The 72,089-nt window shown below is 38.0% G+C and overlaps 1 protein-coding gene, 1 long non-coding RNA gene and 1 pseudogene across 4 annotated transcripts; all 3 read left to right on the top strand.

Moving 5' to 3' along the window:
- The first annotated feature begins 17,969 nt into the window (after positions 1–17,969).
- LOC114273642 (uncharacterized) lies at positions 17,970–19,667 on the top strand (annotated as a pseudogene).
- Positions 19,668–19,823: 156 nt separating this feature from the next.
- LOC114264382 (vesicle-associated membrane protein 721) lies at positions 19,824–20,757 on the top strand. The gene has a single exon (XM_028204977.2). It carries the CDS (start codon positions 20,121–20,123, stop codon positions 20,751–20,753), a length of 633 nt encoding a protein of 210 aa, XP_028060778.2. The 5' UTR covers positions 19,824–20,120; the 3' UTR covers positions 20,754–20,757.
- A 5,756-nt stretch (positions 20,758–26,513) lies between these two features.
- Positions 26,514–33,575, top strand: LOC145796995 (uncharacterized). 3 transcript variants are annotated; one of them, XR_014337869.1, is made up of 3 exons: positions 26,514–26,845; positions 33,011–33,035; positions 33,143–33,575. It is a non-coding gene; the product is annotated as an uncharacterized LOC145796995 (long non-coding RNA). The 3 variants fall into 3 exon arrangements; XR_014337871.1 differs by lacking the exon at positions 33,011–33,035 and having other exon boundaries at positions 33,086–33,575; XR_014337870.1 differs by lacking the exon at positions 33,011–33,035 and having other exon boundaries at positions 33,074–33,575.
- The last annotated feature ends 38,514 nt before the right edge of the window (positions 33,576–72,089 follow it).

The raw sequence follows: 72,089 nt of genomic DNA, 5'->3' as shown, positions 1-72,089 counted from the left end.
ACTTCTAAAATATTTGTTTATTTGGACACATTAGATTGGATTTATTCAAGATTATAAGTAAAGATTAATAAAATCTATCAATTTTATAATTCAACCTTTTCTCTTTTTTTTTAGATGGGATTCCGAACCGTTTCCTAATGTGGCATTTTGTATCTCTACTCCATTTTTAAAATTCAATAATATCCTATATCATCAATGGCATATCACAATAAATTATTAACCTAGAATTTATTTTTTTGAACTAAACATAAACTTATATATTTTATATCACATTGTATAGGCAATGATTTTATCATGTGGACACATTCCTTCCCACTTAACTAGCGGTATCTCATGCGATGCATGGAAAAATAGACTATATACATTTTGTGTGATAAATAAATCATCTTAATCTTGAATTATGTATTAATAGTGGCAAGCCATGATGTTAGGCCATCTGGGTGGACATTAACAATAATTAACCTATAAAATTTCACAATAAAATTTGATATGCATAATAAAAAATTGTTAATTATAAAGATTGTTGGGAATAATAGTATCACGATCACTTGATAATATAAATAACTTATATCAAACTATAGTGTCATGCAGAAAAAAAAAAAGAAAAAGAAAAAAAAAGGAAAACATTAAAAGAGAGAAATTCTATAAACTCAAAAAAAGTTATTATAAATTTACTTAGACTTTTAAATTAGTGGTGTATATTACTATTGTGGGACCAAATTATGAGTAAATCTCAACTTTCAATTATAATTTATAAGTAATTTTTAAAATTTTTTAATCTAAGTTTGTTACCTTACTCATAAAAAGAACTTTTCAAATAAATCATTAATTAATTCTATTAGTAACTCTCTATCTTTGATCTCCTCTATCAATGATACATGCATATCTTATCAAAGTATAAATCCTTCTTCATAGTTTGAATAATACTTGCATAGTTCCTACAACATTTAAAAAAAAATTAATCAAGATAAGAACTTCGTAGGATTATAAAAATTATATAAGAAAATAGTTTTAATCCATTTTATTTACAAAAAAAAAAAAATGATGAAAAATTAGTTGAATTGTATTTGAAGAAATATAACAAATGATAGCTTTAATAATTATATACCAACACAAAAAATTAGGATAAATTACACTAACACCCATTGAGGTTTTTGTTTAATATAGGTTTTTGTTTAATATAGATCTCCTTCACATTTAAAAATTACACTTACCCCCATATCAGATTATAATGACATATTTGCCCCTTAGCTTTTATACATATAAAATAATAAAATAATACAGATATTTTGTTCATATTATTTCAAGGGAAATAACAATCATCTTTTTTTGTTTAACTCACACAAAAAATTAGATTTTTTTTTTCTTGTTTTTTTTTATTGAAATTTTTAAATATTTTAAGCAATTTTTTATTTTATTTTTTAGACACGCCTAATCTAGATATACTTAAAAAATATAATATTTTGTGACTTTTTTTTTTTAAAATTGACCAAATATAAAACTACAAAATTTGAATACATAATCTTATTTTGTTGTATTTAATGGATTTTTTAATGATGAAAAGTTGTAGAATGTAATCATGATGATAGGAAGAAGCACTACAAAAAATATTGCTTTTTGTGACGGCAAAACGCCGTCGCAAATACCCCAAACGCCGTCTCAAAAGGCTTTTGCGACGGTAAAATATTTTTTTGCGACGGCAAGTGGGGGTCGCAACAAAGGGGGTTGCAAAAGGCCTTTAGCGACGGCAAGTGCCGTTGCCTTTGTTTTTGCGACGGGAATTTTTTTTTTTTGCGACGGCAAATTTGTGTCGCCAATAATGGATGAAATTCTGGTTTTTTTTGTGACGGCACAGTATTGCCGTCGCTAAAATAGTTTTTTGAGACGGCAAAAATCCCGTCGCTAAAAGTGTCGTCGCTACTGACTATTGTCGACGGCAACCTGAGCCATCGCTAATGACTATTGTTGACGGCAATTTTACCGTCGCTAAAGGTTATTTTTCAATTGAATTCCCTCCCTTTTGCGACAGTATATGTGCTGTCGCAAAAAGCCTGGTACAATTTTTCTTTTGCGACGGGGTGTTCTGCCGTCTTAAAAAAAAATTTAAAAAAAAACCCTGTATTGAAATTATTAAAAATATAAAAAATAACATGTATTAAATGAAAAAAAACTAAAAAAAAAATCCAAAAATTACATAATAATAAAGATACATACATAAACAAAAGTTGGCACGTGATTAAAATTCATAATGTTGCTTCATTCATAACAATACGTAAATAAAAATCCATAACAATAAAAATTATGCCACTATATAATGTCGCATAATATATACATAATGTTGTTCACAAATTTAAATAACATAAATCAAAATTAAAACCAAAAGTTTTTGTCTTGATTCTTTCGTGGGTTACAAAAACTTATAATCTTCACACGCCCGCATTCCACAAGAAGCAAACTGCTACTCAGGAAATATCTGAAAAAAACAAAATAAAAATAATTAATAACAATATAATGGTGTTAATATTTTAATTACAGAAAAATATAAAAAAATTAAATGCTATATAATTAGAAAAATAGTTTAGTAAATAATTTTGACTAGACCGAAATCCGACTCTAACTCTCAAACCGGGAACCCGATTCGAGCCCCGTCTTCTCCCACAAGTCTATCGTGCCTAGACAGTCGTGTGTGCCAAGTTTCGCGCTAAACCGACGCCGTTTGGTGATTTTGGGGCGTTAACACCTCGAATTCAAGTTTCTCAAGGAACTAGTTTGCCTAAAGTGAAATCCGGCTCTAACTCCCAAATCGGGAACCCGATTCGAGCCTCGTCTTCTCCTACAAGTCTCTCGTGCCTAGGCGGTCGTGTGTGCCAAGTTTTGTGTTAAACCGACGCCGTTTGGTGAGTTTGGGGCGTTAACACCTCGAATTCAAGTTTTCTTAAGGAACTAGTTTGCCTAAAGTGAAATCCGGCTCTAACTCCTAAACCGAAAACCCGATTTGAGCCCCGTCTTCTCCCACAAGTCTCTCGTACCTAGGCGGTCGTGTGTGCCAAGTTTCGTGCTAAACCAACGCCGTTTGGTGATTTTGGGGCGTTAACACCTCGAATTCAAGTTTCTTAAGGAACTAGTTTGCCTAAAGTGAAATTCGGCTCTAACTCCCAAACCGGGAACCCGATTCGAGCCTCGTCTTCTCCCACAAGTCTCTCGTGCCTAGGCGGTCGTGTGTGCCATGTTTTGTGCTAAAACGATGCCGTTTGGTGATTTTGGGGTGTTAATACCTCGAATTTAAGTTTATTAAGGAACTAGTTTGCCTAAACTGAAATTCGGCTCTAACTCCCAAACCGGGAACCCGATTCGAGCCCCGTCTTCTCCCACAAGTCTCTCGTGCCTAGGCAGTCGTGTTGCCAAGTTTTGAGCTAAACCGACGCCGTTTGGTGATTTTGGGGCGTTAACACCTCGAATTCAAGTTTCTTAAGGAACTAGTTTCTCTAAAGTGAAATCCGGCTCTAACTCCCTAACCGGGAACCCGATTTGAGCCCCGTCTTCTCCCACAAGTCTCTCGTGCCTAGGCGGTAGTGTGTGCCATGTTTCGTGCTAAACCAACGTCGTTTGGTGATTTTAGGGCGTTAACACCTCGAATTTAAGTTTCTTAAGGAACTAGTTTGCCTAAAGTGAAATCCGGCTCTAACTCCCAAACCGGGAACCCGATTCGAGCCCCATCTTCTCCCACAAGTCTCTCCTGCCTAGGCGGTCGTGTGTGCCAAGTTTCATGCTAAACCGACGTCGTTTGGTGATTTTGGGGCGTTAACACCTCGAATTCAAGTTTCTTAAGGAATTAGTTTGACTAGACCGAAATCTGACTCTAACTCCCAAACCGGGAACCCAATTCGAGCCCCGTCTTCTCCCACAAGTCTCTCGTGCCTAGGAGGTCGTGTGTGCCAAGTTTTGTGCTAAACCGACGCCGTTTGGTGATTTTGGGGTGTTAACACCTCGAATTTAAGTTTCTTAAGGAACTAGTTTGCCTAAAGTGAAATCCAGCTCTAACTCCCAAACCAGGAACCCGATTCGAGCCCCGTCTTCTCCTTCAAGTCTCTCGTGCCTAGGCGATCGTGTGTGTCAAGTTTCGTGCTAAATCCGGGTCTAACTCCCAATCCGGAAACCCGATTTGAGTCCCGTCTTCTCCCACAAGTCTCTTAACTTAGAATGTAAAAAATGCAAAGATACATTTTAGCTTAGAATGCAAAGATACATTTTATACCTGATCTTCTAGTGGTGGTGTATATGGATTCTCGTCTTCTGCAGATTCCCTAAATGCCCGGTGGCCACTCGATGCATCAGGAACCTATGATAGTCAATGCATAATATGTTAATCATATTCGAATTTTATACATAATCTTGTGTGAAAATTGAACTATCAAACAATTTAATTTATATCGAACCTGTCTGTTAGGATCCACACTCGCCCCCTGTGACACCAAGGCCATCATCTCAGCTCTCATCTATTGTAAATGTGTAGAGAACTCTACTCGCAGCTCCTCCCTCAACTCATCCCTTAGCTCTGTACGAACCTGCTGCGTGATCTGATCAATAGTCGATGGCTGGGGTGTTGACTGTGATGGCCCAGCACCATCTCTATACACCGCTCTCCGAGGCACAATTCTCCCGTATGTGCGACAATATCCATGTCCGTCATGACCTATTAACTCATGGAAAATGGCATTCCTAGCCTCCAAAGTCCGACAATCCTCAGGTAGCATGGAGAGTTGACGATTAAACTCATCCTGTATTGAATAAGACATACAAGTATATGCCAAATTAAGATGGTTGACACACAAAAAATAAACTTTAAATACAATCAAAGGTGTTTGGAAACTACCAAGGTCTGGATAACCTCTGGGTCATCTGCTCTACGTGTCACAAGCCAAACATTCATCTTATCAGTAGACTCCCCCTTACTGGTCATCTACATTTTTTTAGAAATATGAAATTTAGAATCCAAATAATTTGCAAATATACAATGTTTATTTATATACAAAAACAAAACAATAAAATGTAAACCTCATGCCGTATCTTAGAGAAAGTAGTACGCCCTGTGGTATGAGCTATGCCGTGAGCTCGCCGATTTTTAGTGTTCCTACTTGCAATTTTCTATAACAGGTTCAACAAATGTAAGTATGTAAATATGATTTGTATGTTTACATATCATAAATATAACTTATTTGTATACCTCAGCATCGGAAGTACGCCAATACTCTACAAGTTCTTCCCACTGGCTTGGCACAATGTGCAAAGGAACATCATTCTTCAGATTAGGATCAGAACTTCTAGGCTTGAAATACTTAGCCTTAATCTTGTTCTTGTGATCCTTTCATATGATGTTGTAATTTTTCATGCAGATTGGCTTGTACTCCTCTGGACATATATTCAAATTGTCCTATAAAACACAATTTCAAATTTTAAATAATAATAACACAATTTCGGAATTCGAATTTGTGGACAAAAATATACTTTTACCTTCACATCTTTCCAGATAGCATCAACAATATCATCAGGCACATTGTTCCAGTCAAGAAAAGTAAGAGGAACAATGTTACCATTCCGCACAATAATGCCAAGTTGAGTAGTTAACTTAGCCACGTTATTCTCTATTGGACAGTAATTTTCATCAAATTGTATGTTCAGCTTTTTACCAGTACCCCACTCTTTAATGCCCTTGGCACATCCTCTACCACGCCTAGTTGAGGTTGATGAAGAACTAACATGACTTGCGAGATACAATAACAATAAACAATATGCAATGGTAATAAACAAATGCAAATTTAAATAATGTGAATACAAATCGAATTCTTATACCTGAGGTGGGCTGTGAAGAAGTCGAAGGGTCTGCAAAATACAATGAGAATAAACAAGTTATATATAATGAGCATAAATAAATGTATGTTTAAATAATTTTCATACAAATCAAAGCAAATTTATATACCTGCGGATGGCTCATAAGCTGATGACTCTAGTCAGGATGATAGCTGCTGTGATGCCACTGATGGTGGACGCACCGATGGTAGGCGTGAAGGCTGAGTACATGGCAGCTGCTGTGGTGCCACTGATGGTGGTCGATGCGGTGGTACTAATGGCCCCTCAGATGGTGGTGGCACTAATGGCCCCTCCGATGGTGGCCGATGTGATATATCCTTTGATGGTGGTGCTACTGATGTCCTGTTGTGTAGCACATCAGACATCATGCGTCGGGGATGATCAGGCTTCATCTTCCTTCCCATAATAATTTGCAAGCAATATAACATTAATTGACATTAGAAACATAGACAATGGTTTGTCATCAACTATAATATGACATTAATTGAACTAATACAATTACAAAGACAAAGTAAATTAAGAAATTGATGATTAACTACAACCTTGGCCTTAATTGATGTACTAATATTGATTAAATATCAGCCTATTTGAACATCAACTGTTTCCCCTTCTGCGGCTTCCCTCACCCAACCAACTTCTTCATCATGAAGCATTATATTTTCTTCTAATTGTTGGCTCATGTATGGCTCGATTTGTGGATCAGTCGAACTCATATCAAATAAACCTCTTTGAGACATCTTCACCACAACTTGCCAATCTAGTTGTAACAGGTCTGCAACATACCAAACTTGCTCTGCTTGGGACGCCAAGATGAAAGGTTCATTGGTAATTTGATCATCTTGGTACAACAAATGATTGAAGTTCACCAACGTGAAATTGAAGACATCTTCTTTCTTTCCGTGAATGTTGTCAATCCAATCACACTTAAACAACACATATTTCTTCTCATTGGAATATCGAATTTCAACAATATCTGTCAATTGTCCATAATAGTACACAGACCCCACACGGATCTTTTCGACTAGCATAACTTATGGTATCTGCCTTCAAAGCTACACCACAATTTTGTGTGGCTCGACGATCATCCATGGCCTTTACTCGATACCGAAACCCTTTCAGTATATACCCGTTAGACCTCCTTGCCAGGTTATGAGGACCATTTGCCAATAGAATAATCTCTTCAGAAAATATGACATCAGTAGTCCTTCGCAACGTTTGGACCTATTTAACACGAAAATGTAAAATTTAAATTGTAGTTCGACTTAAGTAACTAGAATCTATAGAGTTAAATACATACATGTTCCTTGAACCAAATGTGAAAAGTTTCAAAATGTTCACGCCGAAGCTGATGATCGTCGACACGAGGCATTTTGAGCTTAAGTACTTCAAGGTGTTTGCTGTGTAGATTGAAATTTTAGTAATACAAAAAATTTTGTTGACAATTCAATAAAACATAATAAAATATTGAGTGAGTGACTTAACCTACTTTATGAATGGTTGAACCGCGCTTGTATTGAATAAGATGTACCGATGAGCTTGTACCCAAGAAGTATTATCAAGATAAAAGCTTGTGTTTTCACCAATAGCATGACCCAAATTATCAGCACCACTATAGTTCCTCACGAGTCGACTAGATTTGGTTTCCACATCATTGAGATATTGTGCACAAAAATTCATCCATTCTTCCATAAGATATCCTTTAGCAATTGATCCTTCAGGATGAGCTCTATTACGCACGTATTGCTTCAAAGTAAGAAGATACCTCTCAATTGGATACATCTATCGAAACTGAATCGCTCCACCCAATAAGGCTTCATCAGCTAGATGTATAGGCAAGTGCTCCATTATATCAAAAAAACTCAGAGGAAATATTTTCTCTAGATGACAAAGTGTTACAGCGATACGATCTTGAATATATTGCAAATCCGTCGCACTATTCACTTTCGAACACAATTGTCTAAAGAAATTGCTCAATTCAATCAAGGGTTCAATTACATTCTTCGATAACGATCTTCGAATAACCAATGAAATAAGTTGTTGCATCAAAATATGACTATCGTGGCTCTTAAGACCCCCAATACTTTTATCATGTGAGCGCACACGACGTGATATATTGGATGAATACCGGTCGGGAACTCTTACTTCCTTCAACACTTTCAAGAACAAATCTTTTTCATCCTTGGTCATCGTGAATTGTGCTGGGGGTAAATAGGCTTTATTCGACCCTCTTAATTGCAAATGTAGGGGTTTTCTAATATTCATATCTTATAAATCACGCCGAGCATTAACACCATCCTTCAATTTTCCTGCAACCCCTAATATTGTCCATAACACATTGTCACAAACATTCTTCTCTATATGCATCACATCGAGGTTGTGTCTTATTAGATTGTGCTCCCAATATGGCAATTCATAAAAGATACTCTTTTTCTTTCAGCTATGGGTGCGATGCCCAGCTTTCTCCTTCTCTACCTGTCTCCTATGCCTCTCCTTAAGGTCATCCCTCTTGTATTGGGTTAAAATACCCTCAGATTCTAATTGTAGCAACATCTCAGTTCCAGACAACAATTTTGGTTTGAGTCTGACTTCCCGACTACCATCAAATGATACTTTATCCTTTCGGAATTTATGGCCAGTAGTTAAAAATCTGCGATGATCCAAGTATGATTGTTTCCTACTATGCTTCAACCAACACGATGTAGTTTTCTTATTACAACAAGGACATGCATATTCGCCTTTAGTGCTCCATCCTGACAAGTTTGCGTATGCAGGAAAATCACTAATTGTCCACAGTAAAGCTGCATGCATTTGAAACATTTGATTTGTTGACGCATCAAATGTTGACACACCCTCATTCCATAGTTCTTTCAACTCCTCAATCAACGGTTGCATATACACATCAATCTTGTCACCAGGTCCTTTCGGGCCGTCAATAAGCACGGATAAAATTAGAAATGGTTGTTTCGTGCACATCCATGGCGGCAAGTTGTATGGAATGAGCACAACAGGCCAAGTGCTATGAACTATGTTCATCGTCCTGAATGGGTTAAAACCATCAGATGCTATGCCAAGCCTTACACTTCGGCAATCATTACTAAATTCAATATTCTGACGATCAAAATCTTTCCATGCAAGGGAGTCAGCAGGATGCCTGAAGACACCATCATCAGTTCGTTCCTCTACATGTTATCTCATGAACTTGGCCATCTTGGATGACATAAACAACCTCTGCAACCTTGGCTTTAAAGGAAAATACCTCATCTATTTTGCAGCTATTTGTTTGCTACCTTTGTTAGGACCATTTGAACCACCATCACCATTTGATTTCCATCTAGAATTGTTGCATATGACATATTTATCAAGATTGGCGTCCTTATTTCGAAACAACATGCAACTGTTGGGACATGCATCCCACGTCTCATACGTGAAGCCCAAATCTGTTGTGACCTTTTGAGCTTTATAATATGAGTCTGTGAGTTTCACACCCAACGGGAACGCCTCATTCAATAACTCAAGCAACATGTCAACAGACTTGTCTGTCCACTGATTAAGCACCTTCAAATGTAGAAGTCGAACAATGAATGACAAAGATGTGAACTTCTGACAACCCGGATACAATTCACTTTGTGCATCTTGAAGAAGTTTGAAATACTTTGCAGTCTCTGCATTTGGACCGAGCTGGGGTTCAGATGCATGGGGATCAGGCCCCTGTGGTTCATCACCCTTGACACTTGTACCGGCGTGTGGATTTCCCATAGCCCCTTGTATCATTCCAATCATATCATCCCCAATGTCTAAATTAGCTAATGTTTCATTCTCTTGATTACCATGCAGAGATACATAAGATACCCCATGATTAATCCAATGTTTGTATTTTTTTAAAAAACCATTCAAAATCAGATGCTCCCGTACACCCTCTCGTACAAAATAGTATCGATTCTCACACTTCCTACACGGACAACTGATCATCGAACCTTTAACCTTATTGGTGTAGGCAAACACAAGGAATTCATCAATCCCATTAATGTATTCGCTCGACATCCTATTTGGCAAATCGATCCAACTCTTATCCATCATCTGTACACATCCACAAAAATATCTCATCAAAGTAACTCTAAATAGATTACCTACGTATTCATGTACCATGATACCTATCCGTCCAATTTCTCTCAAATAGGTAGGTGGTCTTATCCTAGTTAGTTATTTACCGATTTGATAGGAGAACATAAAAAATGAAATATTTATACAACAACACGTGAGATCAATTAATTGAAGAAAAAAATGATATAATTTCATACTTTTTGAGTCATAACTAAAAAAATAAATAAATCATAACCAAACACCACATGAGGCACAACCAAAGATCTTATAAGTCTTAACTAAAATAATATCATAATTAACAAAGATAATTCATCATAACTAAAGAAAAAAAAATGACATGACTAATGATGCATATGATAAATGGATGTGTATGGTAGAATTCTCCAAATTATTAGTATTCCATAATACTATGCGGCATTATTTATAAACTTGATAGATGAGTTATACAAAAACACACTAATCAAGTATATTGTCTCAAAAATTATTTAATAAAGATGGATCATTATTCTGTATATTATAATTTTGAACATCACATACATAATCTTATGTAATATTTTGAAATTATTAAATGATCACATTTTTGTCTCAATAAACTATTAGTAATTATTATATCTGAAAATTTGTTTAAAGTTTTTGAATGATTACCTCAAGAAAAGAAACATGATCATTTTTCAACCTATGATACAAATAACAAATATTCAAAATTTCTAAAATTATATCATATCATCTATTAATATATTAATTAATATACCAATTAGTTAATATAGCATTGTTCTTTTTTAACATAGCAATTAGTATTTTAAAATTATGATCTCATTGATTATACAAATAACAAATATTCAAAATTTATAAAATTATATCATATCATCTATTAATATATTAATTAATATACCAATTAGTTAATCTAGCATTGTTTTTTTTTAACATATCAATTAGCAATTAGTTAGCATTATTAATTAATATACCAATTAGTTAAATTATATCATAGACCCCTTGATTTAAGCCAAATTTGAAAGACAGTATTAGTAAGAGTGGCCACACCGGTTGAAGTTTCATGGAAGTATAAGGAAATAGTTTGTTGGTGGTTGGAGCCTCTGTAATGGCGATGTGTTCATAATTCATATGGGCAGCAGAATTGGAGATGATAAAGCATCCGGCAACAGTAAGGTAGTATTGGTATCAATGTAGGCAGTTGTAGTAATCGTCTGTTGCCGACATTGGTGATGCTATTGATTCTCTGAAGGCCACCTAGTAGAGATTTTAAAGCAATTTGATAATTCCTACTCATTGAAAAATACAAAAACACCTTTCCATAAGGCTCCAAGGACAGGTTCCCCTTCATTTCCACAAATTAAGTTGTCATTCATCAAAATAAAAATTCATCAAAGTAGAATAAGAAAGCCCAGTCCAAGTTTCTTTTCTATCTATATATATGGAGGCCCAATTACCTTCCATACTACAAATTACTTCCACAAACACATCAGCAAAGATCAACCAGGTAAGGTAAATACTTAAATGCCTCGTACGCTAGATGTTGGGAACATTGTAAGCTATGCTCTCCTTGAAAGAAAATGCAAAAACTACATATAATGAAATGATAGCAGAACTGCATTAGCTATGGTTATGAAGTTCACAGACTAGATAGATGTACAGTACAACCAAATTAAGCACAGAACCATTACCTGTCGATAGAGTGGTGACTGGAACTTAAAATCCACCAAAAAATAAAGGCTGCAAGTTCTTGGATCAGGTCCCTGACTAAATTCCCAAAAGTTTATCAAATGATCAAAAAGACTACTTTCCGATACAATTGTCTGGAAGAAAAATAGAACAGATGATAGGTACATCAGTAACAGTATCAGCAAAACCATTCACAGAACTAGATTTCAATATTAAAAAAAGAAAAAAGTAAAGAAACTCACTATAAATCAATGCCAATAATGAAAAGGCACACTTTAGACTACACATAGATTAAAGCAAGCCTATAGGAACAACACCAAGAATTAATAAATGTCTGGTGAAGGTGCAGAGTGTACACACTTTTCAACAATAATTGTAGTTGAAGGTCGCGTCCCACATTCTCAGCCTTTGCCTAGAATATCAGCTTAATGAGTTCATCACCAAAAATTAATATTTCTTCCAGAAACTTAAAACATCTTATCAGATCTTGGATTTTTTGTTATGTCTAATTGCATCAAGATGACATTATAATTAAACATATCAGCAGTTACATTTTAGAATAAGGAAACTCGGTCAATGTTAGATTCGAACCTAGACCTCCCCAGATTAGAAGGCTTAGAACATTCCCAATAAGTTCTCTAATATATTTTTTTTAAGGAATCAATTTAAAAACGCAGTCGTCAAAAAGAAAAGTCTACGAAATCAGAAAAAATAAAAATAAGAAATCAGAAATTGACCCATAATTTCAAATTAATGGTGTAGATGATTGTTCATTCTAATTATAATCAATTTGTTTTCTCATAAATGCTAAAGAATATCTTAGTGCATTGTTTGGTATTGACGTTAAATGAAAAATGTTTTTAAAAGTAACTCAAAAACTTAAGAAAAGTTCTGAAATCAGAAATGTACAATTTTTCTACAGATTTATATATTGAAGATGGGAAAAAAAAAGAAAAAAAAAAACATGTGTTACTTTATATATATATAGATGATCTACAGATTTATCACTATACATTCATCTATATATATATATACATAGAGAGAGAGAGAGAGAGAGAGAGAGCAAACGTAGAGAGAGAGAGAGACTTGTCGCCGGACCACCGCTACCTGTCATCGTCACCGCTACACCACCGCACCACCGTTCGCCGTTCGTAGGGATTTGGATGAAATGATCAATACAGTCGTTCACCTTTGTAGGGATTTGGGGGAAAAAAATTTGTTTCAAACATTTAGGGATTTGGATGAAATGATCGAGCGGCAAGATGATAGGGAAGAGCGGGGGCCAAATTTTTTTTTCTTTTTGCGACGGTAGGTTTTACACTGTCGCAAATGGAAACTATTTTGTTCATAAAACGACGCCGTTTTAATTAGACTTTTTGCGACGGACATTTGCCGTCGCAATTTGTAAACTATTTGCGACAGCAAACGTATGCCGTCTCAAAACAATTTTTTTTGGCGACGATGAAAAACGCCGTCGCTAGTGCTTCTGCATTTACTACCCCATCCGCGTAGTTTTATTACCGACGGGACAATGCCGTCACTAAAGCCTTCATTTGCGACGGTTTAAGCTGCCGTCGCTAATTCTTCTGTGTTTTTTACCCCTTTTTCTTGTAGTGAAGAAATGGTAGGAAAAATGGCAAAATGGTCATTTAGAAAATTTTAGGGCATGACATCAACAATCCAAGGACAATTTGTAATGAGATTACAAACCTCAGGGATAGGAATGTAATTTTTCAAATGTGAGGGAGAGATCTGTATTAAACAAAAATTTGAGGGGGTGTTAGTGTAATTTATCCAAAAAATTATATAGGTTATTCAATGAAAAAATGGTTAAATGCAACTAAAGTCATGGACATTGAACTAAATCATATAGGCTCTAAATTGATAATATAATCTAGCAAATCAACTAATAATAACAGAGAGATATCGAAAAATGTATAGTATTTTCCTACCATCTTTGTATTATATTTATTAATTTCATATATCATATGAAAGTTTTACTTGTCTTGATCTTTTAATAAAATATGCACCAAGAAAACAAATTTGATAAGAAATTGGTTCTAAACTTTACTATTGAAAAAACAAAAATTTTAAAGAGAGAATTTAGAGATGGGATTGAAGAAATGTTATAACAAATGACAACCTTATAAAAAAAGAAAAAGAAAAAACACATAGCAATGATCTAATGCAAACTATTTTTAACAACTAAAAGAAAGAATATCAAATTATTACCTTGGATAAATATAATGACGAAAATTAATTTTGTAAGATTTTCATGTTGCCTCCTCCCATGTAGCCTTCATTATTTCATTATTAATGCACTTCTCATTCAGAGCCAACCAAATTTATTTATTTATTTTTATCCTTATCACTTAGTAGATAATAACGAATAATAAAAATTATTAAGAGAGTGTTAAGAATTTAAGAAGAGATAAGAAGTTATAGATAAAGATATTTCATAAGATAAAAAATTCAAAATAAAAAAGGATAATATGTGATAGAAGAAAAAAAAAAAGAGTAAATCAAAATAAAAATTTAGATATATATATGTTTTGATAGATATATAGATTAACAAATCATATTTTTATCTATATTTTATTATTTTAATTTTTTATAAATCAATTATTTAATCTTAATCTTTATCTTTATCTATAAGTTATGAAATTAACTTTTTAAAATTAATTATTTAATTTTTATCTTTATCTGTAGAATATAAAATTAATTTTCATAAATTATTTATCAATTTCTATATGTTTATCTATATAGATGAATTTTGAAATTCAAATCTTTATTCATAAGCAATGAAAGTAATTTTCATTTTAATTAATCAAACAAATAGAAAATGGAGGAAAATAGAAAACATGAAAGACAATCAAAGAGTGTTGCCACGTAGGAAAGAGAGAGTTTTAAAATTATGAGAATTTAGAAATAAATATTTAGAGACTTTTGATAAAACAACTACATTTGGAAAGTTATAGATAAGGACATTTCATAAGATAAAAAATTCAAAATAAAAAAGGCTAATATGTGATAGAAGGAAAAAAAAATGAGTAAATTAAAATAAAGATTTAGATGTATATGTTTTTTTATAGATATATATATTAACAAATTATATTTTTATCTAAATTTTATTATTTTAATTTTTTATAAATCGATTATTTAATCTTTATCTTTATCTTTATCTATAAGTTATGAAATTAACTTTTTAAATTAATTATTTAATTTTTATCTTTATCTGTAGAATACAAAATTAATTTTCATAAATTATTTATCAATTTTTATATGTTTATCTATATAGATGAATTTTGAAATTCAAATCTTTATCCATAAATAATGAAATTAAATTTCATTTTAGTTAATCAAACAAATAGAAAATGGAGAAAAATAGAAAACATGAAAGACAATCAAAGAGGGTTGTCACGTAAGAAAGAGAGTTTTAAAATTATGAGAATTTAGAAATATATATTTAGAGACTTTTGATAAAACAACTATATTTGATTATGGGAAGTGATTGAGACCCCCTCCAATCACTACCCTCACCACCCCCACCACCCCCCACACACACGTGGCGGGTGGTGATTAGAGGAGAAGGAAAAAAAGAAAAAAAAAAAAGAAAAACTGACCAATTAAAGAGAGAGGGGGTCAAAGGGGGTGCTTCCTTGAGGGGGTCCAACTCATTTTCCTTTGATTATATATATAGATATAGATATAGATATAGATATAGATAGATATGGCGGACTAGGCTTGGTGAATTAGGTTATATGTGACAAAGAAACCAAAATGCTTTTGGCTCTTACAAACCTCTTTAATGGTGAAGAACTTCCGTAGTTCCCCATTATTCTCTCTTTCTCTATATATATAGGTAATTTTCTAATCTCAAGTAATCTTTATTTTTGACAAAATTATCAATTAGTGTTATCCAATAAGTCCTGAATGAGACTTTTATGAATATATTAATTTTCAAAATCGTACTTTTTATTATTGAGAATTGTTGAAAAAATAGTTGATTTATTGTGAGAATGTATATGAGTTGAGAATTGTAAGTCAAATGGGTTACATTGTGAAGATAAAACTAAAAACATGAGATTATCAATTTGGACCAGGACCAGAAAAGTATTAAATCCAGTCCGTATGTAAGTCCCATAATTTTTGACCAAATTCCGGCCAGTGCTAAATTTTGGGCTAAAATTTTATATATGGTTCGGTGAGCCTTTTTGTTGGCTGCTTTTGGGCCTCCAATGCTAATATGTCAAGCAGAGCAGGCCAAATGCTTGGGCTTTATCTGAAATAAGAGTCCATATATTTTTGACATTAAAAACAATCCAAAAAAAAAAAATATTTGGGACTCTCTTTGGGAGATGACCCCTACACCCCAAAGTGATCTTGGCATTTCATATATGTGTAAGACCCATTCATATATGTATGAGATCTACATTATGAGTGGTCCGGATTTGTGGAGGTCTTGTGAGAATGAGAATGTCAATCATTGCTCTAAAATAATTTTTTTAATATTTATTTTTATTAAACTAATTTATAGCCAGTAATGCTGGGCAGAGGACGAAATATAAAATCAAATTATTCCATGAGTAATGCTACGTATCATAAAAATAATTATGAAAGATTATTCACTGTTAAATTACAGATACAAGAGAAACACCACACACTAATCAAAGAATAAAAAATGGGAAAATGACCCACAAGTCCTATTTGAAATATGTGTACACTATTTAATCTAACAACTTTTTGAGTAGACCCAAAAGTCCTACTTTTTTTTCTCTCTCTCTCTTTCTCTGCTTTTTGCTTCACTCTTTACGTTTTCCTCTCTCTCTCTTTTTTTCTGCATTTTTCTCTAATCTTCTTTGTCATGGGACGACGACCGGTGACTGACGACCACCATTGATCGGGGTTCAACCGTAACCACCAACCATCGAAATCAATTTGTAACTTCACCCTCACCGACGGTAAAGAAGATATATTTCCGACGAAGAAGATGAGTAGATCTACTTAGATCTGATGTAGATATATACCAGATCGGAGTAGATCTATATTAGATTTGGCTAGATCTAAACAAAAAATAGTTGCCGGAGTACAATCCTCTCTCTATATCCGCCTTTCTGCTTCGATCTCTTATTTTTTTCTACATTTTCTCTACTATACACTTCTTTTTTTCTGTTCTAATGGAGAAAATTTTCAAGATCTGAACAAGTAGTTTTCAAGTTTTAGTTACAGGCGGTGAAAACTATAAAATTTTGCAGTTTCAAATTTTTTTTGGTGCTGGAATGAATCATGGTTTAAAACTGTAAAATTTTACATTTTCAAATTTTTTTGGTACTGAAATGAATCATGGTTTAAAACTATAAAATTTTACAATTTCATAACATTCTTTAGAACTGTAAAATTTTACAGTTTCATAACATGTTTTTCAATTTGATTAATAAGGATAAATGCTTAATAGATTTTTGCTTTGAAATTGTAACATTTTACAGTTTCAAAACTTACTTTTCAGTTTGATCAATATTGGAGATTATTTACTTAAAGCTTACAAAAATTGAAAAATAGCATATGTTTTTCCCATTGTTGCTGTTTTTTGTCGTTTCATTTTTTTTTCTTTTAGTTTATCAATATTTAGCACATTTTGCTATGTTTTTTTTGCTCTAATTTCTTCATTTATTCTCTTTTTTTTTCCCGGCAATATTCTAGACATTCCGGTGAGTCTCTAGTGATGTTCTTAACGTTCAGTGAACCTTCTGAACATTTCGGCGACTTCCATTAATGTTCTTAACACTCCAGTGAACTTCCGGCGATACTTCGGCGACTTTCCGGCGATGTTGAACATTTCAACGAGCTTCCGGTAATCGTTTGACGGAAATCCGACGGTAGTAAGATATAACAGTGTCTGTAAATTAAAAAAAAAAAGATTTTTTGATAACAATTAAAAATGTATAAGACTAATTAGTGCAAGTGTTTTGTTTAAAAATTAGATAGGTCTTAAACTTTGTATATAAGACTTTATTGATAAGTTCCCTATAAAAAATCTTCATAGAACATTTCATGATATTTTTTTATCATTTTTAATATTATTCTTATTCCACGGAACGATGGAAAAACACCAAATCATAGTCAGTAATGCTGGACAATTTGTGTATTCAAATATGAGCCCTGCTGGAGACCCCCAGCAGGGAATGACCCCCAGCACCCCCACCTCCACGTGGGGGGCTGGCAATGGCCAAAAATTTTTAAAAAAAAAAAAAAAAATTTATTTTTTTTGGACCAATCAGTGAGGAACCCCAGTACCCCCACTGGGGGTCTCAAGCTTTATTGATTCAAATATACATGCGTTCCGTCGTCCGTCGGTCTTCATAATTTACATTTCACTGTGCATCTGAAACACCAAAAAAACACATGGCAACTCTCTTCCGATCCCATCACCACCACCACCACCACCACCACCACATCAAAACCATCTCCACCGCCGCTCGATCTCTCTCCTCCGCGGCCACCCCCCCTTCCGCCGCCGACCCCTTCTGCGCCCACCCATCCCACTACCACCTCTCCGCTGTGAAATCCAAAACCCACCTCCTCAAATCATACACAGTCACACCCCCAATCAAACCCTGACCCAAACACCTCTCCCCCAAACGCCTCATCGCCATCATCTCCCGCCAACAAAACCTCGATCTCTCCCTCCAAATCTTCCGCCACGCCTCCAACTACCACCCCAACTTCCACCACACCTACGACACCTTCCACTCCATTGTCCTCAAGCTCGCCCGAGCTCGTGCTTTCTTTCCCATGGAAACCCTTCTCGATCAACTTCACAAATCCCAAATCAAATGCGGCGAAAACCTCTTCATCACCGTCATTCGAAACTACGGCATCGCTAGCCGACCCAAACAAGCCCTTTTCACCTTCTTGCGAATCAAAGATTTCGGCGTCCAACCCTTCGTAAGATTGCTCAATACCCTCTTGAATGCTTTGATTCAGAATCACCAGTACCATTTGGTTCATGCTTTATTTAAGAATTGTCGTAAAAAGTTTGGTATTATACCCAATGTGTTTACTTGTAACATTCTGATAAAGGGTTTGTGTAAAACAATGAGGTTGAGAGTGCGATTAGGGTTTTGGATGAGATGCCCAGCATGGGAATGGTACCGAATGTTGTGACTTACACGACTGTTTTGGGTGGGTATGTGTCGAGGGTCGATATGGTTAGTGCCAAGAAGGTGTTCGATGAAATTCTTGACAGAGGTTGGGTTCCTGATGCCATGACGTATACGATTTTGATGGACGGGTTTTGTAAGCAAGGACGGTTGATTGATGCGGTGAAGGTTATGGATGATATGGTGGAGAATGGTGTTGAACCTAATGACGTGACTTATGGAATCATGATCGAAGCTTATTGTAAAGAAAAGAAACCCGTGGAAGCGCTCAATTTGCTCGATGATATGCTAAAGAAGAAATATGTACCAAGCTTAGCACTTTGTTGTAGGGTGATCGATGCTCTGTGCGAAGAAGGGAAGGTTGAAAATGCATGTGATTTGTGGAACAATCTCTTGAAGAATAATTGCACTCCTGATAATGCCATATTGAGCACTCTTATACATTGGCTTTGTAAGGAGGGGAAAATTTGGGAAGCGAGGAAGTTATTTAGTGAGTTTGAGAGGGGTTCAATTCCTAGTGTATTGACTTACAACACGCTTATTGCGGGAATGTGTGTGAGAGGAGAGTTGCACGAGGCAGGGAGGTTGTGGGATGACATGGTGGAGAAGGGATGTGCGCCCAATGCTTTTATGTATAACATGTTGATTAAGGGATTTTGTAAAGTTGGTAATCCGAGGGAAGGAATTAGAGTTTTAGAGGAGATGTTGGAAAAAGGGTGTTTGCCAAACAAGTCGACTTACTCTATTTTGATTGAAGGCCTCTGTGACTTGGGTATGGAAGCAGATGTTACCAAGGTGCTTTCTGTTAAAATCCACCTACTCTCTACCTACTTCACCCACTTAAACCTACTCCACTAAACCTAACCCACTACACCACTACCACCTCACCTACTCCACTAAACCTAACCCACTACACCACTACCACCTCCACTTCACCTACTCCTTACCTACTACACACTCACCCTCTTCTATATATAGGAATCATGAATCATTGTAATATACAACATTAATCAATCAATAATACAATCAATTTATTCTCTCTCTTTTCCTATACATTAATTCTAATATTTGTTTCTCTCTCTCTTTTCCTATACATTAATTCTAACATGGTATCAGAGCAAGGTTAAAGATCTTGGTGTTCTTCGCCTTCCGGCGGGCGGCAACCTTGCCTTGACCGCCCGCCGGAGCTCAACCAATTCAAACCTCCCTCTCCCTCACGGCACATCACTTTCTCTCTCTACAAATTTCCCCGTCCGTTTATCTCTCTACCCCTTTGTCTCTCTAAGTTTTAGGGTTTTGAGTGTGAGAGAGATGGGGCAACAGTCTTTGATCTACAGCTTCGTGGCTAGAGGAACAGTGGTTCTCGCCGAATTCACCGAATTCACTGGAAATTTCACGAGCATCGCTTCTCAGTGCCTCCAGAAACTCCCTTCCTCCAACAACAAGTTCACCTACAACTGCGATGGCCACACCTTCAACTATCTCGTCGAAGACGGCTTCACTTATTGTGTCGTCGCTGTGGAATCTGCTGGCAGACAGATTCCAATGGCATTTCTTGAACGAGTTAAGGAGGATTTCACCAAGAGATATGGTGGTGGAAAAGCTGCAACTGCTGCTGCTAATAGCCTGAATAGGGAGTTTGGACCCAAACTTAAGGAGCAGATGCAGTACTGTGTGGATCATCCAGAGGAGATCAGCAAGCTTTCCAAAGTAAAGGCTCAGGTTTCAGAAGTCAAAGGAGTGATGATGGAAAATATTGAGAAGGTTTTGGATCGTGGAGAGAAGATTGAGCTTCTAGTGGATAAAACAGAGAACCTTCGCTCTCAGGCACAAGACTTCAGGACCCAGGGTACCCAAATGAGGAGGAAAATGTGGTTACAGAATATGAAGATAAAGCTTATAGTTCTTGGTATCCTCATTGCCTTAATTTTGATCATAGTTTAATTGTGCATGGGCCAACCTTCTCCACTCATTTATTTTATTATTATTTTTTACAAATCCATACCCACTCTAATTCATACTTCCTCACTTTTTAAAACGCATGCTGATTCACGCTACCCCTACTTTACCCCACTTTACCTTTATTTATTTTATTCTCAAAAAAAAAAATAAAAATAAAAATAAAAATACCAAACCCATTGCAGGTTTTCACCAAAACCGTGGGCCAAGAAACTCACGTGAACCTTTTTTCCTCACTCTCTTGTTTTGATTTCACATATCTTCTTATTATTTCTTTTTTTTTTCTTTTTCTTTCACTTTATTTTTTCATCTTTTTTTCTTATTATTTTTTTTTGCACCCAAAAAAAAAAAAAAAAAAAGGGAAGAAGACGAACTGCACACCAAACTCATTTTATTCATGTCGGGGCTCACCCCGATCACCATTTTACACCCAAAAAAAAAAAAAAAAAAAACACAAAACACAAAACAAAACAAAACAAAACCAACACAAATCGGAACAGTGGCATTTTTCTTCTCTACTCTGCCGCTGGTCTCTTCTTCTTGCCTCCGTCCTGGGCGGCCCTTGACGGTGTTGCCTCCGTGTTTCCCACTCCACTGGGCACGATCACTACTCCCTGCTCCTCCACTGCAGCATATGGCGGCCCTCCAAATCGGAACATAAGGGTGGCCTTCCGCTTCAGCTCCTTGTTTTCTGCTTTTAGCACACTTATCTCTGCTCGCGCATCCTTATACATGCGTTGGAGCAGAGCCAGCTGGGAGTTTAACTGTTGCACCTCATTTGTCCTGCTCTGCAGCCGGTGCGACAAGTTTGTGACCGCAGTCATGGTTTCCACACATGACTTCAGAGTATACTGATTGGCCTCAATATCAGTTTGCACCGCCATTTTTTGCTCCACCGACCGCATAGGAAAGTTCAACGGAGCAAACCCTGGGGCGCTTGGTTGAGGTTCACTGGCCCCCGCACCCGTTATCTCTCTTGTTGACTCGTTAAGGTCTGGAAAGAGAGTGAGCAGACCACGGGAAGACGAAGCCATTTTCTGCACAACAGAGTGTTAGAGAGTGTCTCTCTCAGGAATCTCTCTCAGAAAACAGAGTGTTACAGAGTATCTCTCTCAGAAATATCTCTCAGAAAACGAAGAGTTTTTCAGAGTTTTTCTAGCAGGTTTTTTGTCTCTGCTTCAAAGCCTCAGCCTCCGCTTCAGTTTATAAAGACCCTGACGAAGAGGCAGACACGCGCATCATGCGCCGCTCGGCGCTCGCCGACAACTTGGGCGCGCCTTTTGATGGCACGTCTTTTGATGGCACGCCTTTTTATGGATTGGGCACGCCTTTTGATGGCACGCCTTTTGAAAGATTGTGCACACCTTTTGAGGGTGCGACTTTTTAGGGGTCCGACAAGACTCTGTAAACTGTCCCGACATTGATTCCGGTTAGCTCCTTCAAGGGTCCGACAAGACTCAGTAAACTGTCCCGACATTGATTCCGGTTCGCTCCTTCAAAGGGTCCGACAAGACTCTGTAAACTGTCCCGACATTGATTCCGGTTAGTTTCTACAAGGGTCCAGCAAGACTCCGTAAACTGTCACAACAACTGTCACAACAGTGTCTGTTACAATGGTCCGACATGACCCCGTAAACTGTCTTCTACATCGGTCCGACATGACCCCATAAACTGTCTTCTACATCGGTCTGACACCGCCATACAGTGTCCTCTACATGGTTATGACACCCCCATACAGTGTCTCTTATCCTCTTTTATTTTTATGTATTTTCTTGTTTTGTTACTCTCTCCAAACTCAAGTTAGTTAGTTCCTATCCCCCTTGAGTTTGCGGGGGGCTGTTAAAATCCACCTACTCTCCACCTACTTCACCCACTTAAACCTACTCCACTAAACCTAACCCACTACACCACTACCACCTCATCTACTCCACTAAACCTAACCCACTACACCACTACCACCTCCACTTCACCTACTCCTTACCTACTACACACTCACCCTCTTCTATATATAGGAATCATGAATCATTGTAATATACAACATTAATCAATCAATAATACAATCAATTTATTCTCTCTCTTTTCCTATACATTAATTCTAATATTTGTTTCTCTCTCTCTTTTCCTATACATTAATTCTAACACTTTCCATGGCTGCTGCAAGTGTTGAAATTGATACTGATTCTTGGGGTGTTTTTATAGCCAAGGTTGCTAGAAACCTAGACAGTAGAGGAAGCATGCTTGATAAAATATTGTTAGAGGCTGCTTCAGCATGACGGGAATTACCTAACCGTGCCGAGCTAAGTCCTCGCCTGAAATCATTTAAGTCCGGTACAAGTCGCTTCGCCTTCCCCTCTCACAGCCATTTTGTCAAATTAAAGTCATCTTTTGACCTGTGGATGTTTCAGCTTATTGTCATCTCATTAACTATTTTCATTTTTGAATCTAGTAACTTATGTGAGTATTTGTCATGATGGGTCTGTAGAATACAGGTCATATGGAAATCTAGAACCATATGCCTGAAGTGACCTTCTAAACCTACACAAATTATGTAGTTCAGTACACCTTGGAACCACTGGAACCACTCAAATTACGAGAAAGAAATCAAGTATTTTAACAAGCAGAATTCTTTGGGTACTCAACCATTGGAACCACTCGAGTCATTTATTTGCCCAATCACTAGGGAAGTCATGGTGGATCCAGTGGAGACTTCTTCAGGGCACACGTTTGAGAGAAGTTCCGTTGAGAAGTGGTTTGCTGATGGGAATAATTTGTTAAAACCTATCACCTACTTCACCCACTAAACCTAACCCACTACACCACTACCACCTCACCTACTCCACTAAACCTAACCCACTACACCACTACCACCTCACCTACTCCACTAAACCCACTACACCACTACCACCACCACTTCACCTACTCCACCTACCACCTACTACCACCACCACTTCACCTACTCCACCTACCACCTACTACCACCTACTCTTCTATATATAGGAATCATTGTAGCATTCAATAATTCAACAATTACAAATATCAATCAATAATACAATTCTCTTTTTCTCTTTATACATTAAATTTCTACATGGTATCAGAGCAAGGTTAAGCACTTAGTATTTTTCGCTTCACCGGCGGGCGGCAACCTCGCCTTGGCCGTCCACCGGACCTCAACCTAATCTGCTAAAATTTTTCTACACATGCCTTGAAATTTCCTTTCTGAGTGCACTACTGTTCAGTCGCCGGAGACCACCACCGCTTGCACGTCGATGTCCCTTTGCCAAAGCTCCGTCGCGACACCGGCCTTCCATGCGTCTGGTTTCAATCCCCTGCTATTCCAAGCCACAAAATAGGGTACGACTTTTGAGGGCTCGATATCTATATCCATGTATATCTTTTGGGCAGTCTATATACACACTCATACAGTGTCTTCTACACCGGTAACATGGTACAAGGGCCCAACCCTTCTTGATGCCCTCGACATGATTACAGAGCCCAAGAGGCCATCAGACAAGCCTCTTCGTCTCCCACTTCAGGATGTCTACAAGATTGGCGGTATTGGTAATTTGGCCCACTTTTTTGATCAACACCAGCATATAGTTTCAAAGAGATAACTATATTATATAATTTTTTCTATTTTAAAATATTTTTCCACCGTCCAAACCTTTTTTTTATCTTATATATATAAAAAATTGGACGGAACTCACGTGGGTGCTACTTTTTCTTTTTCTTCTTTCCACAGCCCAACTTTTCCTTGAACCTCAATTTTTTATTATTAAAAAAAAAAAATAAAAAAAAATAAAAAAAAAAAATTCATTCCATCTAATTTTTCTGCTCAGTCTTGTACCTTCAAGCCATTCGGATTTGCACAATACACTCATTTTATTTCTATCGGGATTTCGCCCTGATCACAATTTTACACCAAAAAAAAAAAAAAAAAACAAAAAACAAAAAAACAACAACAACAAACCCAAACAACCACATCCACAGGCGGGATTTTTCTTCTCTACTCTGCCGCCGGTCTCTTCTTCTTGCCTCCGTCCTGAGCGGCCCTTGCCGGTGCTGCCTCCGTGTTTTCCACGCCGCCCAGCACGTTCACTCCCCCATACTCCTCCACTGCAGCATATGGCGGACCTCCAAATCGGAATATCACGGTGGCCTTCCGCTTCAGCTCCTTATTTTCCGCCTTTAGCACACTTATCTCTGCTCGCGCATCCTTATACATGCGCTGGAGCAGAGCCAGTTGGGCGTTTAACTGCTGCACCTCATTTGTCCTACTCTGCAGCCGGTGCGACAAGTTTGTGACCGCAGTCATGGTTTCCACACATGACTTCAATGTATACTGATTGGCCTCAATATCCGTTTGCACTGCCATTTTTTGCTCCACCGGCCGCATCGGAAAGTTCAACGGAGCAAAACCAGAGGTGTTTGGTTGAGGTTCACGGGCCACCGCACCTGTTATCTCTCCTGTTGACTCGTTGAGGTCGGGAAAGAGAGTAAGCAGACCACGGGAAGATGAGGCCATGTTCTGGGTAGCTGAACGGGAAGAAGAGGCCATGTTTTTTGGGTTGCTGAGTGTTTCCGAGAAGGGTTGGATACAGAGTATTTACAGATTGTTTCAGAATGACAAGTTCAGAGGTTTTAGTCTGGTTTGGTTTCCTCCGCCTCCGCATTGGTTTATATTGACACTGACGACGCGGCCGACACGCCGCTCTATCGCTCACGTGCCTCGCCGCGTCTCCGGCTCACCTTTTGATGGCTCGACGCTTTCTGTCGGGCACGACTTTTGATGAAGTGGGCGCGCCTTTTGAGGGCGCAACTTTTGATGGCACGCCTTTTTATGGATTGGGCACGCATTTTGATGGCACGTTTTTTTATGGATTGGGCACGCCTTTTGATGGCACGCCTTTTTGAAAAATTAGGCACACCTTTTGAGGGTGCGACTTTTTAAGGGTCCGATAAGACTCTGTAAACTGTCCCGACATTGATTCCGGTTAGCTCCTTCATGGGTCCGACAAGACTCTGTAAACTGTCCCGACATTGATTCCGGTTAGCTCCTTCATGGGTCCGACAAGACTCTGTAAACTGTCCCTACATTGATTCCGGTTAGCTCCTTCATGGGTCCGACAAGACTCTGTAAACTGTCCCTACATTGATTCCGGTTAGCTCCTTTATGGGTCCGACAAGACTCTGTAAACTGTCCCGACATTGATTCCGGTTAGTTTCTACAAGGGTCCAGCAAGACTCCGTAAACTGTCTTCTACAACGGTCCGACATGACCCCATAAACTGTCTTCTACATCGGTCCGACACGAGTCAGTGTCTTCTACATCGGTCTTCTACAACGGTCTGACACGACCATACAGTGTCTCCTATCCTCTTTTATTTTTTATGTATTTTCTTGTTTTGTTACTCTCTCCAAACTCAAGTTGGTTAGTTCCTATCCCCTTGAGTTTGCGGGGATTGTTAAAACCTATCACCTACTTCACCCACTAAACCTAACCCACTACACCACTACCACCTCACCTACTCCACTAAACCTAACCCACTACACCACTACCACCTCACCTACTCCACTAAACCCACTACACCACTACCACCACCACTTCACCTACTCCACTTACCACCTACTACCACCTACTCTTCTATATATAGGAATCATTGTAGCATTCAATAATTCAACAATTACAAACATCAATCAATAATACAATTCTCTTTTTCTCTTTATACATTAAATTTCTACATAATTTATGTCCGTTGACCATGATACCTTTAGGCACATCAATTTTGCGGCCTAACAAAACTTTACGCCAATCAATTGAAGAGTGGAAGGATAGAAATACCATGATCACCATTGCTTCCATGAAACCAAAACTCTTGGTGGGAGAGGATGAAGAAGTACTTCATTTCCTGGGACAGCTGCAGGATCTCTGTGAGGAAAGGGACATACACTGAGAATGGGTAATATTAGAGAATTACATACCCATCCTTATTGAACTTCTTGGTGCCAAAAGTCGAGACATAAGGAACCATGCACTTGTCATCCTCTGCATCCTGGCAAAAGATAGTGATGATGCTAAGGTACTCCTCGTTGTGATTCTAACTGTGTGCATTTGTGTTCGATTTGTGCATGTGTCTTTGTGTTTGTGTTTCTTTTCTCTTTTTTTTTTTTTTTCTAGCCTGAAGCCTTAAATACTAAGTACATCCAATCTCTTTGTGATTTGACTTCCTGTGTATCTGCACAAGAATGAATTGCAGCTAGCTATCTTGTATAGGCTTGTTAAAGGTTGAGTTTAAATTAATTATTATAATTACAAGTTTGATATTCAAATAAATATATGAATTGGATGCAAAGGATCTTTCGTATGAAAAAACATTTGTTAAATGAATCTTTATAACTCAATTCAAATTGGATCTTATTCACAAGTGCCCCTTGTGTACAAGAAAAAGTCAAATGAAAAAAACAAGACACTTTTCAAAGCATTTTTCATTGATTTCAAAACTTTTTTTTTAACCTTTTCATCATTTCCAAAGCACTTTTTACACAATTTCAATATTAAACAATGCCCTAGGGACACTTTTTAGCATTTGCCATTAAAATTTATGCTAAAGAAAGGGAAAATCTTGTTTAAACCTATATGCTACATGGACTCTTTTAAATGTGTGAAGTACTCATGTTAGACACTGGATACTAGGTGTCCAACAGGAGTGATGACACATTCATCCATCAAACATGTTTAATAATTCAAGTTTACCATGTGCTTATGCATAAAACTTCCATAATATGCACAAAATGCTCTATGTTATGTTGTTGACACCATTTTGCCCTAGAAAACTAAAGAAGAATATTAAAACATATTAATGTTTTTCCGTATCCTCTTGTCCTTGTATATGTCAACTAGATGAGTTTGATGCTAAGACAACATACTTGTACACGGCACCACTACCCGAGTCAGTTCAACTTGAAGAGAAATGGAGTTCTTGATATTATTCACTTACACACAAAATACAGAGATGGTCTATGTATATATAACAAGAGATAATGACCACAACTACCTAACCAACAATTAACTACTTGTGGTTAAGGCCTAACAAACTAACTACCTTCCTAACAAACTAACTACCTCAAGAATACTCTAGAATGCACTGATAAGCTGAAGCCTTCTGTGCTGAAACAGTAGCTTGTTTGGCTGCTTGAGTGGCTTGAGTGTGTGGGGTCTCAGATTGCTTATCAGCCCCCCTCAAGCTCAGGGGACTAGGAAGGACATTGAGCTGGTGCTGAAGATATTGAAAACGAGTAACAGAAAGTGGTTTAGTAAAGACATCAGCAACTTGATCAGAAGTGGGAATATGACAGATATGAAGCTTCTTGGAGGCAATGCGTTCGCGAACAAAGTGATAATCGACCTCAATGTGTTTAGTACGAGCGTGAAACACTGGATTGTGACTCATAGCTATGGCAGATAAGTTGTCACACCATAGGGTAGGCACAGGAACAGAAATATGAAGTTCAGCAAGCAACATCCCAATCCAACTAAGTTCAGCGGAAGTTTGTGCTAAAGCCCGATATTCAGCTTCAGATGAAGATCTAGCCACAGTTGGTTGTTTCTTGGAAGACCAAGAGATAAGATTAGGACCAAGATAGACACAGAAACCAGTGGTGGACCTTCGATCAAGAACATTACCTGCCCAATCGGAGTCTGAATAAGCAGTGAGAAGAAGAGGGCCAGCAGTGAAATGAAGCCCATAAGAGATGGTGCCTTTAAGATACCTGAGTAACCTTTTGACTGAGAGAAAATGACTAGTCATAGGAGAGTGCATGAACTGACAAAGATGATTAACCACAAAAGCTAAATCAGGTCTGGTAAGGGTAAGATATTGAAGAGCTCCGACCAAACTTCTGTACAAAGCTGGCTGAGAAAAGAGAGTATCATTTGCTGCAGTAAGAGAACTAGAAGGGGACTTAGTAGCCATGGGAGAAGAGTAAGACTTGCAGTTACTCATACCAGCCTTGGCTAACAACTCTGAGGCATATTTTTGCTGAGAAAGAACATAACCAGAAGCAGTTTTGGTGACAGAAATACCCAAGAAATAATTGACAAGGCCAAGCTCCTTCATGGAAAAGGTTGTATGCATATGTGTAATGAGAGAGTTAATATAGAGAGGATCACTTCCTGTGAGAAGAATGTCATCTACATAGATGAGAAGAATGGTAATAGCAGTAGAAGTTTTCTTAATAAAAAGAGAAGAATCACACTGACTTTGAACAAATTTATAAGTGAGAAGAAAGTTGGAGAAGGTAGAGAACCAAGCTCGAGGAGCTTGCTTTAAACCATAGAGAGCCTTGTGTAACTTGCAAACAAGCTGAGATTTATTAGGGTGAACAAAACCTTGAGACTCAAGCCACTCAAGCAGCCAAACAAGCTACTGTTTCAGCACAGAAGGCTTCAGCTTATCAGTGCATTCTAGAGTATTCTTGAGGTAGTTAGTTTGTTAGGAAGGTAGTTAGTTTGTTAGGCCTTAACCACAAGTAGTTAATTGTTGGTTAGGTAGTTGTGGTCATTATCTCTTGTTATATATACATAGACCATCTCTGTATTTTGTGTGTAAGTGAATAATATCAAGAACTCCATTTCTCTTCATGGTATCAGAGCGAAGAGAGGAAGAAGAAGGACAAGCAATGAAAGAAGAGTGAGGAAAAGTTGATTTGGATCTGGTAATCATGGGATGAGTATTGGAATTGAGACAAGGGAGATCAATAGAAATATTGGAAATAGGAATCTGATCAGATGGAACTGTGGATAGAAGAGGAATAGAAGAGGAAGAGACTGTTTGAGCTTCTGAGTGAGGTTCAATAGCAGACGAAGAGACTGCCTGAGCTGAGGGCAGGTCAGTAGGAGGAACGAAAATAGGTGGCTGAGCTACTGACTGAGGGATAGCAGCTGGTGGTGAAACTGGAAAAGAATGTGGAGCTTGCTGTGACTGAGCTGGTGATGGAGGAATGGCAGTTGTAGGCTGAGGTGCTACAGTTGGTGAAGCTGGAAAGGGATGTGTATGCTGAGGTGCTGTAGTAGAAACATGTGATGGAAAAGAAGAACTGGACTGGTCTGAGGGAGACCAAAAGAAATTCAGCAAATGTGATATGGAAGATGATGCAGAAACAGAAGGATGAGAAGACTGAAAAGGAAAACATAGTTCATCAAAGATCACATGTCTAGAGATATAGACCCGTCCTGTGGTAGGATCAAGGCACCTATAACCTTTAATAGAAGGTTGATAACCAAGAAATACACAAGGAATAGATTTGGTTTGAAGTTTATGAGATGTGTAAGGTTGAAGCCATGGATAGCATCTACATCCAAAGGATCTCAAGAAAGTGTAATCAGGTTTTTGTTTGAACAAAACTTCATACGGAGTGAGATTTTGAAGCTTGAGTGTGGGATGTCTGTTAATAAGAAAGACATCAGTGGCAAGTGCATCAAACCAGTAAGCCAAAGGAAGAGAGGATTGATGCATAAGTGTCACAGTAGTCTCTATGAGATGCCTGTGTTTTCTTTCAGCAACACCATTTTGTGATGGTGTATGAGGACAAGTAAGTTGATGCTCAATTCCTTTTTGTTTGAGAAACAATTGAAATGGCTTACTCAAATATTCGCCCCCATTGTCACTCCTTAATACTTGAAGATGAGTATGAAACTGATTCTCAACAAAACTTTTAAATTCAAGAAATTTGTCAAACACCTCACTTTTGTAATGAAGAGGAAAAACCCAAGTAAATTTGCTAAAATCATCAATGAACAACACATAGTATTTACAACTAGAACTAGAAACAGAAAATGGACCCCACACATCTGTGTGAATAAGGGCCAAAGGTTTATTGACAGTGGAATGAGACAAAGAAAAAGGTAATCTATGACTTTTACTAACACAACAATGTTCACACAGACTGGTGGTCTTGGTAGACAAAGTTGAAGACTTAGAACCTAAGTGATGATGAGCCATAATGTGATGAAGCTTCTTGGAAGATGGATGACCAAGTCTTGAATGCCAATCAGCTGAAGTAGTAGAACATGAAAGACAGACTGATGAAGAAACGAAGGAACCGGCAGAGGATGACGAAATGAGTGGATAAAGGCCCTTGGTGTAGCAACCTTTATACAGAATATTCTGAGTATTCTTGTCCTGAACAAGAAAGAAATCTTTATCAAAAGTAATAGTACAATGATTATCCTTGGTTAACTGATGTACTGAGAGTAAATTGGAAGAAAGAGTAGGCACATGCAACATGTTGGTAAGATGAAAAGGAAAAGAAGGAGTAGGAAGGAGTCCTTTACCAGTATGAGCAATGGGAAGAGTAGAACCATCACCAATAGTCACTTGATCTTGACCTTGATACGGTTGGTAAAGAGAGAGGTTACGTAAATCATTGGTCATGTGGCTAGTGGCTCCAGAATCAAGAAACCAGTTGGTTTCAGATGAAGAAGGAGAAGAGATGGAAGGTGTATGAGCAGAGGCTACATAAGCTTGACTTTGACCTGGAGAGGATTTGAAGGATGAAGAGGAAGCTTGAGAACTCGGAAAAGCAGTATCCAATCTGTGCCAACAGTCTAGAGCAGTGTGGTTTGCCTTGCCACAGATTTGACAAATTAATGGGGCATTGACTGTGCTGTTTACAGAGCTGGAGCTAGGTCCTGGATTGTGTGCAGAGCTATATCTGCTTTTCTGAAACTGATTTGATCCTCCTCTCTGATAGTGACTAGACATCTGACCATGAAACCTACCTCCATCCCTTCCTCTGAAAGGGCTTCTGCCCCTATAATAGCCTTTCTGACTTCCTTTATTAGCATACTGGCCTCGAGGAGCAACATAGGCAGCAGATCCTGGTATTTCTGAAATTTGTTGATGCTTAAGAGAAGACTCTATGTGAATTGATTCAGAACACAGAAGAGAGCAGAGTTGATCCACAGTAATAGGATCTGATCTGGCTCTTATTGTAGTTTTGAAAGCATTATATTCCTCAGGTAGTCCATTCAGAATTAAAAGGACTAAATCCTCATCATCAACTGATGATGAAGCCAAAGCAAGCTGATCTGCAAGAACTTTGAATTTGTGCAGATAGTCTTCCATAGTTGATCCTTTCTTCACAATATGACTTAATTTGTTCTTCAGTTGATGGATATGAGATCGAGAAAGAGAAGTAAACCGTTTGGCAAGAGTATGCCAAACATCATAACTAGTTTGACAGTGAATTACAGATGTGAACAGTGAAGGTGATAGAGTTGCTGTTATGCAACTCAAGAGATGTGCATCAATTGTAGTCCATAGAGTATGCTTGGGATTCAGAATTTCAAGATGATTTGAATCTAAGATAACTGGTGCAGGACATACTTCAGATCCGTCCACATAGCCAAGAAGCTTGGTTGCTCTTAAGATGTTGTAAAATTGATTCTTCCAAACTATGTAATTGGATGAATCAAGCTTGATAGTAACGAATGCATTAAGATTTGAGATCAACAATTTGAGGTTTGAAGGAATGGCAGAAGAAGACTCTGGTATACTTTCTGGGACACCTATGGTGATGGAAGAAGCCATTGAAGAGCAGTGCTCGTAGGAGCCTATAGCTCTGATACCATGAAGAGAAATGGAGTTCTTGATATTATTCACTTACACACAAAATACAGAGATGGTCTATGTATATATAACAAGAGATAATGACCACAACTACCTAACCAACAATTAACTACTTGTGGTTAAGGCCTAACAAACTAACTACCTTCCTAACAAACTAACTACCTCAAGAATACTCTAGAATGCACTGATAAGCTGAAGCCTTCTGTGCTGAAACAGTAGCTTGTTTGGCTGCTTGAGTGGCTTGAGTGTGTGGGGTCTCAGATTGCTTATCACAACTAACTCAAATAATCCCATTTTTCTTTAATTAGATATGCAGTAGTAACACATTCACCCAGCAGGCAGAAAGCATTTTTAGTAATTCGAGTGTACCATCTTACTAAGCATATAACTCCCGTATGACCTGTTAAATGTTCTCTGTTACCTTGTAAGCACCATCTTGCCTTAAAAATTTAAGAACATAGTAGGAAATGCAAACATTTTTCATAGCCCTATGTTCTTGTGTATGTTAATTAGATGAATCTAATGCTTAGACACATGCTCGCACCTGACACCCATACCTGAGTCCATGAAACATCGAATTTGACTCACTCAAATTACCCAATTTTCTTTCAATAGATATGGATCATCTGTAGCTGGAAAGGTTAGTTTATGTTCTTAGATTTGATTTTGTGAAATCAGTACATAATGCAGGAAAGAGTTGCAAACGTTGATAATGCAATAGAATCTATTGTCCGCTCTCTTGGACAGCGTATTGCAGAAAGGAAGTTAGCGATGGCATTACTATTGGAACTGTCTAAAAGTGAGATATTACAAGACTGCATTGGTAAGGTTCAGGGTTGCGTCCTCCATTTAGTGACTATGTCAAGCAGGGATAAGAGTCAAGCTGCCAAAGATGCAAGGGAGCTTTTGGAGAATCTCTGATTCTCTAATCAGAATGTCATCCAAATGGCGAAGGCAAATTATTTTAAACATTTGTTGCAGCATCTTTCTTCAGGTTCTTTCCTTAAATCAAATATTTTACCCTTCAGAAATATAATTATATTTCAGTATGTTATAATGGCATTCTACTAATTAAAACATTACTTGGAATTTGTTGATTGCCAAAATTTCTGAAAACCTTAATGAAATAAACTTGCAGGTTGTTGACGGCCTCAAGTAGACCCTGAATCTTTTTCTCTCTACTTTTGCTGGAAAACTAGATAATAATAATACAACAATGATTCATCCCCCCTTTCCCCCACCCCCTTTGACCCCCTCTCTCTCTCATTGGTTACATTTTCTTTTTCTTTTTCTTTTTTTTCCTGCTCCTCCAATCACCACCCGCCACATGGTGGCAAAGGGGGGTGAGGCGGTGACCCCCAAAAGGGAGTCCCAAGCATTATTCATAATAATATGGCTGACAACCGCAGCACAACAAACCTTTGTCCCCTGTGAAGCATGGACACAATAGATTTTGCGTGTCGGTGCCTGCAGGCATCATCGCTGGCAGAATGACTGGAAGCACAAGCTGAAAAAACTCAATTGAAAATAAAGAGTAAGAGTGAAATTTTATAAATATAAGATAAATATAAGAAAATAAGTTTATAATTAAAGATACATTATAAGAATATAGAAAGAGAAAATTAGATAAATTCTTGAAAAATAATAACTCAACTGAAAATTTAAGGACAAGAGTGGATTATGTAAATATAAGATAAAAATAAAAAATCAAGTTTAAATTTGAAGATATATTATAAGAATATAGAAAGAAAAAATAAAATAAATCCTATCAGTAAATATCAAATGAAGATTGCAAAAAAAAGAAATCAAGTGGCAATTTAAAAATTCAAAAATAAAATAAGATAAACCTTAAAAAAATAAAATCTAATATAACTGTGATAATAAAAGAACAGAAGAGGATAGTAGTTTAAAAATTGGATAAGAGTGAAATATCACCTATAATTTTTTTAAATTGGTAAAAAAAGATCTCAAAAATAAGAATTGAGGTGTTGTATGTAAAAAAATTAGATAAGAGTTAAATACCACCTATAAATTTTCAAAATTTAAATTTTGTGTAGTTAAAAAATAAGCATTTATGATATCTTATTATACAAATTTTAACTCTATTTTGTGTCTACTGGTAATAAATTTTAACAAGTTTTGTATTCGAAAGATATTTAATTAAAAAAAAAAAAAATTCAAAGGGATCACCTTTTTATTTCTTAATTTTGTTTTCTGTTAATAACCTATAAATTTCAATAATTTTTGTATTCTGAAGCTACTAAATAAAAAAAAAAAATTTGTATCATTTTTTTTTTAAAATCTTAATTATTTTTATTTTAATTTTATTTTGTGTCTATAATTTATAAATTTCAATAATTTTTGTATTCTGAAACTACTAAAAAAAAATATCAATTTTCTTTTTAAAATCTTAATTAGTTTTATTTTTACTTTTTCTAATATGATAATATAATCATTCATTTTATATAATAAGGTCTTAAGTATAGAACGTGCATGATTTCAATGTTTCTCTGCAGTGACACATGTTATACATGTGAATATAAAATTCAACAATCATAGTAAAAAAAACAAAATTCTCACCTATGATTTTTGTCTAAATACATGAAATATATTTATTTAAATTAAGTTTTAAAAGTTTGATTATAAATATGTAATGTGTTTATAATGTCAACACAACATAGTTGAATAATAATTTTGTTTATGAGAGATTAATCAAACTTTTATTGAAATATTCACATATTGAATTCATTATGTTTAAAAATTACATGACATTCAATAACGTAATTGAAATTAATTATTAAATAATAATTAAGTAAAAAATATGTACCTTGAGTTTTTGTTCTCCAAATGGGTCCCAAAGACCCTGTCTACAATTGATTTTCATTATATATTTATTAAGGAGTTTGAGATCCATTCACTTGAAAATGCTCCTTTGTGCAGAAGACTTTTACTGTAAAAGAGAAACTTATCATTTAAAAACCTACTTAATACTCACTATATATATGCAAAGAAACAAATTTAAATCGATGAAGATCTCAAATAAAAAAATAAAAATGTAAGCAAAAATGTTGTAGAGTTATATAATTAAGTTTAGTTATATTTGGATTTAAATCAAGTGTCCTTATATATTACAACAAAATGGAACACATAAACTAATATAATTAAAGAAAAAATATAATGAAAAATAAATGGAATTGAACAAAAACTTCCTTCAAACTCATCAACGTGTTCCAAATACTCTTCTCGATTGATAAAATTTTTCTCAAAAAAAAAAAAAAATGTAAACTCCAATTGCATCGCAAAATATCACACTTTGTGTTGGTTTTTTAGCTCTTCGTTGCCATTGCTACATTTTTCCGATACGTTGCATACCCATAGAATTTTTCAAAAATGAACAAAAGATTTTGGAGGTATTATTGCATCTACTATGTTATTTTATGAAGTAGAAAAAAAAAAAAAAATACATACACCAATTAAACTAAAACTAAAACAAAGAAAAAAAAATCTGCAAAAGAAAAGAGAGAGCAAAAAAACACATATGGGATTTCAAACATATGTTTCTTTTCATATAAAATGCTAATAATCTTGCATAATTGGTCAAATCACATGTTTAATTCATCTACATGATTCTTTCTCTTCTCCAATCTATTTGCCCAATTTCATATTGTCATGGAAGTTGGGTTTTGAGATTTATAAGTTTAATTTTTTGTTAAATATCTTTGGTGAATAAATTTGATGAATAAATTTGAATTAGAGTCAAACTAATTATTTATCTCTAAAATATTTTGAAAATCTCTTATCCATTTCAAATTTGAATTTTGAAATGGATTAATATATTTTCCATTTGAAAGTCATAAATGGATATAAATGGATTAATTACTATTTTTTAAAATGATGCAATAAAAACTAGCCAATAGAAGATTTTTTTTAATTATTTAAAAAATAAGAATTCTAGAAAAATAGTATGATGGTTTTGAGTTTCACAAAAACATTCTCGTTAGAAACCCTATTTTCCTTAATATATATATATATATATATTAGTGTTTTTCTTTTTCTTAGTGACACATTCTAGAGTCCTACTTTTTTTTTGTAAAATTTTTTAAGTTGCATCAGCATATGCTTTCTATTTACATAGAAGTTAATGGGGGTAGGAGTGAGATTATTAATCCAATAGATATTAATCCAATTGAATAGAAAGTGGTGCATCTCTCTTTTCTTCACTTTTAATTTTATAGTTATTATTTTTAGTATCAAAATTAATACTTCTTTTACTATGTTATAATTTAATATCATACAAAATTATTATATATATTTATTTAAATTATACTTTTATAGTATGATAGAACTAAAATTATCAAAATAAGTGTTTCTTTTACTATGTTATAATTTAATGTCGTATAAAATTATTAAATATTTATTTAAATAGATTTTTTTATAGTATGTAGGGCTAAAATATTAAAATACACATAAATAATTTATCTAAAATGATTATATATTTATTTTAATAACACTTTTATAAAAGGATAGGGCTAAGATTATCAAAATAAATAGTTAGAATTATTCTTTAATTTTAAATTATTACTTTTTTTTTCTTCAATTTAATCATTATTTTTAATATTTTTATATACAAATGTATATAAATAATTTAACTAAAATTTAAAATATTATTTTGAAAAAACTATATTTTAGCCCGTGCATTGCATGGATTAACTGCTAGTAATTCATATTACGAAAATTATAATTAAAAAAAGTTGAGTTATAACTATACACACTACATAAGATATAACAAATCATTCTTGGATTACAATGAAAATAATATCATAACCAACATTATAATGAGTCATAATTAACAACACAATAGGTTATAATCAAAAATACAAATGTAGTAACTACGTGTCCGTTTGTTTTGGTCATAGGAGATGAGATTAGATTAGGATGGATGTGGGATCTATTAATATTGTGTTTGTTTACAAAATGGGAAAAGGGATTCACAATACCCTAGAATTATGATAGGCCTCCATGGATGGGATTAATAGTCCCTCATGAGAGATGGTATTAGAAAAACAATTCCTTGGGATTAGAGGGGAATTTACTATTTTGCCCTTTATTATCCTACCTAATTTACTTACTCTACTTGATTAATGTGGTCTTTTCTCTATAATTTTTTTTAAAAAAAATTATTTCACCATTTTTTACTCTATCATTCTTTATATCAAAATAATTTAATATAAAAATATAATAGTATAATAATATTTATACCAAAAATTTTTTATTAAAAAAATAAAATAGTACCAAAAAAATATATATTTATGAAATATTATTTTTAATATTAAAATATGTAATGCATTTATTAGTTGGTATAAGCCCAAATTTGATAGTAATGCAACAAGAGTATTTGTGAAATTTTACATGGTTAATCTCACTCATATCTCTCAAAACAATCATGAACTATTTCTAGTCTATTAGTTATCAAATAAACACAATTTTTCTTAGTCCCTTTTACTAACAGTCCTCTCACTAATAATTCTTTCACTAACAATCTCATCTAACCTACCTCTGAAAACAAACAGGCCCTAAGGGTGCCTGGTACACACTTTCAATAATTTTTCAAAATTTATTAGTATATGAATGGATACTTTTTATATAATGCATCATCAAATAAAAAAAGGCGAATTACACTATGAGTCCCTATAGTTGAGACTTATGTTATTTGGTCATTGACCTTTCAATTGTGACACATTTGACACTAAATTTTGAATCTCGTTCCAAATAAGGGCAATTGAAGACATTGTTGCTCTATTTGAAGGGCAAAATTGTCATATGCCTTATTTTGTATTGGTTAACTTATATAATATAATGGTTTTTTTTAAATGAATAATGTTGAAACTTTTTTTGTTATAAAGTTCTATTCGGTTTGGTTTTCAGAATATATTTTTAGAAATTTTTTTTTCTAATAAACTAAAAATTAAATTGTTGAAGAAAAAATTAAAAATATATAATTTTTATATAATTTTATTTTTTGGGAGAGTAGAAATAATTTTTTAAAATAATTTTTTTTGATATTTATTTTTGTTCAATTAGTTTTTATTTTTTCAAAAGTCAAACATAGCGACAATTTTGATGTCATTATTAAACCAATTCATTAAATCAAAAAATTCAAAACTTAAAACATTTCATATATTAAACATATCGATTATATTAATAAGCATTCATTACATGATAACCATCTAAAATATCTGTTAACAATAAATCCAACTATCTAGTACATGATAACCATCCAAAACTATCAACACAAAAATCACCCATTACAAAAATCACCCAAACACATACTAAAAATTAATTTGGTAAAAAAATAAAAATATAAAATTATAAAAAATTTATCATTTCTATATAAGTTTATCTTTGGTGAGTAGAAATAATTTTTGACATTTATTTTTCTTAAATTAGTTTATATTTTATCAAATTGACAATTTTGCCCTTGAAATGGATCAACAATGTCTTCAATTGTTTTTACTTGTAATAAGATTCAAAATTCAGGATCAAATGTATCACAATTGAAAGGTTAGGGATCAACGTGACACAAATCCCAAACTATAAGAACTGTTAGTGTAATTCGGCTAATAAAAAAATTGAAAAATGTATTAAGTGAGTTAACATTTTTGAATGAGAACATCACGTGATTAATATTATCTGGTATTTTAAAATTATTATGACTATTTATTTAATGTAAAATATTTTTAGTAAAAATATATTATGTATTTTTTATTGTTTAATTAGACATATAATAAGTAAAACATTTTTTTACATAAATAGCTTTTGTCAAAAGTCTAAAAACTACTTTGCTTTTAAAATTGGGCAAGTCATTTTTGGCTTACTTGCTGGATTCACAGCCTTGCAGATGGACCACCTTTCAGATGCTGAAACTCTTTGCATGTGATTGTTAATCGGATGTTGGAAATCTGAGTACTAAAAAAAGAGAAAGGAAAACTATATTTTGTATAAAATTGTTTTACATATAAGTAAAATATTGGGCGTTTGGACAATAAATTCAAATTTCAATTTCAATTTCCTTTGTTCAAAGGCCCATGCGCTAACTTTTCCGTTAACAAGGACAGGCTTTCACCAAATGACCAAACTACCCATTTTATATATACATAGAGACTAACTTTTCTGTTAACAAGGATAGGTTTTCACCAAATGACCAAACTACCCATTTTATCTATACATAGAGACTCATCTGTTGAATTGGTGGTCTAGAGACTGATATGTTGAATTGGTGATCTAGAGACTGATATGTTGAATGGGTGTCCTAGAGATAGAAACTCTCCTCTATCTTCTGCCTTTCCTCCCACCAATCTCCGGCTGCGAACTTCATGTTGCCATCATCGCCGGGGCCCGCCGGTTCCTCCGCTGTGGAATCCCTCGCCTTTGACTACATTGAGACCTTCCTCTTTGAGCGCAAGCCCGACTCCTCTAAGCCCTGCAGCGATGCAATCCCTTTCTGCATGCTCGACGAGTTCTCCATCTCGTCGGAGCTCATCGATCGGAAAGTGACTCACACGAACATCATTGATCAGAGATTGGTGAGTGACAATGCCAATTGTGGTAGTAGATCTCAGATCTTAGACTTATCTCAAACCTCAAGCCGCCACCACCATCGGAGTTGAGGTCGACATCGACGAGCTTGGCTTTACCGGACTGATTCGATCAAAAGGAACTATCACCACCACGGCCTTCGTCGTCGATGACGATGGTGGGGGATTCTAGAAAGAGAGTAGAGAGAGAAGGCAGATGGTGGTGGTGGTGGTGGTGGTTGCGGTGGCGATTGGCGGCGATCCTTGGATCTCCGATTCCCAACATTGATGACTTCTCTGATGATAGATCTCTAATCCCAACACAAATATGATGTTGTTGATCTACGCGGTAGTAGTGCTTATGACATCTTTAGGTTCAAGATCAGAGCAGCTGAGCACCAAAGAGTATGAGGACTTAGGGTTCACTGGTCTCGCCCTCTGCTCCGATTGTAATACCTTCGCCGACTATGCCAAAAATCAAGTTATTATTATCCTTCTCTATCTCCACACTCTCTCTCTATTTCTTGTTATCTATAGAATAAGTGTTCTTGTGTGTGAGATTGAGGGATTTGCAAAGAGAAGTAGAGGGAGATGAGAAAAAATGAACAAGAGAGAGAAGCTAATAAATGGATCTATATTTGATTTCAACAGATAAAAGCTTTGTTTGGTATGGAGGAACTAGGTATTGTTTCTCAAGTGAACAAGACATTACCAAATCCACCACTCTTTGTATTTCAAATTCAACAGATCACAAGATTTAACTATATAGTTTTGTATTTCAACAGATCACTCTTTGTTAGTTGATCTGTCTGTTGTTGTTGTTGATGATGATGAAACTAATTGAAACAATTTTTTTTTTAAATTTTGAACAAATAATAGGATGGATCTGTTCAAAATTTGAACAAATAGATGCTTGATATTGCAACAGATAGGGGTTGGTTTGGCTTTGTATTTCAATAGATAGAATTTGTTTTGGCTTGGTATTTCAACAGATAGAAAAAACAAAATGATTTCTTACCAAACTATTTTACAAAGGATGGATCTCTTGCAAAAAAAAAAAAAAAAAAAAATATATATATTCACTGGACCTACTACCTTATACCCTCTTTAGGTTAGACTTTTCAACAAATTTCTCTAAAATATTTTAATTCAAAAAAGAGCATAAATAATTACGGCGCTGCTTGAGGGCCCGAATTTCGGGGCTCGAATGCCCCGAAATTTCTACTTTAGGTAAAAAAAAAAAAAAAAAAAAGGAAAAAAGAAAGAAAAAAAGAAAACAGTTTCTAAAAATGGAAATTAGGGGCATTAGGGGCAAATTTTTTAGGGCCACCAATCATTTTCCAAATAATTATTTGTAATTTGTCGATCTTATAAATTTGTTGTCATGTAGTATCTATAGCTAGCTCCCATATGATGTTTTTTTTTTTTTTTAATTTTATTTTTAAACATTGTAATGTGCCACGTGTATATGTTCCCCTCAATCTAAATTTGGGCAGAAGGTATAGTGAGAGTGATGGTTTCAAACCAATGCTAAAAAGAAATAATACTAAGTAATTCAACCACCCCCCCTCTCTCAAAGATGGGAATACCCAAATTCAGGGCAATACAACTAAACCAATGCTAAAAAGAAATTATACTAAGTATACTTCAGCAGTTACAAGAGAAAGAACTTCCTTAGGAACTTCTTCGACCTATACAGGAGAGAAATCAAGTGACCCAGCCAAGCGAGCCAATGCATGTGCTACCTTATTGCCATCCCTCCTAAGATGAGAGCTGCGAAACTGACTGAAAATCAAAAGCTTCACAGCGAGCATGCTCAAGGATATGACCAAAAAAGGCAAGGGGCAAACCATTGTCCTTGATAGCTTTAACAATAGTAAGGGAATCACCCCCCCCCTCCCAAGTGAACAACAGAAAAGCCCAATTCTCACGCAAAGGTAATTGCCGCGCGACTCCGCACAATCAACCTCTACCCGAAAGGGTAATCTCTCAAACAACGCAACCATAGCCTCACATTTGAAATTGCAACCCACCTCGATAGCTGACTGACTTGCAAGCAATGCATTATCAAAATTAAACTTGAAATAGTCTTCAGTGGGGATTGCAATGTCACAGATTGTACCCACGAGAGGTTGCCTTCAACCCTCATACGTACTTGCAGAAAATCATCAAGTAGCGTACTCACCCTACTAACAATTGTATTAGCTGGTGTAACAACATTCTCAATAAAACCCGATTATGAGCCGTCCATAGATCCCAACAGAGAGCAAAACACAAACCCAATCCCGCATTATCGACAGACTTTGCCTCCGCAAATGCCCTTCGCATAAAATCTATACAAGAATGCCTAGATCTACCAATGCGAGGAGAAATCTGAGCCCACACCTGCCTAGCCCCCAAACAATCTCGAAAACACCCACGCAAAAGCGTTTCAGTAACGTCACCACAACACCCACCAGTCGCATCCCACGCAAAAACACTCTAGTTGGCAAAATATTTGAGTAAGCATCCCACGCAAACACCTTAATCTTACTTGGAATGTTAAGATGCCAAAGAAGCTTCCAAAACTGCTGCAAATCACTCCAGCTAGAAGAAGACTCTGCCTGACCATCCAAACCATCAACATTCATCTGTAATTGATAATGGATTGAACCGAAAAGCACCCATCTCCTGTGTGATGCCAAACCAATCTATCCGGAACCAAATGGGACACAGAGCGATACTCAAAATAATCTCAACATCAGCTTGAAAAAACAAATTATTCAACAAGTCCGCATTCCAGCACTTGCTATCAAGGTCAATGAGAGAGCTCACCCATGCATCAGGCAACATTGTTGGGGGAGAAATAAGCTGGAAAGAGCGGGGTCTTGGTAACCAGTTATCCCCCCAAATGTGGACACTGTGCCCATCGCCAATCTGCCATTGCAAACCCTTCTTCAACAGAGGTTTTGCGTTGAAAATGCTACGCTAAGTGAAAGATGTTGGACAATCTTCATTGTATTTAAATAGATTAAATTCTGTTGTGTACAAAACAACAACAAGAATATAAAGAAATAAAGAAAATGAAAGAATTTGTTTGATTACAAAAATCAAACTCGAAATAATAAATAAATAAATAAATAAATAAATAAATAACAGATTTTATTTTGTTACAAAATCAAAATTTAAATCTAATTTTAATAAATAAAAACAACATTAAAAATTAATTAAATAACTTACTTGATTTAATTTCTTCGAATTATTTTCTGATCAAATCCAGTGTTTGACACTGTGTCCTTAAGACAGATTCGTCCTCTCTACGGTGCTATCAGAATTTGGACGTCTATCTCCCAAGATGAAATGATCTACCACAAACAATAGCAGCACTGCAAATTGTTTGCCTTACGAACACACTAAGTGTTTACACTTTTTCTTTCAGAAATAAAATGCAACAAAATGAAGAATAGAATAAGCAGAGGTGAAATACGAAATTTCTGAATTAAAAAATATCAAATGAGGGTGGTTCTATTTATAGATGTAAAGGTGGCTCTTGATTTTAAATTGAACAGGTATGATACCTGTTGGTTTTGAATTCAAACAGATTTGAATCTGTTAATAATTCAAACAGATAACAAAAATGGGAAGGGCCCTGTTTGGGTGTGCACTAATTCCAAACTAGTTTATTTCTGTTTGAAAACGGGAAGGGCCCTGTTTGGATGTACAGAAAATCCAAATCAGTTTAATTTGAATTCTGGATTTTAATTTACCAAAAATAAAATAAAATTCAAATGTTTTTGGCCCAAAAAGATTAGTATTGGGCCGAACAAGCCCAACCCAACCACACACCACGCACCTGCGCCCAAGCCCAAGCCCAGCCCAGCTCGCCCGACCGGACAGACGGCGGCGGCGGCGCGCGCGCGCGTGTGTGGTGATTTTTGGGTCCAATGGGTCTAGCCCATTTTGCCCATAACCTCTCCCTCTAAAACACTTGGGTACCCCTTGGGGCACACCCCAAGTATCTCACCCAAGCCTTATAAACCCTTTCAAAACTTCCCACCAAATCAATGTGCGACAAGCCAATTTACAACCTTAAGGAATTTCCACCAAAACTCCATTTCTATGGAGCACACTTTGGCTTCAATTTCCCATTCACTCGGTAATGGTTTTGAGCAACCAAATATACCACGTGAATCACAACGCGGCATAGAACGCGTTGCCACTTTGACCCGAGTAAATCGACACTCGGGGTCCACCTAAAAAATAGACCAAACTTGAGAAAAAATTCTGGTTTTACCCAGAATTTTTCTACCATTTCCAACAATCCCCCACGTGAATGGAATTTGATGACAACGGAAATGCAACAATATGCAGACTTTAACGAAAGAGTATAAGTCGAAAATATCTTGCATCAGGATAGGTAGTTTTCGGCCTTGAACCTTCCCTAGTGATAACCTATCGGACTTACTGGCTAACCAATGGACGCGATGCCTTGAATTGTTCAGCCGTTTGTGTAAGCCAAGATAATAGATTTCACACAAAATATCTTCTAACACATCGTGGTTCTCACTGTTGTGTTCATTTTGGCCTTGAACGCGCCTGGTTTTCATAAGTGTTTCTAGAGAATTTAGCCTTTTCATTCTCATAGAACCGGCCCCAGTTCAACACTCATATAGGTGATTCTTATTATGAGTATCTCCTTATACTCATCTTGATTTGATGCCTTAATCAAGATATAAGTAATCATTAAAAGTAAAGCTTATCCTTATACCCCTGCAGACAACATATGTTGCAGATATCACTCTCACCATAGGAATGGGTAGGGAATTTTTAATCCCTTGGTGATTTCTGGTGAGCCGTACATAACTTAGTTGTCCCTTTGAACTTAGTTCTTGGGATCTCCAGTCATATAAGTAGGGTTACCATTATGACGACTCTTATGTAATAGGCTTTAATCCCATCTCCTTTGATGAACTATATACTAGCTCTTTTGTCAAACCTTTTGTTAACGGATCCGCAATATTCTCTTTAGATTTTATATAATCTATTGAGATTATTCCGTTTGACAACAATTGCCTTACGGTATTATGTCGACGACGAATATGTCGTGACTTACCGTTATACATGTGATTCTGTGCCCTGTCTATTGCAGATTGACTATCACAATGAATGCAAATAGCTAGCACAAGTTTCGGCCACATTGGAATGTCTTCTAAGAAGTGACGAAGCCATTCTGCTTCTTCACCTGCTTTGTCTAAAGCAATGAACTCAGATTCCATTGTGGATCGTGCGATGCAAGTTTGTTTCGTGGATTTCCAAGAAACAGCAGCGCCTCCTAGAGTAAAGACATATCCACTTGTGGATTTTGAATCTTTAGTATCCGATATCCGATTGGCATCACAATAACCTTCGAGTACTGCTGGATATCAAGTAAAGTTCAAACCATGATCACGAGTAAATCTTAGATATCTAAGAACCCGAATGATCGCTTTCCAATGGTCTTCTCTAGGGTTACTAGTGTACCTACTCAATTTACTGATAGCATAAGCTATAACAGGACAAGTACAATTCATTAGGTACATTAGGCTTCCAATGATTTGGGAGTATTTTAACTGAGACACTGTATCACCTTTATTTTTCGATAAATAAAGACTGATGTCTACAGGTGTTCTAGCTAAATTCAAATCATCCTTGATAAATTTATCAAGAATTTTCTCAATATAATGAGATTGAGATAATGCATATCCGTCAGATGTTTTAGTGATTTTCATTCCTAATATAACATCTGCGACCCCCATATCTTTCATATCAAATCTTTTGTTAAGCATTTGCTTAGTTGATTTGATCATGTTTTGACTGCTTCCAATGATAAGCATGTCATCCACATAAAGACAAACTATGACATATCCTTGGTCAGTATTTTTAACATAGACGCATTTGTCACATTCGTTTATCTTAAACCCATTAGTAAACATTGCATGATCAAATTTTTCATGCCATTGCTTAGGTGCTTGTTTTAATCCATAAAGGGATTTTACAAGTCGACAAACTTTCTTTTCTTGTCCTGATACTACAAACCCTTCGGGCTGCTCCATATAGATCTCTTCATTTAGATCACCATTTAAGAAAGCTGTCTTAACATCCATTTGATGTATTTCTAAATTAAACAACGCTGCTATAGAAATAAGCATGCGAATGGATGTTATTCTTGTCACAAGAGAATATGTGTCAAAATAGTCCAGACCTTCCTTTTGTCTGTAACCTTTAACAACAAGTCTTGCTTTATACTTGTCAATTGAACCATCTGCTTTCATTTTTCTCTTGAATATCCATTTATATCCAAGAGGTTTAGAACCTGGTGGAAGATCCACCAATTCCCAAGTATGATTTTTCATAATGGATTCAATTTCATTATTAACAGCCTCTTTCCACAAAGGTCCTTCAAGACTTGTCATTGCTGCCTTAAAGCTTTGAGGTTCATTTTCTAATAAGTATGTTAGAAAATCTAGACCAAAGGATTTTGATGTTCTCGCTCTTTTACTTCGTCTTGGTTCATCATCAGTTAAATCCTGTTGGTCGAGACCATTACTAGTCTCTTGTGTTTGATTGTCATTAGTCTCTTGACTTTGTGTACAATCATAAGTTCTTTTCTGTGAACTTAATTCCTGTCCTTTCTTGTAAGGAAAGACATGTTCAAAAAACACAGCATTCCTTGACTCTATAATAGTGTTCACATTTATATCAGGTATTTCTGATTTATAAGTCAGAAACCGATATGCACTACTATTCTGAGCATAACCAATAAACACACAATCTACTGTTTTTGGTCCAATCTTAGTCTTTTTAGGAATAGGAACTTCAACTTTTGCCAAACACCCCTCACACTTTTAAGTATTTGTAGGAAGGCGGTTGACCTTTCCACAATTCATAAGGAGTGCTGTTGGTTTTCTTGTGGGTTATTCTATTAAGAACATAATTAGCAGACAATATTACTTCCCGCCACAAGTTCTGTGGTAAACCTGAACTTAGTAACATGGCATTCATCATTTCTTTTAGGGTTCTATTCTTCCTTTCAGTAATTCCATTTTACTGTGGAGAATAAGGGGCTGTAGTTTGGTGAATAATGCCATGTTGTGCACAAAATTCATTTAATGGTGCATCATATTCACCACCCTTATCACTTCTAACCATTTTAATGGTTTTACCAAGTTGATTTTCAACTTCTGTTTTGTAGAGTTTAAACATTTCTAAGGCTTCATCTTTACTTCTAAGTAAATAAACATAACAATATCTTGTGCAATCATCGATAAATGTTATGAAATACTTTTTGCCTCCTCTAGTTTGAATAAATTTTAAATCACATACATCAGTATGAATTAATTCTAGAGGTTCGGTTTTTCTTTCAACCGATTTAAATGGAGCCTTAGTTAGTTTCGCTTCTACACAAATTTCACATTTATGATTAGGATTAATTTCAAACTTTGGTATATGATCTAAACCAATTAATCTACGCAAAGCATCAAAATTCACATGTCCTAATCTACCATGCCATAAATTTGACTCAAGAATATAAACAAAAGATGTGTTATTCTTATTCATAGCAACTTTCGGTACAATTGTCATTACATTCAACTTAAAGAGACCATCACTCATGTATCCCTTACCAACATACATACCACTCTTTGTTAATACAAATTTATCAGACTCAAATACAAGTCTAAAACCATTTTTGCTTAACAAAGACCCAGAAACTAAATTTTTTCGGATGTCAGGTACATGCAGTACGTTGTTGAGGGTTAGTTCTTTCCCTGATGTCATCTTCAAGATCACTTTCCCTTGTCTAGCCACAATAGAAGTAGAAGAATTTCCCATAAAAAGTTGTTCACCATTTGTAGCCTCATTGTAGGTAGTGAACATTTTCTTGTCCGCACATATGTGACGAGTTGTTCTAGTGTCAACCCACCACTCTTTGGGATTTCCAACCAAGTTAGCCTCAGACACCATAGCAGAAAGGTTGATGTCATTCACTCCGTCAGAGATGTAATCCAATTCTGTTACATTGGCCTGATTGGTGGTCTTCTTACTTGCACTTCCATGATCCTTCTTAGGGCGGCGGCAGTCAGAAGCTCGATGTCCAGTTTTGTCACAGTTATAACATTTTTCTTTGAACTTCTTGCTACTATCGCCTTGTTTAGGACCATCTCCAGTAAACTTTATCTTTTTGTTATGTGGTTTATGAACTTGTTCTACCACATTAGCCTTGGACTCAATGGGATTTTTCCCATTCCTCTTTTCAGCCTTTCGGTTATCTTCCTCAATTCTTAATCTTACAATCAATTCATCCATAGTCATCTCTTTGCGTTTATATTTTAAATAATTTTTGAAATCTTTCCAAGCCGGTGGTAACTTTTCCACTAAAGCAGCGACTTGGAATGACTTGCTAAGAGACATACCTTCTGAATGAATATCATGCAAAATTATTTAAAAACTTTGAACTTGAGAAATTACCGTTTGGGAGTCTACCATTACAAAGTTCAGAAATTTACCGACGACAAATTTCTTCGTGCCGGCATCTTCTGTCTTGTATTTCTTCTCCAAAGAATCCCACAATTCTTTTGCTATTTTCAGAGGACTGTATACATTATATAGCATATTGTCAAGGCCATTCAGGATGTAGTTTCTGCACAGGAAATCTGAATGTTTCCAAGCATCTACAGCGGCAACAACTTGTCGATCACTTTCACCCTCTTTAAGTGTTGGAGCCTCTTCATGGAGAAACCGGGACAAATTAAGAGTCGTAAGATAGAACAGCATCTTCTGCTGCCATCTCTTAAACTCGGTACCGTTAAATTTTTTCAGTTTTTCTCCATGATTGATTGGTACATGAACATGGTTCTGGATAGGGACCGATGTAGGTGTAACAATAGGAGTACCATTGCCAGATGCAGTTTCAGTTGTAGTAGCCATAATCTCTGATTATAAAAATCAGAAAAAATTAAAACACAAATTAATTATCTAGTTACTAAAACTAGAAAATAAATTATAACAACAAAATAATTTTATTTTCCTTGTTACTAAAACTTAGAAAAATAAAATATCACAATAATTTTCTGTAATACCAATTAATATTCTGCAATTGTTAATGACACCAGTATATTACTACTAGTTGTCAAAGAAAAGAGACAGTATATTACTACTATCTGTCAAATAGCATAAATCACTATTTGTTTTTTCAACCAGAATATTACTTTGAAAACATAGAAAATTAAATACAATGAAGATACCAAAAAAGGATTCTGTCTTAAGATTGTTGGACAATCTTCACTGTATTTAAATAGATTAAATTCTGTTGTGTACAAAACAACAACAAGAATATAAAGAAATAAAGAAAATGAAAGAATTTGTTTGATTACAAAAATCAAACTCGAAATAATAAATAAATAAATAACAGATTTTATTTTGTTACAAAAACAAAATTTAAATTTGATTTTAACAAATAAAAACAACACTGAAAATTAATTAAATAACTTTCTTGATTTAATTTCTTCGAATTATTTTCTGATCAAGTCCAGTGTTTGACACTGTGTCCTTAAGACAGATTCGTCCTCTCCACGGTGCTATCATAATTTGGACGTCTATCTCCCAGGATGAAATGATCTACCACAAACAATAGCAGCACTGCAAATTGTTTGCCTTACGAACATACTAAGTGTTTACACTCTTTCTTTCAGAAATAAAATGCAACAAAATGAAGAATAGAATAAGCAGAGGTGAAATACGAAATTTCTGAATTAAAAAACATCAAATGAGGGTGGTCCTATTTATAGATGTAAAGGTGGCTCTTGGTTTTAAATTAAACATGTATGATACCTGCTGGTTTTGAATTCAAACAGATTTGAATCTATTAATAATTCAAACAGATAACAAAAATGGGAAGGGCCCTGTTTGGGTGTGCACTAATTCCAAACTAGTTTATTTCTGTTTGAAAACGGGAAGGGCCCTGTTTGGATGTATAGAAAATCCAAATCAGTTTAATTTGAATTCTGGATTTTATTTTACCAAAAATAAAATTAAATTCAAATGTTTTTGGCCCAAAAAGATTAGTATTAGGCCGAACAAGCCCAACCCAACCACACACCACGCACCCGCGCCCAAGCCCAGGCCCGCCCGCCCGACTGGACAAGCGGCAGCGGCGGCGCGCGCGCGTGTGTGTGGTGATTTTTGGGTCCAATGGGTCTAGCCTATTTTGCCCATAACCTCTCCCTCTAAAACACTTGGGTACCCCTTGGGGCACACCCCAAGTATCTCACCCAAGCCTTATAAACCCTTTCAAAACTTCCCACCAAATCAATGTGGGACAAGCCAATTTACAACCTTAAGGAATTTCCACCAAAACTCCATTTCCATGGAGCACACTTTGGCTTCAATTTCCCATTCACTCAGTAATGGTTTTGAGCAACCAAATATACCACGTAAATCACAACGCGGCATAGAACGCGTTACCACTTTGACCCAAGTAAATCGACACTCGGGGTCCACCTAAAAAATAGACCAAACTTGAGAAAAAATTCTGGTTTCACCCAGAATTTTTCTACCATTTCCAACAAAAGAAGGGGTGAACCCACACGAGTATGCAAAAAGCTCGACTCCGGGTAATATTTTGCCTTTAACAACCTTGCCACAAAGAATCTGGTTGTGTGAATGGCACCACCGTTGTTTTTCCAACATAGCTTTATTAAAAGCTTGTAAATTCCAAAAACCCATTCCTCCGTCCCATTTCGGTAAACACAGAGCATCCCATTACTTCCAATGAATCTTATGTTTGGCTTCCCTCTGTCCCCACCAGTAATGGCTAACCATGGCATCAATCTCATTACAAAGCGTGGCAGGCAATTGGAAAGAAGATATAACATATAGCGGGACAGCTTGAACAACTGCTTTGATAAGAATTTCTCTCCTAGCTGCCGACAAAAACTTCTCCTTCCATCCATTTATTCGTTTCCAATTTTATCTTTGATGTATTGAAAAATCTCCTTCTTAGACTGCTCGACAAAGTAGGGTAGCCCTAAATATTTCCCTGATTCCACCATATGACTCACCTCCCGTGCCACACATATTTTTTCTCACACATCATCCCGATTATTTTTGCTAAAACAAATAGCAGATTTTCCCAAGTTCACTTTCTGTCCCGAAGCAGCCTCATGCTTCTGCAAAATTTCCTAGACCACAATAATCTCAGACACCTTGGCAACCCCAAATAGTAGGCTATTGTCCACAAAGAACAAAATAGTGTAGTCGATTATCAACTTCCGCTTGTTAGAGCAATGAAGAAAAGCCCTCCGCACACAACACAAAATGATATGGTGAAAGTGGATCTCCTTGGCGTAAACCCCAAGTAACATGAAAATGCTGAGATGGAGACCCATTACTCAAAACCGAATATGACACCGATGAGAGGTAGCGCGTAACAATAGATGTAAAACGGGGATGAAACCTCATTGTGGACATCGTACCTTGGACAAAACCCCATTCAATGCGATCATACACCTTGTTCATATCCAATTTCAAAGCAAAAGCACCCTCCTTCTCAGTTCATTTAGTCGTCATGAAGTGAAAAGCCTCAAAAGCAATAAGAATATTATCGCTAATCATGCAGCCCACAATAAGGCCATGTTTGTTTGGATGCACATGAGCTTGGAATTGGACTAATAGTCCAATAAAATTATTAATCTGATATTCGGTTAAATAATTGAAGTATGGATTAATAATCCATCCGGATATAGTATCGCACATATGATGGACTATTCAATCCCACAGAGGGGGGTGGGATATAAATTGGAGGACTAAGCCAAAATTTGGACTATTAGTCCCTCCTTATAATCCTAACTCAATCTAAACATAGGATATGATACACAATCCAAAGGGATTCGTAGTCCTAGGACTATTAGTCATGGGAATGCTAATCTAACCTAATCCAGTCCCCCAAAACAAACATGGCCTAAATGCACTTTGATTTGCAGACACTACACTTGGAAAAACAAGCTTAAGGCGGTTGGAAAACACCTTGCCAATGATCTCATATGTGACGTTGCAAAGACTAATGGGTTAGAAATTTGCCATTTTCCGTTACAAAGACTAATGTGCCGGAGATCCGCCATTTTCTGAGGGCTTGAAACTTTAGGAACACAATGAATGTACCATTAATCAGAGACATGTCTTGACCTCCATTGAGAATCCCAAGACACTACAAAAAAAAAAGCACTTTTGGCGACTAAATTTTTAGTTGCCAAAAGTCCGTTTTTAGTCACTTAAAGTCGAAATTTTACTTTCCCCGACAAAATTTTTTAGTCGCCACATTTGTCGCGTATTCGTGGTCGCCGGAGGTATTGGTGACTAAAACTTTTTTAGTCACCAAAATACAGGTCTTTAGCGACCAAAGTTTTAGTCGCCAATAGTGTTTTACACTTTTGAAAATCATACATTTACCGACTAATAATTTAGTCGCTAAAACTCACTTAATCGGCGATTAAACCGTTTAGTCGCCAAAATAAAGACTTTTGGCGACTAATAATTTTAGTTGCCAAAGGTGTTTCCGTCGAAAAAAAAAAACCCACTTTTTTACTTTTTCTAAGTTTTGAACCGCCAACCGTCCCACATTCCAAACCTTTAGCAACACACTCCCCCCACTATGCCACTACAACATCACATGAATATATATGCAATATATATTATTTATATAGTATATTGACCGGTATTAATACAAAACAATATATATAAATATAATTATTTTTATTCAATATCATTTATGTAAAAAATAAATTATTCACTAAAAAAAAATTTAGGCCACTTTTGGCGACTAAATTAAATTTTTAGTCGCCAATTCTATAATTTTCAGCTACTAATTATTTTTTAGTCGCTAAAAAATTAAGTTCTGCCTAAAAATAAAGCAGTTTTGGCGACTAAACCTGTTTTTAGTCGCCAAAAAGGTCCCCTTTTGGCTGCTAAACTGAGTTTTAGTCGGCAATTGACTGTTTTTAGCTACTAATTTTTTTTGTAGCCAAAAAGCTTCACTTTCAACGACCAAACTGTTTTTAGTCGGCAAAACACCTATAATCGGCGACTAAACTATTTTTTAGTCGCCAAAACCATCACTTTTGGCTACTAAATTATTTTAGTCGCCAAAAACCGTGACTTTTGGCTACTAAACAACCTTTAGTCGCTAAAACCCCTATATTCGGCAACTAAACTACCTTTTAGTTGCTAAAACCCTTAGATTTGGCGACTAAACTCTTTTAGTCGGTAAAAGTGATCAATTTTGGCGACTAATTCTATTTTAGTCGCCAATTCTACTACTTTCAGCGACGAAAAATGCAATTTTAGTCACGAAATCTGCTTTTTTGTTATAGTGAGAACTGCTGCAGTTATTTTAGTCTCTACCACTAGCCAAAACCGTTGAAAAAAAAAGTGCAAGTTCGCCATCCAACCTCTCTATCTCTATCTTGCAACACACACACTTTACCCAAACACTTCCTAAACCAATATTGGAACCCTCCTTGCTGAGATCATTGAGTCCAAATTTCAGCTCTTGAGAGTGTAAGCTTTATGGTTTGTGAACAAAAGTGTTGCCTTGCTTCAAGAGGTATAATTTTGAGCATCTTTGCACTACTTCTTTTCTATCTTTTCTTGTTGATTTTGAACTGTTTTTATGGGCTGAAGCTTGTAGTTTAAGGTTATCAAAGGTAGATGGGTTAATCACCATTTTTTGAACCTTGTTCTCTAAGTCTTTACACTTGTGTTTCCCATCTCTTCCTCAACTTTTTTTTTGAGCTTTTTACCACTGAATTTTAGAGTTTTTCAGAGACTAAAAATCATGTTTTGAGATCCCAAAAATGGAAGGGTTAACCACCTCTCATTTGGCTTGTTTACTAGCTTAAATTTTCCATTATTTTAGCTTGCTATTTTAGCTATTTTTACTTCAATTCCAGCATTGTTTTAGTGTATATTAGGACTATTTTATGTGTTAGTTTCATTTGAACTTTGTATAGCATGCTTGTAGTATAATTTTCCTCATAGGCTTGGTGGTTTAGGACTTAGCCACCAACCTATTTGAGTTCATAGCATTTATTTTTTGCGTTCCATACTTGTGATCACCTTTAATCACCTTTGCAACCTCCCTCATTTCTTGGCTTTTTTTTTTCTTTGAAAGTTGTTTCAAACTACTTGTTTGATTAAGCTTGAGATAGAGGTATTGTACTTAATGGTCTAATCCTTTTGGGGGTTCATTACCAACGGCATGACACTTCTCTCATGCCTAAAACAACACTTGGTTTGTGTAGACACCCTATTTTTGACCGTCATCAAAACTTGGACGTTATCGTTTGAATGCTCGATGATCATCTATGCTCGTGTTCGTTTAGAGCGCCTGAAGTTCTTGGCGGAGTGCCTTGCCTTCGGACCTCTTGACTTGTCTGTTTTCTGCTTGGTTGTGCACCAAGGACTTGCATCTTTGCTTCTGGGGAAAGAGGGTGGTCTGCTGACCAGCCCTACAACCCATCTGCTAGGCCTTGCTTCCATCGGCCATCAGTGGTGGCTGGTCGGCCTTGCTGATGGCCGGTCGGCCTCTTTAATGGTCGGTCAGCCATAGGTTTTGGCTGAGGGCTTTTTTTTTGCTTTTGCAGATAATTTTGGTGCTAGCTGTTCCAACTATTGAACACTAAGCTCATCTTCCATACACGTGTATGGAGGGATGAAGCAAGCTTTTGCTTGCATTTCCTATATAAGGGGAGCTCCCTCCCCCTATTTGAGGGTTCAGATTTTCCAGAGCAAAAAAATCTCCCTCTCTCTCTAGAATTCTCACACTCTCTTTATATTGTGCTATTTTGAGCCTTAAAGTGTATTTTCTTCACACATTTGCACTAAGACACCTAGTTAAACACCTTCACTTTGGAGCTGAGGTTCATTAGAGCTTCATTTGAGGTCTTTGGATTGCTTTAGGTTCAAAATTGTTGCTGAAGTTGCCTCTTTGCTACTGTGCTTCAAAGGTAAGGCACTTGTCCCTTTTAAGGCTTTGTTTTGATTAATAGCTTGACCATCTTTGAAAGCTACTTTGAGGCTATTTTTAGCCTCTCAAAAACTCTGATTTTAAGGCTTGAAAATGTTGGTCTAAGCCTTGTGTGGCTAGGGGGGTGGTTCCCCTCTTTTACTCTTTGGCTTGTTAAGTCTCTTGAGCCAACTCTCTAAGCTTTTGAATCACCCCTTTCTTGGTCTTTTAACCACTGAAACTTAGAGGAATTTCAGTGGTAAAAAGTTAGTTTTGTGGCCCAAAATGGGAGAGGGTGGTCCCATCTCCTTTTGTCTTGCTTGCATGTCTTGTTAGCATACTAAGTGAGCATGTATTTCTCCTTTATTTAAGCTGAGCTCAAGCATGTTTTTGTGACTTTTTGGACATGCCATAACTCTGTTTTTGGTTGGTTTGGTCATTGGTTGCTTGCATCTTATACTTGTAGTGTAATCCTACTTGTTGGCCTAACATGCTTCATGCTTCATGCCTATCATCCTAGCTTGTGTTAGCTCAATCTCAACATGTTTTTGCCATTATTTTAGCATGCCTTAGCTCTGTTTTGAATGGTCTTGGCCATGTGAGACTTGTAGTGCATGGTTGTAGTGTGAATGCCTTGACTAGCTTTGAGTTTCAAAGCCTCTTGCATGCTTTACTTGTGGTGTTTGCATGCCTTAGCCTCATTTCTCACATGATTTTAGTTTCTATAGTGTAGTCACACTCTCACATGTTCTACTCTTTCAATGCTTTTGGAGGGTTGTGTCTCATGCCTTGTTGATGAGCCAATGCATGAACATCATTTTCTTGCCTTTCATGCTATCATTTCAAAGCATTTTGGCCACTGTCTTGGCATGCATGAGGTCTGTTTAGGGTTGATTTAGTCCATTGAGCATTGTATTGCATAGTCCTAGTGTTGTGTACTTCACTAGTTTTAATGCTTAAGTCTTCTAACATGCTATACTTGTGTTGTTTGCATGTTATGTCATCATTTGGCACATGATTTCAGTGCTTGTACCTCTGTCATGCTCTCATATATATCACTCTTTCAATGTGTTTGAAAATTAAGCTTTGTGCATTGCTTGCGAGCAAATGAATGAGCATGCATTTCTTGCTTTTTGTGCCGAAGTTTAGTGTGTTTTGGCCACTGTTTTGGAGTATCTTAGGTCTGTCCATTGCTGGTTTGACCATTTGAGATTGATAGTGCATGCCTCATGTGTAATGTTCTTTACTTGCTTTAGTGCTCTTGGCCCTTTAACATGTCTTGCATACATTGCTTACATGATAGAGTCTTGTGCATGCCACTTTAGAATTGAAAGATGAGCATGTTGTTTGCATTGCATTGTTTTTGGATCGGACGTTAATCCAAATACAAGGAATGTGGCACGTTTCATACTAAAAGTGATGAAACATGTTGCGTTTCTTAGCCATCGTCACCCTTGATCATGCATGATAGGGTGACGACTCTTCGAGTTTTGTTTGTGCATTCACTAACATTGTGCAAGCTTGACTCTTTGGCCATCATGCATTGAGATGCATGATTGGTGGCTTGAGAGCCGAGTACTATGCTCCTTTGAGCTTGAGAAATGATAAGGAGAGTAGTTGCACACACATTTCCTTGTAAATATACTGCCATGCCTCTGTTTGTACTTTGTTGTAGCAAAAAGAAAAATTCAGGAAATCAGTGGCCGACTGGCCATTAAAGCCAGCTGACCGGCTACCAAAGCAGTTGACCGGCCACCAGTACTGGCCGATTACCACCAATCATGGCCGATCATCCCTCAGCATGTTCCTGAGATGGGTTAAAAGCAATCTGGAAGTTGGCACAATTTTCAGAAATCTAAAAGATGTGCAAACAGAGGCATCTTGAGACAAGGCGGTGGATTTCCGGGAGGACGCAACCGAGCATGCATATCTCCCTCGCCCGCGAGGCCATTTATCGTTTTGTTAGCTAGTTGTAGTTAATTACATGTGCTGTAATTAATTTAGCTTCATTCATCTTTGTAACATTCTAATTAGCTTAATATAGCTAGTTATCCAAATCGGTTTGTAATAATTAATTAGCTAGAATAGTTAGTTAATTAGTTGGTTTGTAATAAGTAGCTTAGCATAGCTAGTTAGCTTATTTATTCGGACCCTCCTTTGCGAGGGCACAATGTTGTAATAAGGGTGCGTGTGTGTGCATGTCTTTCAACCCCACTTCTTTCTCCCTTTTACTTATCAGCTTTCGGTGGTTAGTTTAGGGCATATTTCAATTAGCATCCTTATGCTTGCATGCGTGCATCATTCATTTGTTTTGCATGCACCGGGCTCGGCGCATAATTCAAACTGTATTGTATTTCAATACACCTACTTGAATACGTGTTTCAAAGCTTGTATCAATTGTTGCATCCATATGCCATCTTAGATAGCTGAGCCTATTTAGTTGCATTTTTGCATGTGTTGCACTAGGCATTTTAACATAGTTAGCATCATGCATGATTTCTAACTAGTTTTCTGTTTTGGCTCGGAGTACACTGTAAGTGTTTATGCTTTAGCATACTTGCATGAGTGTGAGTGTTGCCATGATAGCATGCTTGCCATGAGGCTATTTGCTTATATGCTTAACTGCTTGAATGCCTGTGGGTGGAGGCTTGATTGCCTGAATTGGAACAACTCGATGATTGTGAGTTTTTAAGCCCACTTGAGGTGGAAAAATCATGTTTTTAAGCCCACTTGAGGGTGGCAAATCCGTGCTTTAGCCTACTTGCGAGTAGCACTTTCAAACCATTTTCACAAACAAACATGAGTTGTTTTGTTCCAATTCTCGTGATCTAGTCTATACTTGTATGCTGTGCGCATCACATAGTAAGCTAGCTAAATAACAGGAATAAGAACACATGTGTTTTCAAAACAACATATCATGATTAGTAGAGGCCGATCCTTTGATCGGGCGAGCAGGGGTGCTCATTTCATGACCTTCCCCCCTCGTATCCAAGTTCTCGAGCCGAGGCAACTTTGGTGATGACGGACACGTGGCCTTTGGCACGAGTCAGGGTTTCCTAAATTTCCTCAAAACAAAACATTTAGGTGGCGACTCTGTAATCTGGCAAAGCAGTCCATGTTTGACACTTCTTAATTAAAATCGATTTTCCAAAACGATTTGCCGGATTTGGACTCTTTGGTGATTTATCAGTCTTACATTGCACTTTGTGAGATTAGATTTAGAACCGTGACAGGAGTCTGAACTGTAGTAGTTATGAACCCAAATCCGCGCCCTCTCTGAAAGGGGGCACGCGGAGGAAGTTTGGGCGGTCTACAGTTTGGTACTCCTTTCCATTAGAGGACTTAAAGCTCACTTTTGAACTTAATTGATTAAGGAATTGTTAGTAATTAAAATGAAGTAATAAAATGGGGACTAAAAAATGATGCAAGATAATAAGTAATTGTGTATTCAATTGGACGTTAATTGAACACATGGAAACTTGAGACATTTTGTACTTGTTAGTGATGAAATGGTTCAAGTTTCCAAGGTCAACCGCTTCCCTCGATCAATCCATGATAGGGAGGAGGTTTGAGAGTCTTTTATTATGCATTTATTGAAATTGTACACCTAGGTTCATAGGCTATCATGTAATGAAATTGCATCGATTGATGGCTTGCGAATTGAGCTTGCCATTCCTTTGATGCTGTTTGATGATAAGGAGGGGTAAGGTATACAAATATACCTTGAGAATACCCTGTTTTGCGGTCTGTATGCTTTCTGTTGCAACAAGAAGAACAAAGCTTCAGTGGCTGGTAGGCCACTATTTCTGGACGGCAGGCTACCTTTTGTGGCCGGCCGGCCACTACTTCTGGCCTGCCGGCCATTTTTTTCAAATTGAGCAACAACTTTTTGAAATAGAGCAGAGTAGAGACTGAGGTCAAAAGATGTTCCAACTGTGCAACAGAGGCATTCTTGCAGCAGAACAGTGGGCTTTTCGGGTGGAAATCCACGCGCATGCATGAGTATTCCTTGCTTCTTGAGGCTGAGTAATTAGAGTAGTTAGCTTGGCTACTATTTCTTTTGGATCGTATTCATGTTGTAATTAATTAGTTAATTCTAAATTGTAATTAATTAATTAGTGTAATTAATTAGTTAGTTCATAGAATAGTTAATTAATTAATAGGTTTTGTAATAGCTAGCTAGCATAGTTAGTTTATTCGGTTTGTAATAGTTAATTAATTCGTTTTGTAATAGCTAGTTAATTATCTTAGCTAGTGTAATAACCCGACCCTCATATGTGTTTCCGGTATAATTTCAGCCTCACATTCTGTGCATTTCAAACGCCTATTGTGAAATTTTATGTGAACTTAAATTGAATTAAGTGAATCCTATGATTAAGGATGCGTATCTGTTTGATAAGAAAAATATCTGTTATAATTTCAGTGTTTAGATCAGAAATTGAGGGCCTTAGAAGCCTAATAATCTGAAATTGATTTCACCTTTGAGATTGGTATGATTTTTAAGCTATAATATGATTTTCTGTGAAATTTCAATTTAGAATGTTTAAACTGATTAAGTTTTGTCTTTATCCATCTTTAGTTATATATATATATATATATATATTTATGCTCCATACATAATTGACTTCGGAGTCTTACTCAAAATATCTCCTTAGAGAACAATTAGAGAAGAGAAGAGTTTGAAAGGAAGAAAGGAAATTCATCAAGAGGAAAGGTGGGGCAATTGAGAGGGATTGTAGGGTTTGAAGTTTAAGGTATGTGAATTTTACTTGAATTAAGTTCTTTCTTGGGTATGAGTAAGATTTTCTTTGATATATGGTGTGTATTGATTGAATTGAAAAGGTGTGTTATTATTAGATTGATTTGGAGTCAAATTGAGTTATATGAAGAGAGATTTCATTCAATCCTTTATTTGTACATGTTTGAACTCAATTATGAATTTGGAAGATCATATATATATGTAATTGGGAACAATATGGTAGGGATTCTAAGTGCTTATGTCATGCTCATGAAATGCAAGGAATTAAAGATGCAATTCACATGCAAGTTGATATGTGTTTGAAATGTTTTTGTGCATGATTTTTAGACCAAGATCGAACAATTAAAGAACCTAATTTGAGCCTTATACAAGCTCACCAAAAATGGGGGTTTGTTTGGAAAATTTCAGACTGCACTAGTAGAATCGCCGCACGTGCGGGGATCACTACCGCACGTGCGGGAAGCTTTGCCGCACGTGCGGGGCTCACAGCTGCATGTGCGGCCCATGCTGCAAATTTTTGTCTGCTCCGTTTTACGTGCTTAACCCTCCGGTATTTTTGAAATTTGTGTTTGATGTCCTTAAGATGCCTGTAAATTCGTACGAAGTGAAATGAAGCAGGAAACGAATTAAGAAAGAAAAAAGAACTAATGTATCAGTTGTGCATGTGTGTAGGTCATAACTCGGAAGGGACAAGTACTCTGCTACAGCACTGTGAGTAGTAGTACTGTAATCGCACGTTACTACCGTTAATAATTATTCTTATTAGTGCTCTACTCTTTGCGAGTAATTCTGTGTACATCGGCATGACTCGGGAATTGCTTTGCATTCTGATTACAGTTAATAGGTAGCAGTAATGTGCTACAACCTGTAAGTTACTTATGACTCTGGATAAGAATTACATACGAATTGTTAATACTGTGCAATTGATTGACGAGAAGGGATTGTGAATGTAAACCCTGCTTACGAAAACATGATATTTTGAATGTCCTATGATGGACTGCTATAATCGGATAGAACCATGGGTTACATTATACGTCAAAGAATTAAATATCAATGACATTGTTATATGACCCATGTTATGGAGTGAATTGGTCCGTTCTCATGAATAGTACTGTAATGACGCATTTACTTCTGTAAATAATTAATATTAATGCTCTGTTATACGTAAGACAACTATGTTAATCTGTAACATACGTTTTACTTACAGCTAATGATTTCCATTGGCATTCTGTTATCGCATGTTAATTATGTAACTAAATGAATGATTCAAAGAATGTAAGTAAATGATGGGAAGGATGTTGATACTTTTATATGACTCTGGAACTCTGTAAGATTCTGGCACTAACCTGCTCTGATGATATCTGGGCCTATGGCCAATCTGTATTTTCTGGTATGAAACAAAGTGCTGTACGAAACTAAGTGATACTATGTGAGTCACCTCTAGAATCCGTGCGAGACACCTTTTGAGTTCATACATTCTGACAAGGGCTGTATGCCATTCTGATAAGGGCTTGTGGGAGCCAGATAATTGGAACAATCAGGAGCGTATTCTAGGAGACAGGTATTACACGACCCTAACCAGCGCGATAAGGGTTATGCGGCCCAAACCAGCACGATAAGGATGCCGAATATAACAAATTGGCCAAACACATACTGAACTATGGAGCTGAGTAAATAAGAGGATAATAAGTGACAAGTGGGCCTGACCACGAGGCCCAGGAAACAGGTATAAATAAAGGGGCAACAGACTAAGAAAGGTATGTGAGAATGATAGTGCTTAACTTAGAATACAAGTATCCTTGAGTGTGGGAATTGACATGTTCGTCGGAGTGCTAATTCCGGCACCCTCGATCGGAGTGTTTATTTCTTTTCAGGTGATAAGAAGAGGATCACGAGCGTTCCCCAGGATTAGAAGAGTATTTCCAAACCACTTCTCCACAATTGGCGCCGTCTATGGGAATACTCAAGCACATCCATGGCGAGCGTGACGGAAGATCCTCCGACAGTTACTGTCGACCCTTTACCGCAAGAGGAAACCACTCCAACAAACTTGCTCGGAACAGAGACTATCGCCGCGAGACGTGCCTTGAATTTCATCTCACCCTCGACTTCGGAGAACGAGACAATGTAGGTGATCATGGAACAAGCAAAGCAAAATGAGTAGAGGTTAGAAAACATAATCGCTGAGAACGAACGTCTCCGTGAAGATTTGGCCTTGGAAATGGCGAAGTCCAAGCAAGCTGCGTGCCCAAATCCAGAACGACCTTCGAAAGCAGGTGGTCGACAACCTTGAGCACGACAAGACACTGATAGCAATTCCGACTCATTATTCCGGAGCCCAGGAAGAAGGAATGACATGAAACCACCAGTTCCTCTGAAGAAAGTCCCCGTGCAATTCACAAGCGAAGAAGGAATAGTTCGGACGAAGACCAACACGATCCCTTCGTATGACGAATTGCAAAGGCTGTGCTACCCAAGAAATTCAAAGCACCGTCGTTCACCTTGTACGACGGCAAATCAGACCCCATCGACCACATCCGCCATTACAAGCAGGCCATGACATTGCATGCAGACGACGAGGCCCTCATGTGTCGAATATTTCCCAGTAGTTTGGGACCATTGGCGGTCAGGTGGTATTATAAACTGGAGTCGGCTTCGATAAAAACCTTCCACCAACTACAGAAATCCTTTAGGGCCAGATTCATCACCAACGAAGTCCAGCCAAAGCAAGCCGACTCCCTCTGGGCAATGCAAATCCGGCCAGGAGAAACACTAAGAGCATATTCGGCGCGATATTGGGAATGTTTCAATCTTGTTGATGACGCTTGCAACGACTCCATGGCCATCACCGCCTTTAAAATGGGATTACACCCAGATAGTGCCCTCCGCAGTTCCTTGACTAGAAGACCTCCCAAAACAGTCTGGGAATTGATGAAGAAAGTCGAGGAATACTACAAAGTGGAAGACGACGCCTTGCGGGTCAAAGCCGGACACGTGGCCAACAAAACGCCCCCTCCCGAAATCACTCAGCCAATAAGTTTCGCACCACTTTAGAGCCCTGAACCATAACAGCGGGCTAAACGAGATAAGAGACGGGACTCACGCTGACCCAGCGATCAATGCTCGCACCAAACAAATGAGCAACTGCATGTCGACAGCAGGCGCACAAAGCGCACCGGCAAGAAATATACGGAGCTGTCAGAGCCAATCAGCTCGGTTATGACCAAAATCTAACATCTTCCGTTTTTCAAATGGCCGTCCAAGATGGTGGCACCTCCTGACACGAGAAGGCGGGACAAGCGTTGTGAATATCACAAAAATCATGGTCATGACACGACAGCTGTTATGCCTTGAAAGACCAACTCGAGGAACTGCTGCAAGATGGTCGGCTCTAGTAACACGTCCGGAAGAGCATAATCAAAACTGTTGCCCTTCGGCAGGGGTCGCCTCCCCTCGGCATTATACATATGATATACAGCCTTCCAACGCCATGTACCATATACTCAATTCATTCAGCCCACCATAAGCAATGCACATAAGCGAAAAAGCCCCACGAATCTCCGAGTATCGTCTTTGACAACTCTGATCTAATCGACATAATGCTCCCCCATATTGGTCCATTGGTCATTGAACTACACGTGAACCGATTTACGGTCGAACGCGTCCTCATAGATCAGGGAAGCACTTCAGAGGTCATGTATTACGAGACCTTCCTCAAACTTGGCTTCAACGAATCAGACCTGTCTCTGGCTCCTCATCCATTATTCGGTTTCAATGCAAACCTAGAATACCCGTTGGGGAAAATCACGTTACCCGTTCGGGCGGGCTCCCAAACAGTGGACATGGAATTCATGGTCGTCAAGCTCCCTTCATCGTGTAACCTCATTATGGGGCGAACTTGGCTGCATACTATACGGGGTATGCCAAGCACTTATCACCAGCTGCAACGCTTCCCGACCGAACACGGCGTTGAGCAAATCCGTGGTTGCTGGCAATCCGCACAAATGTGCTATCTCCTTTCTGGAAAGACACCAACGCAGACGCAGGTCAATTCCACCGAAGTGTCGAATCGAGACAGTCTCGTTGATGTCGGATGGCTCCCTGACGACAAGCCACTGAAGCACTAGGCGATACTAGCAGCAGCTCCCCAAGACGTATACTCAACGCGTCCAGTTGCCACTCGCTGGGAAAGTTTCTCCTGAAGGTATTTCCAGATGTTTGAGGGCCGGTTGATGGAAAATTAGGCCCGCGACCTTGCTCCTAACGCACTTGCACAAATTTTATCATTAAACCCGGCCTGTGGGGAATAAGACTAGATCTGAATGGCTTACCATGTACACATTCCACTTTTGTAATGCAAAGATTCCTGTTTACTCACTGTGAAATCCAGCTCAAAACTATTCCCAATAAAGTCTCCAGATTCGGAGGGCCCTTCGTGGATATCACGATTGGCCGATTAAAGCCTCTGAATTCGGAGCGCCCTTCGTGGATATCACGATTGGTTGATTAAAAGCCTCTGGATTCGGAGCGCCCTTGGTGGATATCACGATTGGCCGATTAAAGCCTCTAGATTCGGAGCCCCATCGGCGTATGACGTCTTTGGGATGATAAAGCCTCCAGATTCGGAGCGCCCTTCGTGGATATCACGATTGGCCGATTAAAAGCCTCCGGATTCGAAGTGCGCTTTGTGGATATCACGATTGGCCGATTAAAGCATCTGGATTCGGAGCCCCATCGGCGCATGATGTCTTTGGGACGATAAAGTCTCAGGATTCGGAGCGCCCTTCGTGGATATCACGATTGGACGATTAAAAGCCTCCGGATTCGGAACGCCCTTCGTGGATATCACGATTGGCCGATTAAAGCCTCCGGATTCGGAGCACCCTTCGTGGATATCACGATTGGCCGATTAAAGCCTCCGGATTCAGAGCCCCATCGGCGCATGACGTCTTTGGGACGATAAAGCCTCCGGATTCGGAGTGCCCTTCGTGGATATCACGATTGGCCGATTAAAGCCTCCGGATTTGGAGCGCCCTTCGTGGATATCATGATTGGCCGATTAAAAGCCTTCGGATTCGGAGCGCCCTTCGTGGATATCACGATTGGCCGATTAAAGCCTCCGGATTTGGAGCGCCCTTCGTGGATATCATGATTAGCCGATTAAAAGCCTTCGAATTCGGAGCCCCATCGACGCATGACGTCTTTGGGACGATAAAGCCTCCGGATTCGGAGCGCCCTTCGTGGATATCATGATTGGCCGATTAAAAGCCTTCGGATTCGGAGCGCCCTTCGTGGATATCACGATTGGCCGATTAAAGCCTCCGGATTTGGAGCGCCCTTCGTGGATATCACGATTGGCCAATTAAAAGCCTCCAGATTTGGAGCCCCATCGGCGCATGACGTCTTTGGGATGATGAAGCCTCCGGATTCGGAGTGCCCTTCGTGGATATCACGATTGGTCGATTAAAGCTTCTGGATTCGGAGCGCCCTTCGTGGATATCACGATTGGCCGATGAAAGCCTCCGGATTCGGAGCCCCATCGGCGCATGACGTCTTTGGGACATTAAAGCCTCCGGATTCGGAGCGCCTTTCATGGATACCACGATTGGTCGATTAAAGCCTCCAAATTCGCTTGACCAGTGTCTCTGAGCGGCGCTCGAAGGCCGAGTAATATTCCGAATTCGGAACTCCCTTCAGAATGAACACATTTACACATCGAAACAAGGATATGTAGGTTGAACCAGTACAACCGCGTGAACAATACAAAACGTTCCAACATTAAAAGTAAGATGCTTAATTAAGCATACAAAAATTCAGAATGAGATAAACCTCTAGAATGAAAATTTTTATTCAATTAAACAGTAATTACAAAACACGCAGTCTGCGTTCGAAGCATTACAATATCTATTCTCATACGGCGTCTCGTTGGGACGAGTGGCAGCACCGAATCAACACCCGCTGATCAAAGAGCACTCGCAACTTGAAATACTTTGATCTGACCGTGCTGGAGTCCACCACTCACACCGGCCAAATAATCACCCTTGAGGCTGGGACCTTTGACACCATAGACAACGTCAAGGCCAAGATCCAAGACAAGGAAGGAAACACCCACGAAAACAATAATACCCAACGGTCGCGGCACTACGCCAGCCTCATTTCTCGGTCGCGATTGCGGAGAACTTCGCCATTGCTGTTTTTTCCTTCAAGGTGATATGCTTTGACAACTGAGAGGCTGATGTTTTTCCCGTCTTTTGAGCGCCCTACCTCCCGCGCGAGTAGTTTCTCTGCTGAGATTCGTTGCAATGTCAAGCTCAGCCAAAGTTCGAACTTCTCCTCCGCTACTGAAGAAAAACTCTATTCGACATTCACATTTATTTAACCCCAGGCAACAAGATCGTTTTAAATCGAGTCTGAGCATTGAAAGCGAAGTCACGAAAGAAAAAAGTCCAAGGTGATTTATTTCTAGACGCCTTACGCTGGCCTCGAGGCGATTTCATTAACATCGAACTCCAAAAGACGGACATTGAGCGATATTGGCCAATCACTCCGTATGCCGACCGTCTTCGGACTCGGACCCCCCGGCGCATGATGCCTTTGGGACGATTGAGCCTCCGAATTCGGTGCCTCATCAGCACAATTGGCCGCACATCACGTGCAAAATATATATTTAATGGAGTGCTCATGACAAGCCGGCATATAACCGTTCGGAATTAAAATACCAAGTTGACTCGGGCCGGTCAATGTTTATAAATGAGACACGTGCAGGCGCGTGTGTGCCGAATGAAAATTACAATAAAACTTTTAAAATAGGGCATTTTATTCAATCAGACAAATAATTACATAGTTGGGAACGTGATCCGCGTTCGAGTGATTACATTGAGTGTTTTTACACAGCGTCGCCCTTATCTTCGCTCTGCTCGACTTCAAAGGCGGCAAACAGAAGATGGTTACGTTGGTATAGTGGCAATGCCGAGTCAACACCCATTACTCGGAGGGCTTCTTCGGCTTTAAGCGCCTTGATCCAACCATGCTTAAATCCACGATTTTCGCATCGGCAAACCTCCTCGGTGAGTTATTCCTCGGTCTTCTGTATACCGACTCTCCGGCCATCATGGAAGCCTTTTTCATAGGCCCTCCCCTTCGCGGACTCCATCGCGAACATACTCGCCGTATCTCGATCGGGGGGCGCGGTACTGATAAGCCCCTAGGTGACCCTTTCTTCCACGATTGGGTTAGTCTGCCCGACGGGTTGTCCGTAAACGACCTTGACCTTCCTTAGCTCACGCTCAGCCTCTTTCGTGCGAGCCTCCAAGCTTCGGATGCGTTCATCCCTCTTCTCTATTTCTCTGCGGGCAGCACGGAGACGCATGCCGATTTCGTAGGCGGTGTAGTGCCCCTTCACCACGCCATGAATGCCTTCACAAAACACTTTGAAGTCTTGTCGACCTACCATCGACTGCTAGACCTCAGGAGGAAAAATCTATCGAGCAAATTCGACTGCCACATTCGAATCTCGAACGATCGAGTGTTCCTCTGTTATGGGTCTATTCCCCACGAAGACTGCAAAGCTCAATGGGTGTGGGTTCACACCAGGCTCCCTTCCAGAACCAGGTTGCGAGGATTTGCCCTGTGGCTCTTTGTCCCTCCTAGGCGACCTACTTCGACGACGAGGAGATGCACGTCTCTCCCGATCCCTCGAATCCTGCCTCCCGCCCGCGAAGGTTCGCCACTTCGATTCATGTCTCCTCCCAGCTTCGCTAGCATCTTCACCTCCCCTTTGCTGTTAAACAAGAGTCTATTCGACATTCGCGCTTGTTTATTCTTCATAAACGACCTGAACTAAGTTGCTCATTCAGCACGTAGATAGGGCCTTCATTCATTTGTTCCCTATGACAGCGGCGCCACCGAGGCAATCTCATTAATATCGAAACCTCAACAACCCGGTGCCGACCACATCGTGCCGCCGTCGCACACTGTGATTCGGCGTTTAACATTCGCAAAACCAGCTGGGGCAAGGGCAGATTCATCCATCTATTCGGCTGGAATGCCCTAGCCGCTTCACGAATCGACTAATCAATATAGTTTGATTCGGCGTTTAATGTTCGCAAAACCAGCTGGGGCAAGGGCAGATTCATCAATCTATTCGGCTGGAATGCCCCAGCCGCTTCACAAATCGACTAATCAATATAGTTTGATTCGGCGTTTAACGTTCGTAAAACCAGCTGGGGCAAGGGCAGATTCATTAATCTATCTGGCTGGAATGCCCCAGCCGCTTCACGAATCGACTAATCAATATAGTTTGATTCGGCGTTTAACGTTCACAAAACCAGCTGGGGCAAGGGTAGATTCATCAATCTATCCGGCTTGAATGCCCCAGCCGCTTCACGAATCAACTAATCAATATAGTTTGATTCGGCGTTTAACGTTCACAAAACCAGCTGGGGCAAGGGCAGATTCATCCATCTATCCGGTTGGAATGCCCCAGCCGCTTCACGAATCGACTAATCAATATAGTTTGATTCGGCGTTTAACGTTTGCAAAACCAGCTGGGGCAAGGGCAGATTCATCAATCTATCCGACGCGAATGCCCCAGCCACTTCACGAATCGATTTACTAGTCCTATTCGACACCAAGAGTCCGTAAACAAAAATGTACATCGAAATTAAAGATACCTAATAAAACTAGAATGTCTCCCAGATCAATCCTCGGGGTCAGACTCAAGTGGCTCTACATCCATTTGCTCGTATGGAATTGGCAAGGCCAATGTAACTCCAGCAGCAGCAAGGGCTTTGAACCACCCATGTTTGAATCCCCGATTCTCGAATTTGGGGACCACATCTACGTATTCCTTCAAGGCGGCGCTCTTTCCAGCTTCTAGCGCCGTGGAAACTATAGATTCAGCTTTTTCCTTGGCGACCTTCAATTCTGCTAACTCGGTCTCTGCCTTGGAAAATGCCTCCTGGGTTAACTTGAGCGACTCCTCGCTCGCGTTCGCCCTATCCTCGGCTTTGGATCTGAGCTGATTAGCAGTCCGAGCGCTCTCCGTTTCAGCTTCGGATTGAGCACTTTCCATTGCGGCTCTCATCACCTCGAACTCGGCCTTACTTCTCTCACCTTCAGCTTCAACCTTTAAGCGGCCAATTCTTCCAATAGCATCACGTTGCCGGCGGCCTAGTTCGGCTATCTTGCCAATCGTCTGCAAAACAAGGTTGGATCACCACATCAAGTAACATCGTATACAAACCAAACGAGCAAAGAAGAAAGTATCGTATACATACCAGAAGGGCCGACTGGGCAGCGAACGCTATAGCTGCCAAATCCGGTTCTTCTCGAAAGATGGCCTTGTCAGCCGGTAGTGAAATTGAAGCGGCCAAGCTCAACGCCACGGCTGGATCCTTCATGGCAGAGGCGTCAGAGGAGATTGGCGTGTCTTTGATCTTTGGTTGAACAATGAAGGGGACAACCACGCCGCACTCCTCTAAGCAAGGCCGCTTGTCATCAGGGCTATCCTCTGAGCCGACCTCTCCCTCGGCGAAACGTTTTTCGCCTCGCTCTTCTGAAACTAGCCGTTCTTCCATAACCTTCTATTCTGCCCCCTCTCCCTCGGCCACAACAACTTGAGCCGTTTCTTTTCCAATAATCGGATGAAAAGATTCAACCGGGGGAAGCTCAGAATGAGCGGCCTCGACTTTCTTTTGAGCAGCCATTCGCTCGGCATTTCTCTTTCTCGCCATCTGCGTGAGATTTTCCCCAGCCATGCCTTCAGAAAAAGGGCCGAGTAGATCTCCCAAGTTTGTAAAAATATCTCCGAAGGGAAACTCTGCTCGACCCGAAGTGGATGGAGAGTTAGGCTCGTTAAGATCGGCTACCGCAAACGCTGATTTCAGAGCTTCGTCGACCTCTTCGACCTCCGCAGCGAACATTGTTGAGTCGGTAACTACTTCGACCACCGGCTCTAACTCTTCTTCCGAATCAGAAGCTTCAAGACCAATTTGCCTGAGGGTCTTGAAGCTGGGGAAGAGGAGAGCCGTCAAATGCTGTTCGCCGGTTGGGATCGAAATATCGTCCGCGGCCGAGAATGTAGTATAAGTAGGCTCGTATCGCAGGAGAATATGGGCGGCCCTCCCTTGTTTCTGTACGTTTGGACGGCCAAAGTACTTTAGTGCAGTTTTAATTTCCGCGAGGACTTCGTCGTCAGCCGAGGTCAAAATCCTCTTCAACTTATTGCCTGCAAGAACAAAGGGTAAGGCTTGGAGAAAAAGCCGCATAAAAGAAAGATTAACAAACAAGGAGTTAATCGGCAACCTGGTTCACCCCTTCGTCTGGGAATAGGGTCTAGGCGATCTTTGCCTTCGCCGAATTCCCAGTTACCTCGGACATTGACCATTACGTTGTCAACTCGTTTTCCAGAGCTGGCAAGCATCGTTACCAAGTGATGGTCGGTGTCCTTGGCCCTGAGAAAATAGCGCCCCAGCCGACCAGAGGATTTGGCTAAAGCATAGCAGTGTCGAATCGCCAGAATGCCAAGGTTGATCCCGAGATGCCGGTTCAACTCTACGATTCCCATCACGATTCGAAAAAAGTTCACATTGGGTTGTGAAGGAATTAGACTCCAATAGCAGAGGACGGCCCTGAGAAATGGGTGTAGGGGAAAGTGAACTCCGCCCTCCGTAATAGACAGGAGAGGGAAGATGACCGAATTTTGGTCCTCCCTCTCCATATCAAGGGCATTGTCCGTTACCAAGGAAAGATGGACATCCTTAGCAATAGAAAAATGTCTTCGGAACCCAGAAATTTGACACTCGGAAAGGAGGTCTTTCAAATGCTTAGCCATTCCAGCGAGGGCTCAAGGATATTTTAAATCAAAAATAAATATGAAAAGTGAGATTGCAAGAAGAAGAGAAGAAAACTTACGAAAGGCAAGAGAGACAAGGAGCAAATGGATAGGAATTGCAGAAAGCTCATCGAAGAAGAGATACCGACCGGCAATCCAGGAGGTTCAAATATTCGAAAAAGTATGCTTTCGAAGTGACTAAAGTTTCAAATCGTAATAAATGCGAGAGAAGCACGAATGGGGTGGGAAAGCGTTACGATGACCAAAAAGCGCGTACGCGTTCTGACACGCATCGGGAAGAGGATTAACCGCTGAATTTTTGAGTTCTAGCCAAACACGCCGACTAACTGATGCTAGCGAGGTGTTTGGGGGGCAATTGTAGGAGCCGGATAATTGGAACAATCAGGAGCGTATTCTAGGAGATAGGTATTACACGGCCCTAACCAGCGCGATAAGGGTTATACGGCCCAAACTAGAATGATAAGGATGCCGAATATAATAGATTGGCCGAATACATATTGAACTATGGAGCCAAGTAAATAAGAGGATAATAAGTGACAAGTGGGCCTGGCAACGAGGCCCAGGAAACAGGTATAAATAAAGGGGCAACAGACTAACAAAGGTATGTGAGAATGATAGTACTTAACTTAGAATACAAGTATCCTTGAGTGTGGAAATTGACTTCTCCGTCGGAGTGCTAATTCTGGCATCCCTGACCGGAGTGTTTATTTATTTTCAGGTGACAAGAAGAGGATCGCATGCGTTCCCCAAGATCAGAAGAGTATTTCCAAACTACTTCTCCACAGGGCTGTATGCCATTCTGACAAGGGCTGTATGCCATTCTGATAAGGGCTTAATACCGTTCTGTTTAAGGGCTCAATGCCAATCCGTTCAAGAACTTAAAGCCATCATGTTTAAAGGTTGGGCCTAAGGTCGTTCTGAAATTAGTATAGAATCAGAATAACTATCTGTCTTTTACATTATATACGCATTGATCTGCATTATAATTCAAGTTGATCATTGGGTTATTAAAGTACTATTATTCACTGAGATTGTCTCACTCTGTATTTTGTCTGGTTCTGTAGGTAATCCATCTGGAGGTCAGTTCTAACCTGGGTGCTTGTCTCCCGTTTGTCAGCCTCAGGGGGTCCAAGCACTTAAATGAAGTCGTGCATTTTTATAGAACTTTGTTAAGCTTCCAATTTTGTGTTTTATTGTCTGTCAAAAGTTGTAATGCATATAACTCCTTCCTTCCCCCAACGTTTTGTTATATACCCAATTATGGGGCTGGGTCTGTAATTATATATGCATGCATAACTAATTTCTTAGATGCACGTTACTATGCGTCTATCTATCTGATGCAAAGTTTGTGATCCTGTCATGATAGCAATCGCTCGATGGATGTAGTTTTATGTTATTGTACGTTGTTAAATGCTTCCATTCAGGCCCCGTATGTAATGTGTTTCAGGTTAAGTGTCCGTTTATGAGTAGGTCATGCCCAAACTTCTAGG

Source organism: Camellia sinensis, chromosome 8 (assembly GCF_055761805.1).
Source record: "Camellia sinensis isolate YWXY chromosome 8, ASM5576180v1, whole genome shotgun sequence".
Taxonomy (NCBI): Eukaryota; Viridiplantae; Streptophyta; class Magnoliopsida; order Ericales; family Theaceae; genus Camellia; species Camellia sinensis.
Note: the sequence above shows the minus strand (reverse complement) of the source record. Positions and strands in the feature narration are given on the sequence as shown.

What these genes read in the sequence shown, in the direction of transcription:
- LOC114264382 (XM_028204977.2), top strand. Translation starts at nt 20,121, where the DNA reads ATGGGGCAACAGTCTTTGATCTACAGCTTCGTGGCTAGAGGAACAGTG.